General features: G+C 39.2%; 1 long non-coding RNA gene across 1 annotated transcript; it reads right to left on the bottom strand.

Moving 5' to 3' along the window:
• Nucleotides 1-40,885: 40,885 nt before the first annotated feature.
• On the bottom strand, nucleotides 40,886-68,870 carry LOC144301619 (uncharacterized). The gene is made up of 2 exons (XR_013368377.1): nucleotides 68,649-68,870; nucleotides 40,886-41,127 (listed from the first exon to the last, which is right to left on the bottom strand). It is a non-coding gene; the product is annotated as an uncharacterized LOC144301619 (long non-coding RNA).
• Between the last annotated feature and the right edge of the window lie 3,219 nt (nucleotides 68,871-72,089).

Genomic DNA, 72,089 nt, shown 5'->3' with positions numbered 1-72,089 from the left:
ACAACAGACCGCAAAGGGTTTCTTTCCCTTCTTTTCTGGAGTGAGGAGTGAGAAGTACGGTAAGGTAAGTAGAGAGCTCTTAGAGATGTCACAAATGACTCTTGCAACTAAATCTTTTCGAATCTGAATAGCAAATTGATCCTTGAACTTTTCACGTTTGGCCTTTTCCTTCATCTCATCAATCAAGCACATAAAAAAATCGTTGGATCACTGTGTTGTAATGAATCATCTGAAAAGGATATAACATGTGTCAAGTATATTTCAAAAGAAAAAAAGAAAGGAAAAGGAAACCAAGGCACTTACTTCCTGCCAACAAACTTCTATAAGCAAAACAGGTCAATGTGAAACTTTTAATGGATTTTTCTTGAACTTTCCAATGAAGAATATCCCAGGAGGGGTTTGTCTATTGTTGTGGAGACCACAAAGCCACTATTGGGTTTGCCATTGATTTGGGAGACAGCAGGGATGGATGACACTGACCCCAAACCCACAGCTCCCCATGTTCCTCACATTCCCAGGATGCACACGTGCACACACACACAACAAAACTAGGCCAGAGAAGCACACCACAAATCCATGAGCTAGAAATGTGACCCTACAAATAAACCTTCTTGGCTTTAATAATTGTTATAAAGAAATATTTGGGGATCCCTGGGTGGCTCAGCAGTTTATCGTCTGCCTTTGGCCCAGGGCATGATCCTGGAGTCCCGGGATGGAGTCCTGCATCGGGCTCCCTGCATGGAGCCTGCTTCTCCCTCTGCCTGTGTCTCTGCCTTTCTCTCTTTCTCTCTCTGTCCCTCATGAATGAATAAATAAATAAAAATCTTTTTAAAAAAGAAATATTTGCATTTCTTCTGGGCCTTCAGTTTGAAATAGTCACCATATCGAAGCATTATGAAAATCACTAAATCCAGAGGCTAGAATTTGGAATCACCTTGAAACAAATGTCTAGGCTGAGCATATTATCTCCAAGATATATATTTAGTTTATTGTTACAAAGAAATGGTATTCACTGAAAAGGAGATGAACCTCTTATTAACTAGATAGTATGCATGCGTATGAGGTGGAGATTTGGGTTACTAACACAAGCGCCTGATAAGAATATTCTGAGAGTTCTTAATACAGAAGCAGCAAGTCACTATTTTGAAGCCTGAGCTTCAAATATTGACATTTGGCATTGCAGAGCCCAGTACTATTAAGAAAGAAGAATCCAGCTTAAAAAAAAAAAAAAAAAAAGCACAGGACTGGGGAATGAATCTATTCCTTAGGGCTACCTGTTATGAGTGGATCCCTTTCCGGAATTTAGTTTTATCTTTTCTGGAGTGGAGAAGTAGAGATCTAATGAGATGAGAAAGAAAAGTATAGCAATGGCAGCATCAGCTAGGACATATTATTTTAAATTTGCAACAACACAGTATTCATGATTTTGATAATGCTGCAATGATTATATGTAAGATGTTAACATTAGGGGAGGCTGGGTGAAGGGTATATATGGAGTGCTCTGTACCATTTTTGAGACTTTTTTGTAAGACTAAAATTATTTCAAAGCAAAAGATTAAGACAGTACTATATGGTACAAGGTTATTAAAACAAGTTAGCAGAGATGTATAAAAGTCCAGAGTCTATGTGACTTTGTCTCTTTTTTGGATCATTATCAAGTCAATTCTTGTGAGCACTGCCATTATTTATAAGAAGTTAAATACTTTCATGGGGACACAATAGCTCTTGACAATATGCACCAATTTGGATCAATTTTGAAATGACACAAAACATAAACCAAGGTAGAACTAGTTCATCAAGAACCAGGAAATTCACCAGATAACCCAGAGGCTGTGAAAGACAAATATTTTATTAGCAGTCTTATAAGGGGAAATAAATTTGGCCCCAGATGGAAGCAATGGATACTTTTGGGTCCCTGTACTTTTCATATCGTCTTTGTAATTTGCTTCTGACCAGTTTGCTTACTTCTAACCACCCTCTGTTTCCTCAATACACTGATTTTGGACTTTCTTTAGTGTTCACCATCTCTATGGAATGGCAATAACGGTAAACAATTTGCATGGAGTACTTTAACGTTTACTTTTAAATTTTCTATACTATTACTCTTTTATCATCTATACTATTATATCCTTTACCATTTGATTTTTATTTTTGGAGTTATTTTTAAGATTTTATTTATATGTGAGAGATAACACATGAGAGAGACAGCACAAGCAGTGGGGAGGGGTAGAGGGAGAAGCAGGCTCTCCAATTGAGCAGGGAGCCCAACATGGGGCTTGATCCCAGGACCCGGGGATCATGACCTTAACCGAAAGCAGACACTTAACTGACTGAGCCACCCAGGCTCCCCTATAATTAGATTTTTAAAATAAAAAAATCAAGAATTGTATTTGTTAATAAAATGAATACATTTTATTTTAAAATATTCTTATACAGACATATCATGTTCCTTGGCAGTCTCAATCTTCTAATTATTAAAAGCATATATTGGGGCATCTGGGTGGGGTAGTCAGTTAAGCATCTGACTCTTGGTTTTGGCTCAGGTCATGATCTCAGGGTCATAAGGTCAAGCCCCACGTTGGGCTCCACACTGAGCACAGAGTCTACTTAAAACTCTCCCTTTCTCCCTTTCCTTCTATCCCTACTCCCGCTCTTGCTTGTGCTCTCTCTCTCTCTAAAACAAATAAATAAATCTTAAAAAAAAAAAAAAAAACCAGTACATGTTCTGTTGCCTGAAATTGTGGCACCAAATAGGAAAAGAGGTGAGTGAAGTTAAAGGAAAAACAAAACTGTGCTTAAACCCTTGAACAGCAAAGGGATCATTACATGCCTGTTGAAATATATGTAGGCAATTAACAAGTTAAGTGGATAAATGAATGAAATTTCAAAAGGTTTGCCACCAGGAGGCACTCAGAAGGCAATGGGAAGAGGATGGGCTCACTAAACCACTTGGTGTTGTCCAGACTTGCAAACAATTGACAAATAAGCATGTAATTACTAGATAGATAAAGCAAAAACCACAGATCTTCTGGGACAACATGAGCCAATGGACGAAATTAAAAGTGGAGAAACCACCTGTCAGCCAAATGTTTGCAAAATTAGCATTTTCTGCCTCATGAATACTCTGCTTAATTAACCTGAATCAGATTTGAGTTACTAGTTTAAAAAAATCAACATTTAATGAGTAATATTTGATCTTTGTTTAGCTAATTAATAAAACACTGAGATCTTGCAATGCTTTTTTATGACTCATTTCTTCATGTAACAAGTATTTATTGAGTACTTAAAAAGTTCCACGTACTGGGAAGAGAGAAGTCAACAAAATGGACAAAACTCCTGCCCTCGTGGACTTTACATTCAGTGTCAGTACGGCAAATGTCAGAGAGGTGGCTCTTAATTTCTTTTAGTTCATGGACCACTGAGAATGTGTTGGAACTGTGGGTCTTCTCCCTGTAATTCATTAACTAGTAGAAAAATTTATGAATATATATATAACTTGGTATAACTCAATATCAACTGTGACAATTGTTGCCACATGACTTCAGAGTTTCTGCTCTAGCTTTTGAGCCCTGAAACTATAATTCATAGATCTATTTGAACAAAAAACAGATAAAACTTGGTCTATATTAGCTAATTACAGATTATTTTATTTTAAAAATGTTTTAAAGATTTATCTACTTATTTTAGAGAGACAGTGTGTGTGCACATACACACACACAGACACGCACACGAAAGTATGCCAAAGGGGCAGGGGCAGAGAGAGAATCTTAAGCAGATGCCCAGCTGAGTGCAGAACCTGATGGCAGGCTCAATTCCAGGACCCTGAGATCATGACCTGAGCTGAAACCAAGAGTTGGATGCCTTACCAACTGAGCCACTCAGGTGCCCCATAATTCCATATTATTTTAAAGAACCACTAAGCTGCCTTCTGGAATGATAATATTTATATATGACGTATGACAGAAATACCCTGGCCTTTTTCCCTTTGAGTTGTAGAGTTGGAACATTGGGTATATCCTGTTACTGTTCATGCCTTGGGTTAAATTGTTAGATTATTAAATTAGGTTAAATTCAATTCTGATAGACAAAGTCATACTTTTAAACAAAAAGAGATTATGAATTGCACCAAGAGAATACTGGCTTCTGCCAAAAGAATAAAATGCATCTTTAAGTTATTTAGTTTTAGAGGAGCCATGGTTAGAAGGCATATCTTTAGGTTACTAAATATATCCTTTTTTTGCATAAAAAATTAGGATAGGCAACATTCAGATAAAAGGATAATTAAGAAACACCCTTGGTTGCTGAGTTGTTTTGTCATGAAATTAGTCATTCAGATTATCACAACCCAGGAAAGAGAAATTTATTTACCACTAAATCAAATTTATTCACTACTAAAATTTATTTGCATTTTAAAGTGATATAAAAACAAAAAAATAAAAAATAAAACCTGGTGATTTTTCCATAGACTATGTAACTTAATCCTCAACCAGGCTCCACCCTGACAAGAATATAAGTCAGTCCTAGAGGCCAAGGGAAGGTGGCGAGAGGAATGGAGGGGGTAAAAGATCTAACTTAAGGAATTTTAAACTAATCTCCAAATCACCTCTTACCTCAGCAATTGCAAGCAAGTATTTTGTTGTGCTCAACACAAAATGGCGCTGCAAAATAGTTAACCACCTCAGCCTCCATTTCTCTGTGGGATCACAAACAGACAAGCTCCTGTTATGTGGATCAGGTTTTGAACAGGGTAGATCAGGCAATGTTGACTCCTCTTGGTACGTCTCTGACACCACGGACTGTCTGAACTGTGGTGTCACGAAAAGAATGTAAAGAAGAAAACTCAGAAGAAAGGAAGGAAAGAAGGAGGAAAGGAAGGCTATAGAAGGCTTCCTGATCTGTATATACTGTAGATTATAACTCCTTCCCTCCTGAATAAGGAAAGCAAGTGACTGGCCCAACTAAGTTGGGAATTCCATTACTTTTATGAAAATTGTCACTTTAATTTATGATCCCTATAACCCAAACCAAGTTCATTCGTTCCTTCCTTCCTTCCTTCCTTTCTTCTTTCTTCTTTCTTTCTTTCTTCCTTTCTTTCTTTCTTTCTTTCTTTCTTTCTTTCTTTCTTTCTTCTTTCTTTCTTTCTTTCTTTCTTTCTTTCTTTCTCTTTCTTTCTTTCTTCTTTCTTTTTCTTTCTTCTTTCTTTCTTCTTTCTTTTTCAGATTTTATTTATTTATTCATGAGAGACACAGAAAGGCAGAGACATAGGCAGAGGGAGAAGGAGGCTCCCCGTAGCAAACCCAGTGTGGGACTCAATCCCAGGACCCCAGGATCACGCCCTCAGCCAAAGGCAGATGCTCAACCACTGAGCCACCCAAGTGCCCCAAAACCAAGTCCTTTCATATCCTCTTTTAGAACCTTCCCGACAGTTGCTCTATTACATGCCTCATCTTGGCGTTTTGGTAACCCAGTTTTTTTGACTTGGATCGATCATTCGACTTGGAGGAGATTCCTCACAAATGCAATGCCAAACTCTTTTGTTTGATCAAACTGTGAGGAGTTAATGACTTCACTAAAATCTATTCTTGACCCAAGCTTCCCGGAGCACACAGACTTTTTAAATGAATAATATTTGCATACTTGGAGAAAAATACATGTTTTTAAAACATTCATTTTCCTTCCTCGTTGTCCTAGCTCTCTTAATCCTTCACAACGATTTTAAAAGGGATACGCAAGTATAAATCACCCACTTGGCTGAATTTAACCTTCACACACTTAGGTGGACTCTAGGTGATGGGCTTTTCTGATTTATATTGTACATATTGGCTAGTGAATGATGAGCCAGTTCAGGAGGGGCCGAAAGCCCACGCACAAGCCCTTCTGAGTGACCTCGATTAAGCCAAAGCCTCTGAAGTAGGGAAAGTAAACTCCCAGAACTTTCCAGAGAAAGAGGCAGAGAGGTGAATGCACAGAAGCACAGAATGTCCTCTGAGGCCATTTAGATCAAAAGGGGTGGCCTGCTCCCAAGCTAGAGTCAGGCCCAATGCTTAGACTCCAGAACACTTTTTTTTTTTCCAGCATCAGACATGATAAGTGAAAGGCTGTCAAGAAAATAAAGTTCTATAGTCAAGGTAAATGTAAATTCTAATGATGACTTATTGTTCATGGGAAATGTAAATTATGAACTCAGTGAGTATAGTATTGTTTTTCAAAACAGAGTTATCCATCTTGATTTAAAATAGGAAAAAAAAAGAGCTGTTATGGCTGCATTGGTTAAAAACAGGGTTTCGGGTGTCTGGGTGGCATAGTCGGTCAAGTATCCATTCTTGGTTTGGACTCAGGTCATGATCTCAGAGTCGTGAGACTGAGCCCAGTGTTGGGTTCTGCACTCAGCCTGGGGTCTGCTTGGAAATCTTTCTCCCTCTGCTCCTCCCCCAACTCATGTTCATTCTCTCTCTCTCTCTTTCTCTCTCTCTCTCTCAAATAAATAAATAAACCTTTAGGAAAAACTAAAAACAGAATTTCTCAAACAGCACTACTGATATTTGGGGCCAGATAAGTCTTTGTTGGAGGCACTGTTCTGTGTAGCATGTTTAGCAGCATCCTTGGTCTCTACCCACCAGGTGCTAATAACACCTCCTCCCCAGTCATAACAATAAAAAAATGTCTCCATACCTTGGAATATGTCTCCTGGTTGAAACCACTGATTTTGATTTTGACTTAAAGATGAAGATTAGGGTTTTGTTGTTGTTGTTGTTTAAAGATTTTATTTATTTATTCATGAGACACACACACACACACACACACGCACACACACAGGCAGAGACAGGCAGAGGGAGAAGCAGGCTCCACTCAGGGAGCCCAACGTAGGACTCGATTCCAGTTCTCCAGGATCATGCCCTGGGCCAAAGGTGGCGCTAAACTGCTGAGCCCCCCGGGCTGCCCAGATGAAGATAAGGTGTATGATATTTTAAAAGCACCTTTAGTTTTTGTGTGAAACTCTCTGGTCCAAATTTTTGAAACTTGGGGTGAGTTCATGAAGGGTATCTAAAGCTTCTCATTCGGGAGCTATCACTTTAAGAGAGCCTTCCAAACATCTGAGAGTGTGGTAATGACCTGAGGCTGGAATGTTTGCTGAAGCAAGGCTGTTCCTTGGGGGCAGAGAGTATATATTTCCTACTTATGCTACATACCAGCTTCTGGTTTAGTGCTAGCCCTTTGTATGCACTCAGTATACAAAGAGGATACAGGATGGATGGATGGATGGATGGATGGATGGATGGATGGATGGATGGAAAAGTAAAATAAGAAAGAAATTGAGCTAGGGAGACAAGGATTTATTTTCTTTGGTTGTTTCTGGGTGTATATCAGATCTCCTTAAACTACACTAGGGTACTGCAAAGAACATCTTAGTCATGAAGAGTAGACAGTAAATGTGTCTGATTCTCAAAGAAATCCCACTGAGCTTTCAATCCCACTGTAACACTTTGGGTCTCTTATCCATTCTGCAATAAATAATGCTGGTAGGTTGAGAATTAAATGAGTCATGGCCCTGACCTGGGGAAGCAATGCACACCAGTAGGCACGTAAATACACCAATGCCCGAGACCCTCCTCCAAACCTGCGTTACTCTGTTCCTTCCTTCTACCCTTTTGGGGACAAAGAGCGTAAAGTGGGTCAGCAGTTGGTCGAATAAAGACGCAAGCTTCTCAGGGAGAGCTCTCAGTTCAAGCTACTCTTGAGGTTCCAGGGCTGCCTGAGGTCTATGAATGCAAATTCCTTTTCCACAGCAGTAATTCAATACGCCATTCTTTGTTGTGGCTGGCCAAGTTTGCCTAAATTATCCCTTCTGTGATGCTGAAACTTGACCTTGTACATTTGTTTTTGGAAAATTCTTTTTGTAGTCTAAAATCAGTTGGTTTCCAGCTTGAAGATACTGCCTTTGTATTATATAAATATACAAACTTTTAACAAAATAACCCCAGTCTCAGTGGGCTCTGACTTTTCTAAAAGAACAAAGTTGGGGCCTGTGGGAGGCTGGAGGTGGACAGTACCGAATGTTTCAATTTTGTGGAAGGAGTTTTTACTGCTACAGAAGGAAGCAGAATATCCCCGCTGGTCCCAATTACCATGGCCCCTTCATTAATGGATCCTGCCAGTATCCCGTCTCTTTAGTGGAGAAAATGACTTGTTCACAAAGACATTCACAGCAAGACTATTTGGCTCCCATGGATAGATGTACCACAGGGATCTTCTGCTTCTTGGAAATCACTCTTTCTAACTCAGGACAGAGATTGCTCTTGACTGTTTTAAATGGCACCCTGTGCTCAGCAGGCCAAACCAGGAGTTAATCACCCCTTTTAAGGATCAAAATTGAGCACTAAGACGGAGATGTTAAAAAAAAAAAGAAGAAGAAGAAGAAGAAAGCAATGAGAATGTAAAGAAAAAGAATTTGAACATCTAGTAGTGTTTTGTTAACTTTTTAATTATTTTTTATTTTTTAAAGATTTTATTTATTCATGAGAGAGAGAGAGAGAGAGAGAGAGAGGCAGAGACACAGGCAGAGGGAGAAGCAGGCTCCACGCAGGGAGCCTGACGTGGGACTCAATCCCAGGACTCCAAGATCAGGCCCTGGGCTGAAGGCAGACATTCAACCACTGAGCCACCCAGGTGTTCTTAAACATCTAACAGTGGTGCCTATCACCTCTGTGCAGAAAGCCCAGGGCTTTATGACCTGCTATGTGTCCAATTGTCTCTATGCATAGTGCCCCAAAACTCTGGATTATGTAAGTGGAAAGGCTGTGCTGTGCTGAGCCAGACTGACACCTCTGGCAAAAGGAAAAACTGTACACCTCTTATTTTATATTATGTATTCTTTAAATACCAAATTCTTCCAGAACATTAAAGTAGTTGAAAATCTATTGAAAACTCAAAAGTTAGATGTATTAAAATTCATAATGTGAATTTTAATTTAAATATTTAATTATACCAAAAGGTAATTTCTATAATTTTACATTAGCTTCGGCTAATTCAAAATTATTCAAGATCATCCCTTGGAGGGACGTCTGGGCGACTCAGTTGTTCAGTGTCTGCCTTTGGCTCAGGGCATGATCCCAGATCCCAGAATCGATTCCTACATCAGGCTCTCTGTGGGGATCCTGCTTCCCCTTTGCCTGTGTCTCTGACTCTCTCTCGCTCTGTGTCTCTCATGAATAAATAAATAAATAAATCTTAAAAAAAAAAAGATCATCCCTTGGACAGGAGAAATGGCCAAATATGGTAATTATTACAACTGAAAATGAAATAAGCAAAGAAGTAATCTTTGAAAACACTATTGAAGAGTTCATCTCTATTGAAGCCAGTGGAGCACATTTTTCTTTTTGCCTCAGGGTATAATGTACCTCACCATAGCACTGGTCTATAGAATTTTGAATTTTCTTCATCATGTTTTTTTGTATTTAATTTTTATTTTCCAAAACATTGCATTGAGGTCTAATTTATCTGGATCCCTGCGTATTTTGGTGATCCCTTGAATTTTGTACCTAAGGCAAATGCCTCATTGACCTCACCTTAGTCCCTGTCCTGTGAAAAGGTACAATAAGAATCCTAAGAAAACACAGCCAAAGTAAAGAGTGTTGCTGGCTTACTGGAGCAGACAGCCAGAGGGAAGCACCTAGAAAACATAGAAGGAGCAGTCCCTTCTTTCTTTCTCTAGCACTGCAATCTCTATCACCCCCTATAGGTAAAGTCTAACAAGGAGCCTGGCATCAAAGTAAAATACAGGTTGTTGAATCTTGACCCCCAGCATCACAAAGCCAACTATTCAAGGGTAAGTTTGGGGGGCACTTGGGTGGCTCAGTCAATTAAGTGTCTGACTCTTCATTTTGACTCAGATCATGATTTTAGGGTCATGGGATTGAGCCCTGCATCAGACTCCACGCTTAGTGGGAAGTCCACTGGAGAATCTCTCCCTCTCCCTCTGACCTTCCCTCTCCCTCTAAAATAATAAACAAATAAAATCTTATTTTAAAAAAAGAGGAATAAGTTTGGAGCTAAAAGGTAATAGATTAATAACTGGCAAATAGGTGATTCCTCCTGAGTTAGATATTGAAGGATACATGAGATAATCATTTTTCAAACACCGCACTAAGCTCTTTACAATGCTATACAGTCAATAGATGTCCTGAATCCAAACACAGTTCAGTCTCACCGCAAAGCCCATGCTCTCAACTACTATACCATAACTGAAGAAGGAAAAGACATTCCAGGCAAAGGAAAACAGAATAGAGCAAGACAAAGAGTTGAAAACTGACATGGCATATGATGGAAACAAGTAGTCTGATGTCACTATAACTAATGTTATAGAGTATCTATTATGTGCTAAACACTTTACTAAGTGTTTTATAACTATTGTTTTATTTTTTATTTTAGGTGCTTTTTTAAATTTCCACTTTAGAGATGGGGAAAGTTATAGGCTATTAATTAAATGTGCCAGGATTATTTAGCTCATAGATGAAACAAACAGAATACAAATACAGACACTAAGATTCCAGAGCCCTTGCTCTAGTCACTAGCCATACTGCCTCTCACAGAACAGAACATAAACATGAGTCCAGAGATATGTAAGAGCCAGCTCATGGAAGCCATCCTAAGATTCATGGAGTTTATTCTCTGAAGGAAGAGAGATTGCTAAAAGATTTTAAATAGCATCAGTATATGTGGGGTTTTTTGTTTGTTTCAGTAGGCTTCACACCCAGTGTGGAGCCTAATGCAGGACTTGAACTCATGATCCCAAGATCAAGACTTGAGCAATTTCAGCTGGAAGAGATCTTAAAGAGTCAGACACTCAAGTGACTGAGCCACCCAGGCACCCCAAATAGCATCAGTTTTATATTTGGGATGGATCACACTGGTCTGAGCCCAGTTTGGAGGATGCATTTAAAATACAGACACAGAAATTGGATAAACCAATTAGGAAGCTATTGCAATGATTCTTTGAGCAACTCAGAGTTTTGATTGTAAAAGTTGAGAATAGGGAACATAGGTAAGAGGCTGCAGATATTTATGACATTAATAATTCAGTATGAATGATGAAGAACAGGGGAAAATAATGAATTAGGAGGCTTTTCTTTGGATGCCCAATACATGAGCATGCCATCCACTGATAGAAATACTAAAAAAGGACCGTCTAGTGGAGTAGATTAGTTACTTTCAACATTTGAGTTTTCTGGAGCTTTGAGCCTATGTTAAAGTAGAAGGTAAGCCAAGTCCATATTTTCTTGGCTACTAAATGCCAACTAAGGAATTTTAACTCAATTTTATTGGAAATGAAGAGTTCAATTTTTTTTTTCTTAATAAAATGCTATAACCATAACTGCACTGAAGGAACTCCAGATTTGCTCCTCCCTTGGTAGAAGCTCATGTGGTTAACTCCGGTCTCTAAAACACTTCCCTTAAAAGAAATATATCCATTTCCAAATGTGTTTCAACACATATATACTGAGCTAGTGAGTATCAAGCTACTAAGAATCTGATTAGTACTGTAAAATATCTGATATTTTACCTGACTTTCCAGCCAACACATTATCCTACCACAAATTCATAAATGCAGGCAGAAGCCACGAGACTCCGAGTCAGAGACTAAGTATTCTATTACTTATAGCAACAGCAATAGCCAGAAAGTCAACATTCATACAGTTTCCTGAGCCCAAATTCCTATAGGACAAGGTGAAGAGAGACAGAAAATGCCTACTTAAGCAATGGAACGTGTTAAAGGAGAACCCCAAACAAACAAACAAACAAACAAAAAAACCCTTATACTTTGCAATGAGCATTAAGCAACCTTACTCTTTTGCTCCAGAGGGAGATATTAGTTTTATCTTCCCAGGCTAAGCAGACATTCCCTTTGTTCTGGAGGGAGACACTATCTCTAGCTTCCAAGATAAATATTCTTAAAAAGATAGCCTGGAGAAAAGGTGGCTCTGATCATAAGACATGTATAAATGTGAGATCTATGAAGATTAATCTTTCAACAGTTAAATGTTTATACAGTTTTCAGGTAACTATATAGAACTCTTGACATTGGCTTGGCAAGTGTATGCCACAAAAATTTCAAAAGCATAAAACATAAAGAGAAAAGGTTAAGGTGCCTCAACAAGTAGAATGTGTAGTAATAGCTAACATAAACTAGCTAGCTAGATCAAACTTACTGGGAAATGGAGGGGCAGCCACAAATACAGATTCCAGTAAATCAGCTTTGTAGTGCTTTGGGAAGTGAGGCACAGGGAGCCAAGAACAGGCTACAAAACAGATGCCACTCATCTCTAGAAGAAAGAACAAAAGAATTTGGGGGGTAGTTCGGTTCACTTGCTTGCTGGGGCTGACATTTGCAGTTCTGTCTGCAGCAGAAGAATATACCAGAAATTGGAGACCAATGATTCATCTCCTGGCTTTACTACAGTAAAGAGTCAGGGATTAGAATGGGTTTTAATGAGAGGTAATAATCTCATCTTGTGTTCATACTTGACTGTCTGAAAGAGTTTTTACGGATGTCATTTTATATGCTTTCAATCAGCCAGAGATTGACATAATAAGAGAATACAAGAGGCTTACAGGAAGCTGAGAGTGAAAAGAAGTCCCTCCCCCACCCTGCTTAGAGAGCTGCAAACTTGTACTGGGAATGACGTTGCTAGGCAACCTCAAATTCTATAGGCTTTGGGACTAGATGTTCTTGCTCTCTAGTAGAAAAAAATATCAGATTGAAGGCACAGGACATAGAAGAATGATTTACTTGTTGGTCGTGGTGAACTTGCCTATACCATGAGGGTCATTGATCATTGGGTTAACTCCAAGGAAAGTCATGGATCCAAGGCAGGCCTCACACAAATCAAATTTTGGAGATTTTTCTTAAAGCTTATCTAGACAGCTGTAAAATTTATTTTGCCTTTCAGAAATTATCAACCAGTCAAATATAATTACACACAGCCTCTGGAGAAACTCGTGTGGCAGTGTCAAAGTAGTATAAGACAAAAGAGTTCAGCTCCCTTTTATGCTGCCTAAGTTTTTTTTTTGTTTTTTTTTGTTTTTTTTTTTATTACCAGAGAGAAGAACGGGAGAGAGAAAAAACAAAAGGTCAAGTCTCTCCATGCATTATTTAAGAAAATAAGAAGAGTGAATATTAAAACAACTCAAAACTCCATCCACAAATTAGCCCAGCTACATGATTTTTTTCCAGTAATATTCACCAACATATATACGGTCAAGGAAAAAGGGGATGGTTTTCTAGGAGTGTTGATTTACTAAATTAGCTGTACTGGATAGAGAGAGGGATAAGTCATTTGGGTGTAGATTCAAAAGAAGGGTTATAATAATGAATTCAAACATCTAAATTGGGTAAGGAGGAAAGTGAAACCAGAAAGTATTAAAGAGAGAGAAAAGAGGCAGTGAATTGAAGCTCCTTCTAGTAATATAGCAAAATTGGTCTCAATACTTTGCATCTCCTTCTATAAAGAGGTGGAATTTATTTTCTCACTCCTTAGATCTGAGCTAGTGTTATGACTTGCTTTGATCTATAGAGTACAGCAGAAGTGATGTGCAAATGAGTCCCAAGTCTAGACCTCAAGAGCCTTAAATGTTTCTGCTTTTGCTGCTTTTGGAATTTTTCAAATTGCACATGAAGAAGCCCGCTCTGGCCTGTTTCTGGAGGAAAGAACATATAGAGAGACTTTAATCATCCCACTAGTCCCAGCCATCCCAGTTGAGACCATCATCAACCAGGCAGGTCTAGCCACTCTAACTGCTGACCACAGATGCATGAGAAAGAATGGCCAAGAGATTAGCTGAGGCTGGCCAAAAATTGAAGAAGTTCTCAGCTGAGTGCAGCCCAAGTTGTCAATATAGAGACTCTTGAGCTGAACTAATGGGTTCTTGTTTTAATCTATGAAGTTTTGGGATAGTTGGTTATGTAGCAAAAGCTAACTTTTACATCCTGATGAGAGAAAAGAATTGTCTTTATGGGGTATTTTAAGCAAGTAAACTATAAAGATAAGGTATTGTCATTGGAGAATAAGATGCTCAAACTTGTAGTGTTCACAGGAATATTTCTTTTGAAGACAAAGATGAAAACTTCTTTGGAAGAGAGAGGGTAAAGAAACTTAGAAGTAAGAGTAATTGATGGCATGTTGACCACCTTACCAAGGATGATAATAGGAGTAGGATTAGAAAAGAAGTGATGGTGTCAAGTGCAAAAAATAATGAACAACTAAAGTGAGAGCAAAGGGAGGTTAGGTGGTGAGAAAGCCAGATGCCACAGCTGTATAGGGGCTGGTGTTTTATAAATAGGCAAAAGAGTAACAGTCTGAGATGGGCACTGGAAAGCAAGAGGATGCTGACTTGGCACTTAGCTGGAGGCATGGGATGGGAATAATTAAATATCTTGTACTTAGGAGGGGTACAGATAAAGTAATATCTTCAGAAGCAAAGTCTACGTTGGGGAGAGGAAATGAAGAGTATGAGGTAGATGAGAATGAAGGAGATAAGAAGGGAAAGAAGATGGAGGTGGGAAGAGATTCTTATCCAGAGAAAGATTGAGGAGTGAACCATGAAACCTCTCCCCAGGATCTCAATCTACAAGAGACACTAACACATACCTGGGGAACTGGACACCCTACCAGCCATGAACTGAGTTTAAAGGAGTTATTAGTTCACATCTTAGAGGATGCTCCATGTGATGGCAAAGAACCCTTTGAGGAGATGCTGTTGATGTGCTGAGGGATAAAACAAGGTCCAGACACTGCCTCCCAAGGGTTGGGGGAGTGTTAACCTGACTGTGCTTAGCAATGTGGGTTTCACAAGTCTGAACCACTAGCAAAGAAACAGAGCAGAGGTCCCCATGTCCCTTTTCCTTTTCTTTCTCCAGCACAGCACTTGGCCTCTTCTCTTTACCAATATTGGAGGATTTTGAAAGAATTTTTGCTTGAAAAGGTGCCAGATTTATTATTCTGCCTTAGTACCCACATTTCCATCTGGCTCTGGCTTGTAATAGCTTGTTTTCTTAGCCAAATGGCATGTTTAAGTCCATTAAGGGCTACTTCAAATGCTGAGCTCCAAACTCTCTAGAGTTTATCTCTTTCTAGGCCCTTTATGGTCTGAAACAGAGATCATGTATGCACTGCATTTAGAAAATGTAAAATGACTCTAGGAGGAAACATGTATAACATCACAGAGGCATAGGCCACAGATAACTTTTTACATTATGTCTATCTTGCCCAAGAACAGATTCTGACAGTGTTCCCCCAAGCTGAAGAGCAAGGAAATAATCCCTGATCTACTTAAATAGATTAGCTGGTGGATCTAAATCAGTATTGTCATGACTAATCTCATCAGAGGGATCCTCAGCTAACCTGAAGAAAGGAGATACAAGCACAGTGCTGAGGGGTGCCTGGGTGGCTCAGTTGGTTGTGTCCAACTCTTGATTTCAGCTCAGGTCATGATCTCAGGATTGTGAGATGGAGCCTCATGTTGGGCTCCGAGCTTAGCAGAAGTCTGCTTGAGATTCTCTCTCCCTTTCTGTGCTTCACTGCCCCCTCTCTCTCTTCCTCTCTAAAAAAAAAATTAAAAAACAGGTGCAGCACTGAAAAATTCTCTTGAAGAACTGAGAGTGGTTAACCAATTAGTTTAGAGCAGGTCTCATTGCCTGTCATCCTCTATATTGAAATAAAGATGCTTACATTCCAGAACAAGAATTTTGAGATGATAATATTAGGAGCATATTTCTTAATAGTATATGATGATGAGGTTATATAAATAGATAAGTGCAAACAAAAGCCCATTAAATAATACAGATTTGACCACCACCAGCCCCAGCCACAGGAAGCTAGGAGTTTCAGCTGCCCACCTACAGCATCTATACACCAAAGCAAATGTTGAGAAATAAAACACATGGGAAGATTCAGTTATAATTTTTCCCCTAGGAGGCGCATTTGTGTATATACACATAGATCTATAAATCTTCTTTTTTATTTATTTATTTATGATAGTCACAGAGAGAGAGAGAGGCAGAGACACAGGCAGAGGGAGAAGCAGGCCCCATGCACCGGGAGCCCGACGTGGGACTCGATCCCGGGTCTCCAGGATCGCGCCCTGGGCCAAAGGCAGGCGCTAAACCGCTGCGCCACCCAGGGATCCCTGATCTATAAATCTTCTATTGGTGATTTTGTCACTCAGTGCTATGTGCACTAGATTCTGGGGATGAATAAAATGAAAAAAATAAAAGATGACCTCACCCAAGGAAGACAGAGAACAATGAAGGAGAGAGTTATATAAAAAATCATTGCAGTATCAAAGGTTAATTGCTATGATAGAGGTACTAGGTCCAGGCAAGACCTGAAGGAAGTAGGGCAGTTTCCCAGAGAAGAAAACACTCGATGATGGCTTACATCAATGGACTGAACCTGGGAAACCTCCAAGCAAGTCTTCTGTGAAGACATGAAGTGGGTACCTCAAATTACAATTCTTGATAAATGTGCCATAGGCATATAGATTTCAGAAAAAAATAGTCATCCGGGCACTCAGACGATAGAGAAGGAGTGTTTCCTTGAGCCAAACCAGACCTTGAGATCAGGTAAAGCCATCAAGATTAAAACCTGATCATCAGCTCAGAGATTTGCTTCTGTTTGGCCCACCAGCCAATGAATAGATCTACTTATGGTCCATTTCCTCTGTCAGAATGCAGGTTCTATGAGGGCAGAGACCATTGTGGTGTCCTCCAAAATTAAACCAGCGCCTGGCATTTAAGAGGAACTCAATAAATACTTGTTGACAGAGTATACATACAAATGGATACAACATTAAGTGAATTTTTGAGTCTCTATCTGTAAGATATCTCACAAACAAGTTTAATGAAGACACTGAGGGGACTCACATAAAACCAGTTCTGTCTATCTAGCACTGTGACTACTACCTAGAAATCACTCAACATTAGTTGTCATTTTCCTGGGGACTATCCTCATCAATACTTTCATTTCCAACAAGGCAGTGACTAAGTTAGATGCTTTATAGACATTATACCTTATTCTATCCCAAATCCTTTCAACAACCCTAGAAAAAATAAGTAGGTAATATTCTTTTCATTTTGCAGATCAGAAATTGAAATTTAGGGCAGCCCCAGTGGCTCAGCAGTTTAGTGCCACCTTCAGCCCAGGGCATGATCCTGGAGACCCAGGATCAAGTCCCACATCGGGCTTCCTGCACGAAACCTGCTTCTCCCTCTGCCTGTGTGTCTGCCTCTGTGTGTGTGTGTGTGTGTGTGTCTCATGAATAAATAAATAAAATCTAAAAAAAAAAAAAGAAGAAGAAGAAATTGAGATTTAGAGAGATTCATTCATTTGCCCAAGGTCACAGAGAGAATTGAAGAACCAGGATTGTGACCTTATCTCCAGTGCCCACTGTCTCACTCGCCATATTGTGCTGCTCCCCCACTCTCTACTTTTACTACTATTAAAGCAACTGTTGTGTTATGTGATAGTTGGTTGTGTGTTAAGCACATAACAAGTTCCCTACTCAATTGTGAGTTCCCAAACAGAAGGGGCTGCATCTGTACATCTTTGTAGTGACTTGCAGTGTGGGTTTCCAACTAAATCCTGCAAGCCCAAGAGGCTATCTAGATATCCCTGAGAGACATGGAATACTCTGACCTTTTTTTTTTTTTTTTAAGATTTTATTTATTTATTTGAGATATATAGAGAGAGCATGAGCGCATGAGCTGGGGGTGGGGGAGAGGCAGAGGGAAAAGCATGCTCCCCACTGAGCAGGGAATCCCAATGCAGGGCTCAATCCCAGGACCCTAGGATCATGAACTGAGTCAAAGGCAGACTTTTAACCAACTGAGCCATCCAGGTACCCCTGCTCTGAGCCTTTTTTCCCCACCTCAATTATCTGCTTTCCCGAATAGTTTTACCATCTCCATTGAAGAGAGGACTCCGAGTGGGGAGTGAAGGGGAAGCCAAGCTCTACAATCCATCAATGCCCAAGCAGTTAATGCTGCTAAATAAAGCCTAGTTAGAAGCAGAGGACAACCTCTAGGAGTATGGGAGGAACTAGTATCTTCCCATATTAGTCATTTCTGAGTTACTTACATGAATAAATCTAAAATTTGAGTGCTATCTTCCCACGTAAGAAGCAGCAGAATCTATGTAATATGGCCGCAGGAGAGAAATCCGGTTTTCTACCTCAACTGCTTATGGTATGAAGCCACCTGTTACACTGGACAGCAACAAGGGAACATGAAAACTGAGTAGAAGAAAAAAAGAAGACCAAAAGAAAAAAAAGCATAACTAAAGCTTGCTTATATAACTGAGACACAACAGATCTGAGAGGGGGTATAAATTTAGTGTCACCCCCAGAGTTGAGCCTAGGAACATGCCCAAATAGAATAGAGCAAGGAGAAGACACACTTTCTCCATAGCAACGACCTGGAAATGCAGCGCCACCCTCGTTACCAGAGAACATTTGACAGAGAAATCTTGAGAGGCAGATTTCCCCCAGAGATTTATCAGGTGGCAGAAGGGGAATGTGGAGGAGAAACTGAAGAAGAATGAGTGCCAGGAGACGGAGTTACCAAGGTGTAGGAGGTGCTAAATGGGGGAGAAGCAGAGTGGAATCCACAAAAATTATTTCAAAAATTCAAAAACATTGATGCCACGTAGAATGGTTGATTAGCCAAGCGCTGAATCACTCACCCACAAACCCTAATCTCTCTGTACCGAAGCAGGGAAGCTGAAAAGCAAGCTACTCACTCTGGACAAGGAGGCAATGCCTGTCCCTCAAAAAGAGGCAGTGATGTCAGATGAGCCTGTCCCCTGGATAGGCCAAACGCTGACTCTACAGACGGTCCCTTGCCCCAGAGGATCCAACTCACAGAGCTACTTACAGCACTGGGCTAAGACACATTCACCTTCCAGAAGCACCTCCAGCACGTGAAGGGACACGGCAATGCCCAGATGGCTAACTTTTTATGCCACTCTGAGCGACTCAGTCAAAGCTGGGGTTGAAATTCACTCATTCAATTCATTTAAGAAGCAGTTATTATTTTTTTTTAAAGATTTGTTTATTTGAGGGGGAAGGGGAGGGGCAGAGGGAGAGAAAGAAGAAAATCTCAAGCAGACTTCCCACTGAACGCAGAGCCTGACTCAGGGCTTGATCTCACATCCCTGAGATCATGACCTGAGCCAAAACCAAGAGTCAGCCGCTTAACCAACTGAGCCACCCAGGGCCCCTTAAGAAGCATTTATTGAGCAGTTAGGCGCTGAGATAGATATTACAGACACAAAGATGAATTAACATGGCCTAGGTGCTCAAGGACCCTAAGGGAAGGCATTTGGTTCATATCTTGGTGGACAGTTGAGCAAAGTACAGTCACTGCGTCCCTGTAGTCAGAAAGACCTGGGTTCGAGTTCTAGGTTAGCAACCTCCCAGGTGTACACACAGTGCTTTAATCTCCCTTGCCTCCTTGTGGAAAGCAATCATTCATCTCCTTTGCAGGGCTGTTTTCAGAACTTTCTTTTTTTTTTTTAAGATTTTATTTATTTATTTGAGAAAGAGACAAAAAGAGCATGAGCAGGGCGGGGGGTGGGCAGAAGAAAGGAGAAGCAGACTCCATGCCAAGCAGGGTGCCTGATGTGGAGCTGGATCCCAGGACTCTGAGATCATGACCTGAGCCAGAGGCAGAGGCTTAACTGACTGAGCCACCCAGGTGCCCCATGTTTTCAGGACTTTTGTGCCAGTGTATGGAAGGTTCTTAGCACTGACCTGAAAGCATTATCATTGCTTAACAAAGGGGAGAGGGAGAGGATTTTCTTCCTTACTATTTACTATCATGTACAGCACATTGAGAACACAGAAAATGGTCATATAACTTCATTCTCTCTCTCTCCCCTTAGAGATTCTGTTCTTAATCTATAGTTAGCAACTGCCACAATACACATACTGAAAAGGGATGAAATTACCTTCATGGATTGGACCGGCAAATACACAGTGGCCATCACTAGAGATAGCCTCACGGCAGAAAACAACACACCACCCAGGGTAGCGCCAGAATAATTGGCCAACCCTCACCGTGTGCATCCTTTCTAACAAGTCTCTGACCTATGTTAACGTGTCTTTTACCACATTGCCCAATTGTACCCTCACTCTGGGGCTTACAGAACCTCCAGCTGAACACTGCTCAAATTAATGCTGTTCACTTCCTTTGCCACATCAAAGTGTGAAGGAAACTTCCCAGAGGGAAAGTTTCAAAAATACCCTCATTGCAAATCACTCCAGTGGAAGGCAAGAGAGGGTCTCAATAAACAACTGTAATGAACAGCGGCCTCTGGACATACTGTCAAAAATGTCATCTTCTGATGACATCTTCCCTTGCTCACTCTCAGTTCATTATTTCTCAGTCTCCAAGGGTGACAGATTTGAATTTCAAGGGATTTCTGAATGAGTAATATGGGTAGGGAATTAGTAATGAGATCCCAAGGCACTGGCTCTCTCAGGAGGCGCCAACCCTTCTCAGGAGAGGGTGAAGAAACCCCTGGCCTGAGTCAGAGCAACAGGCTCTGTCTGAGGTCACCACGCTCTGCTGAGTGCCTTGAGCAAGTCCCCACTGTGCTTTCTGCCTTAGATGTGCTCCCCTCCCACTGCCCTCTCTCCTCCTCACAAGGGGATACGGTGTCTGCTGGCTGCTTGGTTCCAGCAAACTAACTTGAACTAACACAGGCAAGTTGTTGGTAACATTCACACATATCAAAGGTGGGCTTCACAGAAGAATAAAACAGAACTGGAAAGAGAGGAGCTCATGGCTTTTCTCCATGTCTAGGTGTTGCTTACCTCTGCCTCTGTGTTTACGCTATTCGGTGCTCCCACTGAAGACCTGCTTTCTTTGCCTCAGCACGCACAAGCCAAGGTAGACGTATCGTCAAGTTAATGAAGCTTAAGCTTCAGGATCTCTCACTTGCAGAGCCTCTTGCAAATACATATTCTATTTCATACTCTATTTTGCTGTGTGCACGTGTGTGTGTCTGTGTACATGTGTGCATGCATGTGTGTGTATGTGTGTGTGTTCCTCAAGAGGACTGCTATGTTGTGTATGCCTCCAAAATGTGAATCTGCTCCTGCCCATGAAGCATGTGCTACCCTAGCTTACACATTTCATGCTCACATACCTATCGTTTATGCCAAATAGTCCCAAATTTAAATGGCCTCCATACCTGGAGTCTTGAAGAAGTTGGCTAGTGGGTTTTTTTTTTTTTAATGAATGGATTTTATATTTTTAGAGCAGATTTGGATTTACAGAGATATTGAATGGTAAGTACAGAGAGTTCCCATATACCCCTTTTCCTGCCACACCCGGTTTCTCGTCTTATTGACACCTTGCATTGCTGTGGTGCATTTATTACAACTGATGAACCAGTATTAGTATGTTCTTATTAACTCAAGTTCAAGTTTACATGAAGGCTCACTCTGTGTTGGATAGACAGAGCTTTTGAGTCTCAAATCCAAGTTCCTAGATGAGAAAGTCTAATGGGTTTCGTTGAATAGGTGTTTACCACAGCCAAGGGGGTGAGACGGCAGGGTCTGCTATGAGGTGCGAGTGTGGCCATGGCTGTGTCAGGGATAAGCAGGGTGTGTGCTGGGCAGGCATTTCTACAGAGGAAAAGAAGTATTACATATATAAAAAAAACATTACATAAATAAAAGGTGTTACTCCTTCAGTGCACTCTTCTTCCATTATCCATTTCTGTCTGAATGGGTCAAAACTATTTCTAAGACTTAATCAGATTTCTGCTTGATGCCCTTCTTAAAAATCTTGAGGTTTACTATTTCAAATAAAATATTGGCCAGCTAAAGGTAAACAATACTACAACTCCATGCTCCAGTTTGGGTGGTGGGATAGTGGAGATAATAAAGCAAAATCTGGGCATAGTTTGAAGGTTTGAGATTTGAGACTTGAACTGTCTCTCACTCCACCCAGTGCCAGAATGTCTCAGTAAAGTGTATTTACCAGGCAGAACAGTTTCAGACAAAGCCTTCTACCTTTTTGAGCAGAAGAGGACATGTAACTGACCTTTGACATCTATTTGCCCCCCTGTGGTAAACTGAAGAATGGTCCCCCCAGGACCTAGACAACAATATCCTTGTCTTAATCCCCAGGCCCCATGGATATGTCAAGTAAATGGCAAGGGGAATTAAATTGCCAGTCAGTTGGATTAAAATAAAATTATCCTGGATTTCCTGGGTGGGCCCAATGTAATCACAAGAATCATTAGAAGAAAGAGGCAGAAGTCAGTGTCAGAAGAATGAGACATGAGAGACGTGACCTGCCATTGCAGGCTTTGCAGATGGAAGGGGACATGAGCAGGAATGCAGGCAGAAGCTGGAAAAGGCAAGAAAGCAGATTCTCCTCTAGAACCTCCGGAAAGAATCATCCTTGCCAACCCTGGTGTAAACCCGGTGAGACCCACCTCAGACTTCTCACCTCCAGAATTGCAACATGATACATTTGTGTTATTTGTGTTATTTTCATTCACTAAATTTGCGGTAAAAGAAACTAACACACTCAACATTCTGCTGTTCCTGCAATTGGTTTATTCTTGGGAATTGAGGTCAGGGATGCTTTGAGCCTAGACTCTCTATCAGGTCCACAGTTTCCAATGTATTGCCCTGCATACACCAAGTCTTTAAGATAAGATATAGGGACTGGGTCCTAACTTCTATTTAAATGCAGATCCACATGAAACAAGAAAGCACTATCTAATTCTGTTACTTACCAGTTTTATCTGCTTCTCAAAACATTTTAATTGGAATTTCTAACCACTGATATAAGGGGGGAAAGATTGATGTTGAAAATTCTCCTTTCAAGGGACTGCTTACCCATTCTGCTAATGTATTCGAATTTAGCAGACTGAATTATTTGTGACAGCTGGTACAATGAAAATTATTAGGCCTAGCCAGCTCCAAAACATGCAGGTCCCCAGTGACAGAAAGTCAGTGCAGGAAAGAGCTCTATCTGTTATGACATCCTTGAGCCCAAGGAAAATAATAGCACAGATGCACAATAACACAAGAACTTTAAAAATTCTAAAACAAAATGAAGCCAAAGGAAACTGGATGTAATGCCTAACTCAGAGAAAAATCATTCTAATTGTAAGGTGAGAAATATTTGATTTATTTTGAAAGACCTTAATACTCAGAGTACTATTCATCATGTAAGTCACTCAAATACAAAAGGCCAAGGTCTGCCAAATTCCCTAAAAGAAACTATACAAATTTTGATAAGTTCTAGGAACTCTGGGAGATCATCAGGAGAATGCCTTTCTAGCCTCAAGCCACATCAAAGGGCACTCTGAGAGTTGAATATTCTGATTAAGGAGATGCTACTCTCCCAAGGTATAGTGTATTGAAAATGACTACAATTTTGACTAATTTTAAGTGGTTTGTGGCATTCTAAGAGTGGTTTCCACTGAGCTTTCCAGTTTGTGTCACACTTGCCCACTTTGAAAAGAGGCCTTGATGCTAGACCAGGGAGCAGGGGGTGGTGGTTAATCTGTTTTCCACTACCCAAAGTTTCATGGTATAAACAAATCTGTGGAATTTTTAATTTTCCCAGAGAGATTCCAGCTGTGATCAAAGCTTGAGTACACAAAAGTCGTAACTTGTTCCTCAACCAAGCAAGTTCATTCCTTGCATGCTAAGTATTGACTCTTCTGTTAAGGCTTATCTAAATACCTATTTCCCAATAGCCTTCTATTGTTGAATTGACCCCCCTGAAAAGATATGTTGAAGTTCTTAAAAAAATAATAAAAAGATATGTTGAAGTCCTAACCTTTGGTACAAGTGGATGAAAATCTATTTGGAAAATGGGGTTTTGCAGATGTGATCAAGTTAAGATGAGGGCATACTGGATTTCGGGTGACTTATAAGACTTCCGGTGACTTATAAGAAGCCCATGTGAGGACAGAGGGACACAGAGATCCACAGAGAGAACAGCCTGAGGTGATGGAGGCAGACAGAGGAAGGATCCAGTTGCAAGCCAAAGAGTCACAAGGATCACTGACAACCACTGGAAGCCACAGTGGATTCTCCCTCCGAGCCTCCTGAGGAGCCAACCTGTTGACACCTTGATTTTGAACTTGTGGCCTTCACTACTGTAGAGAATACATTTCTGTTGTTTTAAGCCACCCAGTTTGTCATAGTGTTAAAGCAGCCCTAGGAAACAAATATGTCTACTAGGGATCATTTCAAACTTAGGTGTGTTTTTGGCTTCAACTTGGTTTTCACTCCCACCAAGGTCCTCAGGAGGAATTATTATTGTTATTAGTTTCAGGAAAAGTCGAGCCCTCTTATGTAATTTCTGACAAACGAGTAAGATCGTGGATCATACTCTCTGTTCTCCTGCCAACACACACAGGGTAAGGTTGGTTGCTAGAACCCAAAGGAAAAAGTGGGGGCCGACCACTCCAGCTGATTTTCACCACATTTACAAGCCCTCCTGCCTAAAATCACCAGTGCACAATATATACTACAGAAACATTTCTCACCACCACAGATTTGTGAAATTATTATACTCTCAATGGTATACTATGTATCATGCATATCATTGATATTCACAAAAAATGATTAAGATGGTTACCAAGGCTCAAATTGGGTAAGAGTATTCAGCATTCAAAAACAAACCAGGGCACCTGGGTGGCTCAGTGGATGAGCATATGCCTTCGGCTCAGGTCATGATCCCAGGGTCCTGGGTTCTAGTCCCACATCAGGCTCCCTATGCTTCAGGGAGCCTGCCTCCCTCTCTCTCTTTCTCTCTCTTATGAATAAATTAAAACTTTAAAACAATAACAACAACAAACAAAAACCAACCAAAGTCCACTCCTTTAAATTTATTAATCTCCACTCTATTAATTGTTCAAACTCAGTTTGCATATTTATTTTGGGGGACCCTAGGTCTTATAGCAATCTATCTATGCCAGAATCTGTGAATATGTGGCCTGAAGCTTGTAGGAAAGACATAAAAAGAGATATCTATGAGTCTTTGCAAGTTCTTTAGATACCAGACCTGCAACACTGGAGACGGGGACGAGCTCCACTCAGCAACAGGGGTCCTCCACCTAGGAGAACAGCAGGAGGGGCTGAAGGCTCTTCGAACAAATGTCTCAAAAAAACACTTCCTCAAAAGACTTTCCTATTATCACTGGTGCCAAAGACTCAGCAAAGACACCTCAGTTGGACCCCAATTTCTTCAATAAATGATCCTGGAAATTGTCCCAGTGTAGAGAGCAGAGTCTTCTCGAATAGACCCTGACCTCTACCCTCAGAGACAGTTGTTCATTTCCAGCGCTGTGTGGCATGTCCAAATATTTCTCATCTTAAAAAAAAAAAAAAGGCTCAATCTCTTTTTTTTTACTTAGGAAATCTCACTCCTTCTTTCAAAAAATTCTTAAAAGAGAAACCTATACTTCCCCATTTCTTGTCTACTCCTCAACCCATGGCAAGCTGGCTTTCCAAAAACTCATATCCAATCATTTCACAAAAGAACCTCACCAGCATTGACGAAAACTCTTTTGGTTTTGGGATCTCTTCTGACCTCACTGAAGATTAAATGCTTTTCCGGGACAATATGTCCTCCTTTGGCTTCTGAGGAACCAGTGCCCTCTGTTCTGATGGTTACTTGCAATTTTCTTGCAAAGCCTGTCTTATATCTCTCTTTGATATTTGTGTCTGATACAATTTCATCCTGACTTTCTTCTCCTGTCAAGTCTTCCTGGATGTTCTTATCTAAACCCATGGCTTTAATCAAGTCTAATTCAACAAACAACACCTCTCCCTTTAGTTCCAGACTCACATGTGCCCAGCTGTCACTGGCTATGCCCACAGGAATATCCAACAGGCAACTCAGAAATCATCATACTCAAAACTGGTATCATCTCCCTCTACTTCCCACCTGAGCCTCTTCCTATGATTCCAACCTTAGGAGCTGTTCCAGGTAATGGGGATAAGACAATGAATGGAGGAGCCAAGGCGTCTACTCTTGTAAAGTTTTATTCTAGTTGGAAGAGATGAATAATAAACTACTGAACATATAAAACATCAGGGGAGAAAATACTGGAGCAGGGCAAGCAAATAGAGAGGTGTGCTTCACGTGGGTGCTGAGGGAAGTCCTCAGTGATGAGATGATGTCTGAGCAGAGAGCTGAAGCAAGTGAGGGATAGAACCAGGGGACTACTTAGGAGAAGGCAATTCCAGATGGAGAAAGAAGCCAGCGCGGGGTTCCTGAGGACAGAGCACATCAGGTTGACCAAGAAGTTCTTTCCACTAAGAACTAAGGAGTTGTGGGTGGCTGGGACAGAGTGAACCAGAGGAGGTAGCTGGAAAGGCCAGAGAGTAGCACAGAGCATATGATGCAGGACCTTGTGGGCTAGAGCAGGAACTTGGATTGTATTTTTATTGACACCAGAAGCCACTGTAGATACGACCTGACATATTTTAAAAACTATTATTTTGCCTGCCACAGTGGAGAAGAGACAGCAGGAAGGTTATACATTAAGATCCAGTCAGGAGACAGAAATTACCCCGGGTATTTCAGGATGATCCTGGTTGGAGCCAAAAAGGAAAAAGGGAGTCTTTTCTGCTTTCTCCTACTTTCCATTATCTCTCTACTGCCCCCCAACCCCATTGTGAGGACCAGCAGGAAGCCAGAAGGCAAAGGAGAAGCAAAGCAGAATCCAAAAAGCAGTTTATATCACTAGGGATGAAAGAAAATGCAAATCAAATAGAAATTCACCGACAGTGGCTCAAATAAATAAGGATATTTTTTAATAGAAAGAAATGTGAGCATACGTGGTGGTGAGTACAGTTTCAGCTATTTAAGGTGTCAGAGCACTCCTCTTGGAAATTCTCTGGTATCACATTCAGAGCATCTAGAATGAAGAAGCGTGGCATCAGCTCCCAGAGACCCTTGATCATAATTCTTCCCATCTTTCGTTGACCAGAACAGTGTCACATGACCATCCCTAGCTGCAAAGAAGACTTGAAGTGAATGCTCATTTTCTCACTTCTCTAGGGGACATGTGCAAGGGAGAAGGGCATGGGCTCCCATGTTGATATGGACAGTAGTGACCACCATATGATCCAAGGGATCTAGCTTTTGAATCTATTTGAGCAAGAGTAGAGAATGCTATGAATGACTCAATGGACAGGGTTATTAAAAGATGCTCCGGAAGTAAAAGAAGCTTTTATCTAGCTCTGTCGAAGCAGTAGACTCTTAACAGCCACACACAGCTGTGAGTAACTGAAATGTCTGAATTCAGGTATGCTGTGTGAAGTCCATGCCAGATCCCAAATTTGTACCAAAAAAAAAAAGTATTTAAAATATCTCATCAGGAGCACCTGGGTGGCTCAGTCGGTCAAGCATCTGCCTTCGGCTCAGGTCATGATCCTGGGGTCCTGGAATCGAACCTCGCATCAGGCTCCCTGCTCAGCGGAGAGTCTGCTTTTCCTTCTCCCCAAGCTCCTCCCTCCCCTCGTGCTCTCTCTCTCTCTCTCTCTCTCTCAAATAAATAAATAAAATCTTTACAATAAAATAAATAAAATACCCCATCAGTGATATGTTATGTTGATTACATATTGCAGTGATATTTGAGATATATTCTAAAAATTGATTTTCCGTGCTTCTTTTTACTTTGCTTAATGTGGCTGTCAGGTCATTTTTAATTACATATGTGTTTGTATTATATTTCTATTTGATAGCATTGCTATCAAAATAGCTAGGTTATTGAATGACCCTTTCCTCCTCTAGGGCAAGTCTCTAATTTCCAGTCTCTAAGGTAAACATTTCCCTCTCCTGAGGCTGCCAGTTGTCAAATTTGGGAAGATGTGAGCAGAAGTGCATCTTCCATGGTCTTTGTTGGTCTGATAGTTCAAAAAGGTATTTTCTAGTGATGGCTTAACAACCACCAACAACAAATCTTTTTCGTAAGAAACAAACAGTGACCATTGTATATATTTCAACCTGAAGTAGATAAGATACATTATAAAAATGATTAATTCAAGGGAAGAATCAAATAATTCAACATCAGTAACACCCTGAGGCTATCAAATGAGCTGATTTGAATAACCACTGGGAGCAGGATTGCAATTTAATTTAGTCATTTACTTAATCCTTAACTTTTTTTTTTCATTAAATGCAAGGAATCATAAAATTCTAATTTGCTACAAGCTTCTCCACTACTTCCCATTAAGAAATGTCTTCAGTCACTCTGGTGAAAAATGGATGAGTTGGAACATGAAATCTATAGCCAACCTGCAGTAAACAGAATAATGTCCCCCGAAGATGTTCATGAAATTGACATCTTTCCCCACTGGAATCAGAGGGAGTTGTAACTACAGAGAAAGGGACCAAATGATGCAATATTGACAGCTGTGGAGATGGGGGAAGAAGGATTGAGACAAAATGTGTATGTGAAATCTTTAATTTGGAAAAATGCAAGGGAAGAGATTCTCCCTGAGAGCCTCCAGAATGGAGGCTTGCACCTTGATTTTAGCCCAATGTGACCCATGTCACACTTCTAACCTTCAGAACTGTAGAATAATAAATCTGTGTCATTTTAAGACACTATTTATCTTAGTAATTTGTTCTGGCAGCAATAAGAAACTAGTGGGCAATCCAGAAAAATAATCATAAACAAAAATGAGAATATTGATTTTTTAAAATACTGCTATCCAGAAAACTTTTTACCCTTGTAAAATTCTCACCAGCCTCCATGCCAGCTATCAGAAGAAAGAAGTACTAGAATAACCAGTTTATGAGAAGTTATTTTACTGTGAATTTTGTACAGCTCCTTGGAGCTCTTTTCTATCTGCTAGATTGGATGTTACCCCATTTGAATCGATTTTTGCTCAAAAAAAAAAAAAAAAAAACCAAACCTCTTAAAATTTTTAATATGCCTCAGAGTATTTTTTTATCAGTTCAAAAGAGAGTAATTTGCAACAGGCAGAATCAAACAGCACTGCTTTTAAAGTTGATCCACCATTCCGTGCCCCAGGGAGTCTCTTGCTCACTCTCTCCTCTAACCATCTCCATGATGTTACTTCAGCCCATTTCCCTCTGTCTTCTCCAAGTTCTAGGGATCTGAAATCAACTCTTTCTGGAGCCTGGTCAAAGGGAACCCACATAGCAGTTGCCATGTTAGGTCATTCTTTCCATCTCCAGGGAAGATGGCCATTTTTGTGGGCCATGAAGAGCAGTTGAGTGTCCTTTGATATTTCCTTTCTAATCCAGACTGGTTTTATGACCAAAGGGCTCACTAAATAGTTTTTCTAAACAAAAGCATAATATTTTCCATGAATTCTGCTATCCCTACAGAATAAAAATGTGGCTAGTCAATTGAGGGTTTTTAAAATAATAATATTTTCCTTCTCACTGCAATATAGGATATATTTCTTCATCTGGTTTTGTCATGTAAGCCCACAAAGAGTTGCATTAACATGCAATGTTGGTTTTAACAAAATGCTATCACAGCACATTGGAAAGTGGCCCTGCTTCTCCAGTGAGAGGTATGAAAGTGCTTTGAAAAGGGGAAAAGCATTGGGTTAGATACTAATTGCATATTATGCCCCAAAATAATGCCAAAAAGGACAACTCAGAAAGAAATTTTCCTCTACTCTAGCATCATTTAAATGGAAATGACAATTTCTGGGTGTATCCAGAATTTCTCCTAATTCCCCTTTATAGTTTAGGTCTGTTTTCTCAACATGTATATAGTCGAGACCACTGGATTAGAATAACCTGTTAAAAGTATGGATTCCTTCCAGGATCTCCCTATGCAAATGAATCAGAGTCTACAAGGGTTGGCACCCAGGAAACTACATTTTTAAAACTACAGTGTGACTTTTATGGTTGGCCAGGCTTACAAACCATATCTAGAGTGAAATAGCTTCAATACATAGGCTAAACCATTGAGCATTCCAGTAAACATATGGTATCCCTTGCATTCATAGCTCCCCAGAATAAAAAAGGCAGGTCAAAATAAAGCATAACTTTACAGTAGAGAAACCCGACAAATACTTCCTCAGTCAGGTGATCAAGGTTGACATCAACAGTGACAAATTGTGTTGATAATATGAACCTGGATATGATGTGAAATGGCACTTTACTTCTGTGGTCCTTCTTTTTTTTTTTTTTTTTTTTTTAAACTTCTGTGGTTTTTACCATGTTTTGTCTAATCATGACAAAAACAGCAGACAAATCTCAATTGAGGAACATTCTACAAAATCCTGATTACTTCTCAAAACCGTCAAGGTCATCAAAAGTCAGGAAAATTTGAGAAGAGAAATTTTGGGAAGCATGATGACTAAATGTGATTTCTTGGATGGGATCTTGGAACAGAAAAGACTAGGGAAAAGCTAAAGAAATCTAAAGAAAATATGGACTTTAGTTAATAACAATATATTAATATTGGTTCACCAATTGTGACAAGTGAACAGTAGAAGGTAGGTATAAGATATATGGAAACTCTCTGTACTACCTTCACAACTTCTTTATAAATCTAAACCTGCTCTAAAATTAAAAATCCATTTAAAATATTTTTTTAGTGGGAGTCAAGACAAAGAAAATTGAGGTATGCTGGTGTTCTTCACATTCCCTCTAAAAACCAACTACCTAGTCCATTGATCAAAACTTCACTCCAGGGACACCTGGGTGGCTCAGTCAGCAGAGCATTTGACTCTTGATTTTGGTTCAGACCATGATCTCAGGGTCATGAGATGGAGTGCCACAATCAGGCTCCACACTCAGCAGGGAGTCTGCTTGAGATTCCCTCTCTCCCTTTACCACTCCCCTCTGTGTGTCTCTCTCAAATAAATAAATAAATAAATAAATAAATAAATAAAATCTTTTCAAAAAACAAAAACCTTCATCCTATACATATTAATATCATCAAGATGAGAAAATTGATCAAATGAATGACATTAAGGTGTATATAATGAATAGGTTTAATTCTTCTACATTGTTTGCCCACAGGGGTCCCGTGTTATACACTTCCAGGGAATTTTATTCCCACTAAGTATGAGTGAGGGAAAATCATTGCTATAGATTGGTAGAAAGGAAAGGCTTTCCCTCTACACTCCTAGATCCAATAGTTGGGTCTATGAAATTAACTGAAAATAGGTTAACAGGAGATCAGTTTTACAAATTTATTAACTGTCAGTATTATGTGTATGAAGGCATTACGGGGGGTGACTATTCCAAAGAAAAGTGATATTTGAGAACTTATATGTATAGTGCCTTACTGGGAGGAGGATAGGCCACATAAAGGAGAGAAAATGATTTTTAGGAAAGATGAAATGGCTTTTAGAAGACTAGATGGGAGGGAGATAGGATAGTTTGTGACAAAGTTTACCTGGGAGGTGGTGCCTAACTTCTATTAATTTCCTGTGATAAAAGCCAATCTTCCCTGGTTAATGAAACTCCCAGAAAGACAATTCATGACAATTGAGTTCCTTTTGGAAGATCTGTCAGTTAAGGAGATAAAGGGTGTTCCGGAGAAAGCCTCTCCTTGCATTTGCTGTTTTTCAAATGCTTTCAGCTCAAAGTAATCAGTTATACCAAAGTGGCATATTTTGAGGTGGCATGTCCTGTACTTCAGAACACAATGTATCTCTAGAATTATTCTAACTGCTAGTTCCTTACACACTTCAAGCAGAAATTATCAATCCTGATGAAGCTTCTAGATGGTAAAATGTAGGGGGGGAAGGAGGATAGATACATTTAAGGAGAGGGCCACTGGTGTACCATATTTATTTCTCAAGTGACTCTACCAAGAATAAAATAAAAGCTATCTCTGTATCTGCTCCTACACCACTAATCTTTACTTATGAATGCTCTACTTATGTTTTCAACTGACAGGATGATGCTCCTTTCCATCAGTAGCTACTTGCTGTTCTCTTTCCTTCTCACAGCTTTTTAGATAACTCAGTCTCCTCCAACCAAGATCCACTCACCATTCAGATCAAAATGAGAAGAGAGTAACAGGAAACAAATCCTTGAAGTTCTGTTTCTCCCTGCTCCATCTGTGGTTCACTAGGGCAAGCTGTTTAGTGACTTGCTTACAAGAAACTGTTGTTAAATTTACAGGAATTTTATAAATTGGTTGTTAAACTATTAGTAGTTTTAAGTCATCACAGTTGAAGTATTAATACCAATTGGGACTTCTTTTCCCTAGCGGTCTCCACTACATCTAATTTCATAAATGTAGCTACAGACCTCAGAGCCCTGCAATCCTCCTCAGTTCCTGTAAAGGCTTGTGGAGTTTTCCTTTGAAAAGCAGAAGATAGATTTTTCTGGTCCTCAAAGACCTAGCTCCATTGTCTTGGTCAGAGTGTTTTATTCTCAAGAAACTGAGTTCTCATTATGATAGCTAAAAAAAAAAAAAAAAGGAAGGAAGGAAGGAAGGAAGGAAGGAAGGAAGAAAGAGAAAGAAAGAAAGAAAGAAAGAAAGAAAGAAAGAAAGAAAGAAAGAAAGAAAGAAAGAAAGAAAAGAGTTGGGATAGGAACTGAAAAGACACAAAAGAATGTCAGATAAACAAGGCAGAAAGTGCACAGTCTCATGTTAAGACACTGGAAACCCAACAAATTTCCACCAGTAGGAATCACCTGACTGGCTGTCTATATGGTACAATCAATGACGGGCTGGAGAATCTCTTGATTGGTTTGGCTGAGCCTCCCCATGTGGCACCAAGGTTCACACAGGCTAACGCAGTGAAACATGGCCAGTGTATCTTCCTATAAGATTTATTGCTTGTTGTCTTTCCTTATAAGACCTGGATTGAAATAGATGCCCTATTTTTATTTAACTGTTTGCAATGAAATCCACAACATGCGTCAAAAAAATTGGAGTTCTTACCTGAGTGACAGGAGAGGTAGGGGAGAAACTGTCAAACTATGTACAATTCTCCTTGAAACAGACGAAGAATGGTTAGAAATTGGAGGGATTTCATTTCAACAGTTATATAGCCCCTAGAATGAAGACAATGTGGTTGTAACGGAATGACGTTAGGGTTCAAAGCCAACAGCCAAGAAAGAATTCCTGAGATGTCTTTGGTGCAAAAAAGAGGTTTTATTAAAGCAAGGGGACAGGACTTGTGGGCAGGAAGAGCTGCACTGGGGTCATGAGGAGTGGCCCATTATATACTTTCAAGTTGGGAGGGGGTTAAAGATAGCATAAGCCTCCCAAGTATTCTGGAAACAAGGTTTCCAGGATCCTGAGGGGGCTAGCTATTGTTGGGAAAGATCATTTATTATTGTTTAGTAAACCCTCAGTCATGAGACCCTTCAGATGAAGTCAGTGGGTCCTATGCTTGGAGGATGATTGCCAACATGCATCTTAGGGGGTAGAGATAAAGGAAGCTTCCAAAGGAATTTTTCTATGTTAAAATAGACTTACAGGATCCTGATGTTGGGCTAATATTGCCTTTTGCCCTTAGCAAAGTCTTAACATGGAGGCAGCTTGAGTCGCTAAAGGAAGGTCACTCTGTCTGTTTCAAGGATTTGTCAGTGGGCTGTAGGTAGTAAGAGAATTTAATACTAATTTTTCCTCTGCCTTTGTTTTCAGTTAGACTGTCATGATAAAGGCCTTAGCAAGGGTCAATCTTCTAGGAACTCATTGCATAATAAGAAGCTCATGATCTAACTGGAAATAAGGAAAATAACAATAGAGTTTGTGGCATGCCACAGATTAGCCCTGGAAGCACCAAAAAAGCCAGGTAAGGGCAGCCTGGGTGGCTCAGCGGTTTAGGGACGCCTTCAGCCCAAGGCATGGTTCCAGAAACCCAAGATCGAGTCCCACGAGGGGGCTCCCTGCATGGAGCCTGCTTCTCCCTCTGCCTGTGTCTCTGCCTGTCTGTCTCTCTCTCTCTCTCTCTCTCTCTCTCTCTCTGTGTGCCTCTCATTAGTAAATAAATAAAATCTTTAAAAAAAAATCCACTTAAGTTCAGAGGTTACCCTGCAGATAGTTTTTGCCTTCAAGGCTCTTGTTTCCCCCTTGCCTCCTCATTCTCAAGAGGGGCCACTTCCTGCTAAGATGGAGGCTGGAAGCATCATTATTTTCAAAGACAGCAAGGGGAGGGTGGAGAGAAGTGTGGTCCCTAATTTCACTTTTAAGAAAGATGCATTTCTGGCTCCCTAAGTGGAGAGCATAAAAATATCCGATATAAAGATCATTACACATGGTGGCTGGATTATCAAGTACTACTCAAATTGCATTATCTTTCATCGATAATGAGATTAATAGGATTCCTGAGGCTAGTTGTAGAACCTAATGCCTAATCTCCCTACTCTGGAAAAATACACTTCAAGTTACACCACCAGATCACATGTGCTGGGCTTGATCAGGGCATAAGCTCAACTCTACCAGCCTCTCCTCCCTTACCTTTCAAGTATGCTTGGAATTTAGGAGAACCAGAAAGGGAACACTGGGAATGGAATCATAAGTTATTTTTGCGAATTAATTGAATTCTTGACTGGAGACTTCCCAAATGGAGAGAGCTTCCTATACACATATAGATATATTTCTGGTTTTATTTTTATTCTTTGGTTGCAAGAGTAAAAGAAATGTTGAAGAGCATGACTGGGAAAATTATGGATTCACAGTCAATCTTTTCAATGTCTAACACTCCAAAAATAATGTTCTAAGCACTTTTCATAGATGAAAACAGCTAATGTGGAAATACGCTTCCATCGTCTAAGCTTTGGTTGTTACAAGACTTTGCTGTCTTCCTCTAGGACGTGCTGAGCTCTTTTTGTGTTTGGGTTATGAACACAAGCAGCCAGCTGCTCCTAATTCCTAAATTACAGAGTCTAGGGAAAACAAGAAATAAGCAAGGCAAAAAGGCAAGATGAGAGCCTTGTCAGTCACTCCATGTATTTATTCAATTGCTATTAAGTCACTCTCAAACATTTATTGAGCACCACTATTTGCCAGGCACTGTAATTTGGCACTGGAGATATACTGGTACACAAAAAAAGGATAGGTTCCCTGCTAAAAGCCCTAAAGAAGAAGGCATAGCTAGCATTTATATAGTGTTTGCCAGTGTCAGACTTGTTCTAAGCATTTTCTTATATTCACTAATTCAATTAATTCTATCGAGTAAGTACTATTATCTCCATTTTAAAGATAATAAAAATGAAACAGAGCGAGTTTAAAATGGCAATCACATAATCTCACTAGTGAATATGTAATTTCAAACCAATCTAAGGTCTCTGAAGGAGAGTGATACCAGTGATTCACTTCAAGCCGTGAACTCTGGGATCGTGGATGATTCTCTGAATAGCTCTGCGGTGAAGGACAGATCCAAAAGATGTGGTATTATGCGTGTGGCTTTAGTCCTTGAAAAACTAAAAGTCCCTTTAGTCCTTTAGCAATAGGGGAATTGTCTCCCAGACTTAGAATGTCAAAACTCCATTCTGTATCTCTTTCTCTTTCTCTTTTTTAAAGGTTTTATTTACTTATTTAACACACAGAGAGAGCACAAGTAGGCAGAGCGGAAGGCAGAGGGAGAGGGAGAAGAAGCTCTCCATTGAGAAGAGAGCCTGACTTGGGACTTGATCCCAGGACCCTGGGATCACGACCACAGCCAAAGGCAGATGCCCAATGGACTGAGCCACCCAGGTGCCCCTCTGTATCTCTTTCTATATCACCCTGTAATAAAATGCCTTAAGTCTTGGTCTTTCTGTTTTGGGGGAAAACATCTCTTACAAGATTGATGTCTGAATGAAGTTTGAGCCATTTTCAGATATGACTGTAAAAAACGTTCTCTGTAGGATAACGAATTTCATATTGGCAGAGAGGCCAACCAACACATTTGAGTTTTCTGCTATAGCAAGGATGGGTACACCTCCACCTGGTGACCAAATGACATCCATTGGTACTATGTGAAGTGAATCATGAGTTCTAATCTTGCCACGGGGGAGACAGTTTTCTCCTTCTTAGAGCTGGCACCTTTGTATCTTCAGCTCTGTGTGCTCACCACCCAGGCTTACTGGTTCTACTCAAGTGCTGTCAGTCATAATGGCAGAGTCTACCTCTCCAAGGAAATGTGCAGTGTTAGATTACAATTAACATCACTTTGCTGGGTTTCTGTGCTTTCAAAGAATGGAAGCAAGGGAAGTGTTCAAAGTAGGGAAATGGCTGATTAGGGCACAATCATTAGAAATTTATGCATCCATTAAAAAGGATACTAGGAGACTACATAGAAACATTAACGTGAAAATGATAATATAAGGACTACATAGAAACATAATTTGTGATTTGAATTAATTAGGAAAAATAGAATTTAAAACTGTGTGAACTATGGGATGCCTTAGTGATTGAGCATCTACCTTTGGTTCAGGTCGTGATCCCTGGGTCATGGGATTGAGTCCCATCTCGCATTGGGCTCCCTGAGGGGAGCCTGCTTCTCCCTCTTCCTGTGTCTCTGCCTCTTTCTCTCTCTCTCTCTCTGTGTCTCTCATGAATAAATAAATAAAATCTTTTAAAAAATGGAGCAAAACTGCATAAGCCTATATTTATAGCTAAATGATGTATGGGAGTACCAAACACTAGAAAGTCACAAAAAATAAAAAGAAGTCAAGATTGCATCAGAGCGAAGAAATTATAACACTTCCTGTATCTTTGTAGTTTTCTGTAATGGGTTTTGTCTTTTTAAATTGAAAGGAAAAATGTAATATTTATTTGATATTTTAAAATATCAAAGCCCGAAGTATCTGAGTGGCTCCGTCACTTAAAGCATCTGCCTTCAGCTCAGGTCATGATCTCAGGGTCCTGGAATCAAGCCTGGGTCAGATTCCCTGCTCGGCAGGAAGTCTGTTTCACCCTCTTTCTCTGGCCCCTACTTGTGCTCATTCTCTCTCAAATAAATAAAGTCTAAATAAATAAATAAATAAATAAATAAATAAATAAATAAATAGTCAAAGGCCTTGGTTTACTGCTAACTGTTCTTGTCAAAGTTCAGAAATGCAAGCCATATCTCCACTAGAGGTATAAATCCTCAGCATGTTCTCCATCACCAAAATAGAAATCCTCAAAAAAAAAAAAAAAAAAAAAAAGAATCATCTGCACAGCTTCAGAGCACAGAAAATCACATGGTAATTTTGCCTAATAAGACAAACATGGCCATTTTTTAAAAAGATTTTTTTAATTTATTTATTCATAGAGACACACACACAGAGAGAGAAAGAGAGGAGGCAGACAGGCAGAGGAAGAAGCAGGCTCCATGCAGGGAGCCTGACACGGGACTCAATCCTGGGTCTCTGGGATCATGCCCTGGACTGAAGGTGGTGCTAAACCACTGAGCCACCAGGGCTGCCCAAACATGGCCATTTTTTAAGCAGGTTCTAGAATACTGCATATTTGTCTCCAGATCTTAAATTCACGTGATGCTCTCTTTTTAAAGAAATTAAGACTTTGTTGGGGTGTCTCTGTTCTCCCAGGCAGCTTCCACTGGTCAAGCCCTGTAGTACAGGGTTATCTGCTACTCCACTTGTTCATCCAGTGAATATCTCATCTGCCTCAGAAGGGTCTGAAGTAATTGACAATTTTGAGACTTTGTCACACCCATATTTATTCACTTGATACAGATAGATAATGCTATTCCAGTGATTCCCAAATTGTGGTCCTCTGAGCAGCAGCAGCACCTGGAATCTCCTTAGAAATGCACCTTTATCAGATCCTGCCCCAGATCTACTGAATCAGAACCTCTGGGTGAAGCCCCCGTTGTCTGTGTTTAAACAAGACCTCTGGGTGGTTCTGAGGCACACTATTGAGAACCACTGTGCTGTTCTATAAAATGAATCATGATACATTTCAACTTAGATTCAAACACAACAGCAAAAATGCATCATTTTAATTTCTAATTTGCCATTATAATCACAGACTTTCCTAACATTTTTTTGAAATAATTATAGCATTGTAGAATTGCAAAAAAAAAAAAAAAATGGTAGAGACTTTCTATATGTCCTCCACCTTTCTTCTTCTATTGCTAACAGCTCACATAATGATGATGTAAGGTAGAAACTAGACTGGAGCCGTGGAAGAAATGCCCTGAGGCAGAGTCCCAAGTCCTTGAAGGGGAATGATAGAGGCCAGAGCTGGAGGCAAGGATGATGATAAATAGGTTACACATTAGAAGCCTGGAGGCACAACATTCTGACCTTGTGCTTTCCAAGACCTTAGGCCTAACAGATCAAGAGCCCCAGGTGCAGAGCAGGTGCTCTCCTATTCCATCTCTGCCCCAGGGTAACCTCTAGACTCACTAAATGCATTTGCATTATGGTTATAGCTTCTCCACCACTGTGGAGAAAGGCTGCCTTGAGGTTTTCCTGTTCAGACTTCATACGGTCAAAAACTCTTGCTCTCAGCCTGTGAGAGGAGTTTCCCAAAACACTGGAAGGAGCCTCCATTAGAGACCACCCCGTGTAAGTCGTAAGTCACAGGTCCTCTCAGCCCAGAGGGATGCAACAAATATCCAATCCCAAAACAAAGCTGTAAACTTTGCAAAGATGCAACAAAGCTCCACTTCAAGGAATCTGCCCGGTGTCCCATCTTGAGAGTGTACTTTGACTTTAATGAACCACTTGGTGCTCGCTACCTTCCTTCAGGCTGTCTTTATTTGAGCAGGGATCCTCACCTAAATCTTTTCCTGGGGAATCCAAGGACCCAGACCTCCATTCACACAATGTGCTCTCCCATCAGTAGCGGTGGGACATGAATCAACACCAGGAAATTAACTTTGGCCCAAGACTGTTAGTTAAACTACCGGTCCCTTTTGGATCTCATCAGTTTTCCCACCAATGTTCCTTTACCGATCTGGGATCCATTTCAGGGTTCTGCTTTGCACTTAATCGCCATGTCTCCATGGTGTCCTTCAAACTGTGACAATTCCGTGGTCCTCCCTTGCTTTCATGACCTTGACATTTTTGAAGAGTACTCGTCAGTTACCTGTAGACTCTCCCTCCATTTGAGTTGGTCTGATATTTTCTCACGATGAGATTGAGGTCATACATTTTGGAGAAGTACCACAGTTGGTGACACACCATCCTCATTGCATCGCATTAGATGGTATAGCAATCCATATATGTTATTGCTGGTGATGTTACCTTGAGCACTTAGTTACGATGGTATTTGCCAGGTGTCTCTACTATAAAGTTACTATTTTTCTCATTATAATTAATGAATACTTGGAGGAAGACACTTTAGGACTATGCACATATCCAGTTTCTCTTGAAACTTTCATCCACTAACTTTAGGATTCGTTGGAAAATCACATATTTTTTTAAAAAGATTTTATTTATTCACTCATGAGAGAGAGAGAGAGGCAGAGGGAGAAGCAGGCTCCATGCAGGGAGCCCGATGTGGGACTCGATCCCAGGAATCCAGGATCACGTCCTGGGCCAAAGGCAGGCGCTAAACCGCTGAGCCACCCGGGAATCCCAGAAAATCACATATTTTAAAAATACTTCCCTAAATCCACATCACCAGAGTCTAGGTGGTTCTGGCTGTGACAGGCTGAATGGTATGCACAAGCCTCGTCTGTGACAGTGTGACAATGACATTTGGGGCAGAGTTGCTTAGATAAGAAGAAGACCAAAGGAGACAGGAGAACAGAATCATGGTTCTTAGTGCCAGTTCCAGGAATACACTGGATCCCCTGTAGAATGCTCCTAAGGGGAATGATTTCCCACAGAGATTTTAAGAGGTGTGTGCTGTAAGCCATACTGCAATGGAGTTCAGATGATAAAATGGAGCCCTGAACTGGGCGGAGAGGCATATTCATTTCTGCATGGACACAGAGAAAGAGTGGTAACTGAAAAGCAAACACAAGGAAATTTCTAGGAAGAAAGCATGTCTTTGTCAGGGCATGAGTGAGGTAAATGCTATCTGGGGACTGGGCATCCACCTTCAGTGAGGATGTCAGAGCTGAAAAAAGAGTGGCCCTGTTTCCAAGTGGGGGGTAATTGTGTGAGCAGGAGTGAGAAGGGTGGAGGCAGGAGTGTGAGGCGGTGAGTTGCCAGGTGAATGAATAAGCCAGAAAACGGGGGTGATGATATAATGTCACTCTCTTGGTACCCAAAGATGATGGTGAAGGCAGAGAGGAAGTATCTGGGCATATGACAATGCAATCATACATTCAAGTCATCAATTCATCACATGACCCAAGAGACTCTATTTTGAAAAAGCTGGTTATTTTATCATGGGTCTGGCTTGTCATCTCAGCTACAGCAGATTCCTAAAACCTAATATGCAGGTTTGTGTGAATTCCATCTGATCACTGGCCTTCAGATGTAGCCTGAGTTCTATGCCCATCCCCATCACAGCACAGTGGAATTCTCAAACTGGATTTTCTTGATTTTTATCCCTTCTTATCATAGGCCACCATTATGCTGATACCCACTGTCTAGTTCTTCACCTTAGACCAGTTCTGTAGCACCATCCTCTAAAGTTTGTTGCTTCTGAATGTTTTTTAATGCCAGTCATTGCAAATACACTAGAATATTCTTAGGTGTTGAGACTGCATGAGCCCACAAGGCCATGAGGGAATATCAGTCATCCAATTAGGTGTCATTTTATTTATTTATTTATTTTAAAATTTTTTTAATTTTTTTTTTTTAGGTGTCATTTTAGTATCTACTAAGAGTTGTGAACTTACAAGATAAGGAAATAATGCAGAGGATGCAGAATGCTCTCAAATTCAAAATGTTTAGGCCTATCTGTGAAAATATTTGAATATATTAAACACACACACACACACACACACACACAGTAAAATCTAATCAAGTGAAGTAGCATCCTGGGTATTAGGTTGCAATTTTTTATTAGATGAAAGAAAGAGGTCATGCTATCAGGCAAACTCAGATTTGATGGTTAACGTTATGTGTCAACTTGACTGAAGCAGGGGTGGCCAGATATTTGGTTAAACATGATTTCTGGGTGTTAACTGTGAGGTTTTTCCAGATGAGATTAGCGTTTGAATCTGTGGACTCAGTGAAGCAGATGGCACTCCCCAGTGTGGGTGGGCATCATCTAATCCATCGAGGACCTGAAAGGACAAAATGCAGAGGAAGGAGAATTCACCTTTTTCTGTCTTACTGTTTGAACTGAGACATGGATCTTCTCCACCCTTGGGCTGGGACTTACGCCATCAGTTCCCCTAGTATCTAGGCCTTCAGACTTGAACTTAACTATAGCACTGAATTTCCTGGATATCCAGCTTGCAGGTGGCAGATTGGGGAGACTTCTCAGCCTCCATAATCATGTGATTGATATATATATATAAATATATATTTAGAGAGAGAGAGAGAACTGTGACTAATACACAAGGAAAATGACAACCACCTTCTCTAAATATGGAAACCATGATACAGTAACTGAAAATCTTGGCTTAGTAATTGGGATTGAAAAAAAACCCAATGTAGTCAGCATCCTAGCCAATATTTCTGTTTGTTAGGCCACCCCAACCAGTTGTTTTCTTGAAAATTTTAGAATTAAGTCCAGAAATGTTTAAGAGAATCAGTCTCACAGTTTAAATATTTTCTTGGTACTGTGCTGAAGAATAATACCTATCGTGTATGGTACTTACAAACTTGGCACACTTAAAAGAATGGGGTCTATTGCAGAAACAGTTCAGTCTTGTGATTCCAACTTAAAACATGTACATCTTAATTGATCTGAACTCATTGTTTTAGTGGAAAGGAATGAGAAAAATTCTTACTGAGTTTATGACATTGAAGTTTTAAGAGGATTTAGGACATACTACATTAAAACATTTTACTTATCAGAGATAAAAGGATTTAGGTTCCTTGGAAAGATTATTTGTCAGATCATTGAAGTTTTAAAAAGGTAATTAATTATTTAAACTGCAGTTTAAATTGCTTAAGGGAGTTTATGTGTAAAAATGAAACTAAGGATCAAACCTCTCCATACTAAGTGTCTAAGCTGCTGTAACAAATCACCACAAACTAGGTGGCTTAAAACAACTGAAATATATTCTCTCCCAGTTCTGGAGGCTAAGAGCCTGAAATAAAGGTGTCAGCAGGGCCACGTTCCCTCTGAAGTTTCTAGGACAGAATCCTTCCTTGTGTGGCTCCTCTCTGGCTCTTGGTTCTTCTTGACTTGTGTCAGCATATGTGTAATCTTCACCTCCACCTTCACCTGGCCTTCTTCTCTGCTTCTTTTTGGTCTCTATATAGACACTGTCACTTAATACAGTGCAATGTCATCTTTATCCTTACCTAAATCTCATCTGCAAAGATCCTATTTCCAAGTTAGGTCACATTCTGAGGTTCTGGGTGGACGTGAATGTGAGAACACTGTGCTACCCACTTAGGAGTGATCATCATAATTTGCTAGACTCATAAGTAGAAAAATATTTTTAATTTTAAGATTACTGAGACCAAGGCCTTTGGAAGTGTTTCTTTAACAAACTGATCATTAATTTGGCAACCAAGGTAACCTCTGAGTAATCTAATTCTGTACTCAATTACTTTCAAGGTCACCAAACAATGCATATTAAAACAGAAAATTCTTTTATGACAAAAAGGCTCTGGCAAGATAGCTTTTCTTATTCTTACTCTACTTTTGTCTTTGAAGAGGCCAGAGTTTCTGCCTGAGATTCACCTAAACTAAGAAGTCTTGGGCATAATGAACACCTGTCAGGACAGGTAGCTGTAGCTTAAGAATAGGATCCCTTAGGGTACCTGGGTGGCTCAGTCAGTTAAGCATTTTCCTCAGGCTCAGATCATGATCCAGGGTCCTGGGATCCAGCCCCGTGTCCAGCTTCACACTCAGCTGGGAATCTGCTTCTCCCTCTGTGTTCCAACCCCTGTGCTCTCTTTTGCAAATTAAAAAAAAAAAAAAAAACCTTTAAAGAATAAAATTCCCTATCAAAGGCCCAAAGAACAGTGAAAACACCAAGAAGAAGCAGCACTAAAGAATACAGCTGCAAAGATCTAGTCTCATGTCAAGCCAAAAATATCTTTTAGCCAATTAAAGGAAAGTAGAGCACAACAAAAACATAATTCGTTAGCTTTTGCTATTTTTAGAGCTTTCAGAAAGCAGAATTCTAGGACAGAAGTGATTTTTTATATAAAACCATCTTGGTTAGCTCCAGTCTATTTTCCCGAAGTCAAATGATCCTGAGTAGAGATGAACTCATTCCAGACTTCTTAGATGATGGCTTTTACTACACTGACAGCTGCTGGGGGCTCAAGTCAGGGCGCTGCAGGTCTGAGTCCTGCCCACGAGAACATTCTGGATCTTCATTACATCCTAGAGACAACCCATGGCAAGATCCTAGAGGAAATGGTGCACCACATGGTCGTCTCCAGGCTCTGGCCTGCAACAAGGAATGATAAATAATAAGGAAGCTTCTATTTGAAAGAGAGATTAGAGGCTTCTCAAGATGCTCTCCACTTAACCTAGCTGTACAAACAGCAAGCGAAGCAAAGGTACCAAGAGCAATGATTCCTGGAGGTTGATTTCCTGAAAGAAGCCTACATAAAACTCTATTCAGTTGTAAGAAATAGGCCTCTTTTAACATTCACTATATGTGGCTTTACAAATGTACCTCCTTTTCAAACAGTCGTGATATTTCTTGAGTAGTATCCCCTCTCTTTAAGGAGATTGGATGTCAAATCCTTTGATTTACAAGTATAGTTCAACTTATCCTTTAAGAAACATTATTGTTACTTATTCAACAGCCCCCAAGCTGAATAAGGAACACTCTTGAGACAGGTACTCTCCCCCAAAGAACTCAAAACACTTTATATTAGTTGTCAAAATATTTCAGATTGGGGGTGATGGGGAGAAAAAATACAGAAAATAGAAACATTAACTGATATAATAATGGGAAAGAATTTTCTAGGTGTAAAAGAAAAAACATATAAGATGCTAGAAATAAATTAAAGACAAATAATAGGCTAAGAAGATGTTTTCAAATAATAAAATAAAGTATAATGGAAACATTTAATAGGCTTTGTTCATAAAGAGCTCTAATATCAATGAGAAAATATTAATGGACCATTTCAATGCAGCAAGGGACTTGAACAAGCACTTTACAAAAGAAAAAAATGACTCCAAACCTGAATATTCAACATTATTAATCAACAAAGACATTCACAACAGAAGCCATTTTCACCTATTGACTGGCTCAGATTTAATGTGTATGTAGAACTTGCTGAGCACTATTATATAGCACTATTCTGTGTGTTTTACAGCTGCCAGTCACTTAATTCTTGCAAGTCCCTCAACATTAGTAGGGACTATTATTACTCCCATTTTATAGACAAGGAGATTGAACACAGAAATGTAAGTAATTTAACCGAGTCCATGTGACTTTAAACTCAATAGTCTGGCTCCCTACTCGTGCTCTTTAAAAAAAATTAAAAAAGATTTACTTCTTTATTTTAGATAGATCGTGTTTGTGCACAGGAGTAGGGGGAACAGAGGGAGAGAGAGAATCCTCAAGCAAACTCCCCGCTGAGTGCAGAGCCCATCATGGGGCTAGAGGTGGGGTTCAATCCCAGGACCCTGAGATTATGACCTGAGCCAAAATCAAGAGTTGGCCTCCTAACTGACTGAGCCACCCAGGTGCCCCACCCCCAGGCTTTTAACTGCTGTGTGTGACTTCCTCTCTGAGTGCTTGCAACGGACTGAATGTTTGTGTCCACCCAAAATTCATATGTCGAAATCTTTGCCCCCAATATGATGGTATTAGAAATGAGATTTTTGAGAGATAAATAGACCCTGACGGTGGAGTTCTCACAAAGAGGATTAGTACCCATATAAAAGGGACCCAGAGAGAAAGCTCTCATTAGATGAGAAGTCAGCAGTCTGAAACCCAGGAGAGGGCTCTCACCATAGCCGGGCTACGCTGCTTTTGAACTTCCTGCCTCTAGAACTGTAAGACATTAATTTCTGATCTTGAACTTCCAGCCTCTAGAAGTGGAGAAATAAATTTCTGTTGTTTATAAACCACCATGTCTACGGTATTTTATGATAGTAGCCTGAAAAAATATACAGTAGTGTTGGGTGCAGTGAAACTCCCTTTCACATATTGTTGAAGGGACAGGCAAATTGGTACAGTTGTTATAATGAGTATAAATGGTAAGTGGAAGAGTAACTTGTGTAAAAGTTCTGAAATATCTGTATGGAATAAGATACATTTTTTAAAAGGGATGAAAACCTTGATGACAATGAATAGTCTATATGTGGAATGGCCCCCACTGACAACTATGGCACCAGGAATGAACACTGAAAAAGGGGTCTCTCCTCAGGGCTAAGTTGCTGGCAAAGCTGCAACCACAAAAATACAAAGAAGTAAAGGGTTAAACACGTGTGACTGTGGAGGTCACATTTGGTGCCTCATCTTTCTAACAAAGTCACTGGCAGAAAGAGGAGTCATAGGAAGGAGGAGAGAGACAATACCAGGCATAATCACCCTATGGATCATGGTGAGGAATCAGAAGGGATAAATTAAAATGTTTTCTGAGATGCAGAAAGATGGCCTTTACACCAGGCAATGGGGATTTTCAACAGATTGGGACTTGGGGGTGAGCCATGTTAGTCTAGACTCAGAAGGAGTCTAAAGGATTCTTAAAAAAAAAAAAAAGAATTAAGACAGAGTCAGGGATCCAAGGATCGGGGCTGATGGAATGTCAAGAAAAAAAAAGCAAAGAAGAAGAAAAAAACAAGATACAAGGATCATGTTGGACCATTACGTGATGCAAGGTAAATGTCAGGAAACAGTACCCAGGAATACCACGCACAGACCCTGCAGTTCTTGCATTTGTGAATCGAGTCAGTGGGAGTTCTTCAAATCATCCAACTGAAAATGTCAGGGAACAAATCGATACTCTTCCAGAAAACCAAGCATTTAGAAAAAGAAAATGGAAGAAAATGTCTGTCTCTCATGGCCTTCCTTTATCAGAATCTGGGAAAACTGGCTTTCACTTACTTGATAAAGACTATCACTTGCTTCCTTCCGTACTAGCTGTGGATATGGCCACTGACACAATGAAGATACAGAATATGGCCATCACCCTACATAGTTTCCTTGTGTTCTTCTGCAGACAATTTCCTGTGCCCCCTCTCCTGACCAAATCTGCTTCCACCATTAGAGTAGTTTTGCCTGGTCTAGAAATTCATGTAAATGGAATATAGTAAGTACTCTTTTGTTCTGGCTTCTTTTACTCAATGTAATGTTTTAAAAAGTCATCCTTTGTTGTGCATCAATAGTTTGCTCCTTTATATTGCTAAAAAGTATTCCATTGGGTGACTATCTCAATTTGTCGATCCATTTCCTTGATGGATGACCTGGACCTTTTCCAGTTTGGGGCTTAATTAAAAGCAGCTGTGAACATTCATGTACAAGTCATATTGAGGATATGTTTTCATTTCTCTTGGGCAAAACTGTAGCAGTGGAATTGGGGTCTTATGCAAAGCATGTGTTTTACTTTATAGGAAAGTGTCAAATTGTTTTCTAAAGTGGTTATACCATTTTTCCATTTTTTTCTTTACTTTTAATTGTGGCAAAATACAGCTCAGTAATGTTAGTACATTCATATTGTTGTGCAACTAATCTCCGGAACTCTTTTCACTGTGCAAAACTGAAACTTTTTATCCATTAAACAACTCCCCATGCCTCTCTCCCCTTCCACAAGTCCCTGGCAAGTCATTTTACTCTCTGTCTCTGAATTTGACTACTCTGGGTACTCATATAAATTGAATCATGCAGTATTTGTTTTTTTGTGACTGACTTATTTCACTTAGCTTCATCCATGTGCTCTTCATTTTCAAGGCTGAATCATATTCTGTTGTATGCATATGCCACATTTTGTTTTTATCTATTCATCTGTTGATGAACACTTGGGTTGCTTCTAATTTTTTGGCTATTATAAATATTACTGCTAAGAACATGAATATACGAATATCTCTTTGAGATCTTTATTTGAGTTCTTTTGGCTATGTACTCAGAAATGGAATTGCCTGATCATATGGTAAAAATATTTTTTATTTTTTTGAGGAAGCTCCATAGTGTTTTCCACAGTGGCTGCACCATTTTACAATCCCACCAGGAGTGCACAAAAGTTTCAATTTCTCCATATCTTCATCAATACTTGTTATTTTCTGTGGTTTTTTTTAAAGATTTTATTGATTTATTCATGAGAGACAAAGAAAAGCAGAGACATAGGCAGAGGGAGAAGCAGGCTCCCTTCAGGGAGCCCAATGTGGGACTTGATCCCAGGACCCTGGGATCATGACTGGAGCCAAAGGCAGATGCTCAACCACTGAGCCACCCAGGCATCCCATTTTCTGTTTTTTGTTTTGTTTTGTTTAATGATTTTCCTGCTGGGTAAAGACTTGATTGTAGTTTGATGTGCACTTTTCCTAATGATTAGTGATGTTGAGCCTCTTTGTATGTGCTTTTTTGGCCATTTGTGTATCTTCTTGGGGCCTATGTCTATTCAAGTCCTTGGCCTATTTTTAAATTAGGCTATCTTTTAGCCAAACTGTGGAAGGAACCTCGGTGTCCAATGAAAGATGAATGGATAAAGAAGATGTGGTTTATGTATACAATGGAATATTACTCAGCCATTAGAAATGACAAATACCCACCATTTGCTTCAACGTGGATGGACCTGGAGGGTATTATGCTGAGTGAAGTAAGCCAGTCGGAGAAGGACAAACATTATATGTTCTCATTCATTTGGGGAATATAAATAATAGTGAAAGGGAATATAAGGGAAGGGGGAAGAAATGTGTGGGAAATATCAGAAAGGGAGACAGAACGTAAAGACTGCTAACTCTGGGAAACGAACTAGGGGTGTTGGAAGGGGAGGAGGGCGGGGGGTGGCAGTGAATGGGTGACGGGCACTGGGGGTTATTCTGTATGTTAGTAAATTGAACACCAATAAAAAAATAAATAAATAAATTAGGCTATCTTTGCTGTTGCTAGGTCGAAGGAGTTCTTTTTTTTTTTAATTTTTATTTATTTATGATAGTCACAGAGAGAGAGAGAGAGGCAGAGTGTGAGAAGCAGGCTCCATGCACCGGGACCCCGACGTGGGACTCGATTCCGGGTCTCCGGGATCGTGCCCTGGGCCAAAGGCAGGCGCCAAACCGCTGCGCCACCCAGGGATCCCAGGAGTTCTTTATATATTCTGGATATTAACTTCTTATCAGATATATGATTTGCAGATATTTTCTTCCAACCTGGAGGTTGCTTTGCCACTCATTTTAATAAGACCTCCCAATGATTTACACATAAATTTCACTTTGAGAAGAGCTAGCCTGGATCTTGTTTCTCCATTGATTGGAACTCGTGGTCATTCTTCTTTTATCATTGCAAGAAAATCCATACACCCCATCTTTATATTTGTGAATGTATTAGAATGCCTCTGTAAAAGACAAGGATTCTTAAAAAAAATATTCACTACTATTTTATTCACACTATTTTTATCGACAATAACTGCATAATATTATGAAATATATAACAGTCATGCTGATGGTTGAAGTTGCCAGTTATTGTGACAGGAATTGATGCAAATACAAAGGTGGACAGCCAGGAGATGATGCCCAAGGCACGAGGGGGAGTGACAGATGTCACAAGATGATAAAGAGGGAGGAAGTTTTCAAGTCAGGCAGTCTCAACCTCAAAGGTGTGGGTGGAATCCCAACACCCCTCACCCCCACCTCCAAGAAAGGCAGAGATTTGTTTTGGAAATGACAATGGGAAGCAAAGAGGAAAACTTTGAGTCAGGTACAAGGTGTATAAAAGCAAAAATAGCCACTACTTGAGCAATTTGAAGTAAGAAGAGTAGTCACGGGGAGAACCAGGTTTCAGGTGAATTCGGGAGGTGTAAGAAACATTCATCAAAGAGAATAAATGTATGAGGGTCATCTGATCGCAGACCTGGGAGGCACAGTGAAAAATATGGATATGGGTGAGGATGAGGAGGGGGTAGAGAATCAAGTTAGATTTATGAGGGAGATGTTCTGGACAGTGTGGGTCATGATTAGGTGACAATACATCCCCAGTTTTCCCAAGATGGTCCTAGTTTTTATCTGTCATCCTGACATGCAATTTAGTATATGCCCAGGTTCAGACAATAAATTATGTGGTCTCCCTAGACATAAAGCTTGATTGAAAAAGTTTGTTCTCCAGGCAGTGGCTTAGTGAATAAGGAGGTGCAGGATGGTGGGATCGGTCCTGAGAGCCAACCTGTTCTGGTTCCATGTAACTTTGGAGTGACTACCCCACTGCATGTGGGCAGCCAGTGTCTAGGATGGTCTTTTCTCCATCAGTAAGTCCACTGGAGGTGAAGAATTTTAGACTTTTAACCCAGAAATTCTGCAGCATAGTGTCTCTCGGAAGGAAGGTAATCAATACTGCAAAGATTATTTAGGGGAAAAAAAGCTGTTTCAGTGTTACTCATAACAAGCTGGATTCCCTAAGATAAATTAGAAAATAATTAACCATCTTTGAATGAACTAGCTCTACCTCTCTCCCGGGGAGCAAGCTACACAGAAGTATCCAGGCATGACATGTCTGAGTCTCAAATAACTACCTTCAACCACAGCATCTGCCATTGTGACCTTTGATTTCGAGACTCATATTTGATACCATTTAAATATATATTTGTGAAGTTTTGATAATATCAGTGAATTTAAAATGCATATTAATTGTTGAATTTTTCTATTTTTTGAGTTACTTTAATGCGTATTTTCTAGATAATTATAAATGTTGCAGTTTTCCAAGAGTTAATGATATAAAATTGCTCAGAATGCCCACTTATGATTTCTGAATTCCTTATATTTTTATTTGTAATAAAATAAAAATAAAAATTTTTATCTGTAATATTTTTATTTGTAATTTAATCCAGATCTAGTTTTTTGACTTCATTATTTCTTGTTTTATATCTCATTCATTTCTATTCCTACCTTTGTTTCTGTCCCTATACTTACCTTATTTGTTTATCTAGCTCTTGAGATAACTTCTTAATTCATTTCTTTTTAATACTTCTTGCTTTTAAAAGAAAAAAGAAGGCATTTAAGGTTATAAATTTACTTCTAAATATGGATATTTGGATTCCACAAGTTTTGATACACCGTACTTTAGTATTGAGTTTTAAGTCAATTTTATAATCCTCTTCCATGAATTCTTTTAGAGTAAGTTTTCAGGACTGAAGCCATATGGTATTTTCAAAAGTGATTTTATTCCTGACTTCCCATTTAATTGGATTATGGTGAAAGCACATGGTCTGTATAATATTGAATCTTTGACAATTGCTGAAATTTCTTAGTAATCTAGAGTGTGGTTAATTTTTGAATGTCCTATATACTTTTTTGTGAATGTACTTTAACACCATATAATATCTATTTGTTGGAGGCAGAGTTCTAAATATCTATTAGATAAAGCTAGATTATTTTGTAAATAATTTTTTAAGATTTTATTTATTTTTATGACAGAATGAGCATATAAGCAGAGGGAGTGGCAGAGGGAGAGGGAGAAGCAGGCTCCCCACTGAGCAGGGAGCCTGATGCAGGGGCTCCATCTCACGACCCCAGGATCTTGACCTGAGCCAAAGGCAGATGCTTAACCAACTGAGCCACCCAAGTGCCCTGTTTTGTAAATCTTCTGATCCTTTACTAATTTTTGCTCTAATTCATTGGATTCTGATTGAGATATATTAAAGTCTACTACTATGGTTGTGGTTTTGTCCATCTCTTTTCCTCCTCCTCCTCCTCTTCTTCCTCCTCCTCCTCCTCCTCCTCTTCTCCTTTCTTCTTCTCCTTCTTCTTCTTCTTCTTCTTCTTCTTCTTCTTCTTCTTCTTCTTCTTCTTCTTCTTCTTCTTCTTCTTCTTCTTCTTCTTTTCCTGTAATCTCTATGCCCAACATGGGGCTCAAACTCATAACCCTGAGATTGAGAATCATGTGCTCTACTGACTGAACCAGCCAGGCACTCTTCACTCCTTTCTTTTGGTTCCTTGAATGGTATATCTTTTCCCGAGCCCTCTTTTTAAATACACTTCTTTATTTTGTAATAATGACATACTCAAGAAATTTGCAAAAACACAAAAAAATGCACAAGGAGTTTTGTGCACACTTCAGCTCCCTTCAATGTTCACATCTTGAAGAACTATGCATCCCTTTATTTTAAATGTCTAAAGTATGCTTCTTGCAAGGAAGAACAACTAGATTTTGTTTCTTCGTCCAATTTGATACTTTCAGTCATTTTACTTTTTAAAATTTTAATTCCAGTATCATTAATATACCATGTTAAATTAAATTCAGGTGTACAATATAGTGATTCAAGACTTCTATATATTACTCAGTGCCCATCATGATAATTGTACTCTGAATCCTCTTTGTCTATTTCACCCGTCCCCCTACCCATCTCCCCCCCGATAATCATCAGTTTGTTCTCTATGGTTAAGAGTCTGTTTTTTCTTTATCTCATTTTTCTTTATGTTATTTGTTTTTTTTGTTTCTTAAACTCAACATGAGTGAAATCGTATGGTATTTGTCTTTCTCTGACTTCTTTTGCTTAGCATTATACTCTCTAGTTCCATCCATGTCATTGCAAATGGCAAGATTTTATTCTTTTTATGCTTGAATAATATTCCCATATATATGTATATACTGATATACATATCATATCTTCTTTTTCCATTCATCTATTGATGGACACGGGCTGATTCCATAATTTGGCTCTTGCAAATACTGCAATAAACGTAGGGGTCCATGTATCCTTTTGAATTAAGGTTTTCATATTATTTTTTAAAGATTTTATTTATTTATTCATGAGGACACAAAGAGAGAGAGAGAGAGAGAGAGGCAGAGACACAGGCAGAGGCAGAAGCAGGCTCCATGCAGGAAGCCTGATGTGGGACTTGATCCTGGGACTCCAGGATCATGCCCTGAGCTGAAGCAGGTGCATAACCACTGAGCCACCAAGGTGTCACAAGGTTTTCATATTCTTTGGGTAAATACTCAGGAGGACAATTACTGGATCATATGGTAATTCTATTTTTAATCTTTTGAGGAACCTCCATATTATTTTCCAAGTGGCTGCACCAATTTGCATTCCCACCGACAGTGCACAAGGGTTCCTTTTCCTCCACATCCTCACCAACATATTTCTTGGTTTTTTAACTTTATCCATTCCGACAGGTATATGGTGATATCTCATTGTGGTTTTGATTTGCATTTTCCTAATGATTACTAATGTTGAGCATCTTTTCATGAGTCTGTAGCCATCTGTATGTCTTCTTTAGAGAAATGTCTTTCTGCCATTCTTAATTGGATTATTTGGCGAAGGTGTTGGTATTGACTTGTATCTGTTCTTTATGTATTTTGGATACTAACTTTTTATTGGATATGTCATTTGCAAATATATTATGCCATTCTACAGGTTGTCTTTTAGTTTTATTGATTGTTTCCTTCACTGTGCAGAAGCTTTTTATCTTCATGTAATCTCAATAGTTTATTTTTGCTTTTGTTTCCCTTGCCTCAGGAGACATATCTAGCAAGAAGTAGTTGCAGCTGATGTCAAAGGGGTTACTGCCTGTGCTGTCTTCTAGGAATTTTATCATTTCAGGTCTCACATTTAGGTCCTTAATCCATTTTGAGTTTATTTTTGTGTTTGGTATAAGAAAGTGGTCTAGTTTTATTTTTTTGCATATACCTGTCCAGTTTTCCCAACACGATCTGTTGAAGAAACTTTTTCCCATTGGATATTCATGCCTCCTACGTCTAAGATGAATTGACCATATAATTGTAGGTCCATTTTGGGGCTTTCTATTCTGTTCCATTGATCAAGGTGTCTATCTTTGTGCCATTACCATACGTACCATACGTACTAGCTTTATAGCATATTCTGAAATCTGGAAGTATGTTGCCTCCAGTTTTTTTTTTTCCTTTTTCAAGATTTCTTTGGCTGTGTGGGGTCTTTGTGGTTTCAAATAAATTTTAGGACTGTTTATTCTAGTTCTGTGAAAAATGCTGTTGATGTTTTGATAAGGATTACATTAAATCTGCAGATTGTTTTGGGTGGTATGAATATTTTAACAATATTTGTTCTCTTCTATTTGTTCGTGTTATCTTTAATTTCTTTCACCAGTGTTTTATAGTTTTCAGAGTACAGATCTTTCACCTCCTTGGTTAAGTTTATTCCTAGGCATTTTATTATTTCTGGTGCAATGATAATTTTAATCATTTTAAAAGGTGCGTTTAATCTGTTTACCTTGAGAGCTGTTACTGATACAGCTGGAATTGTTTCTACTTTCTTATTTTCTTTCTTTGCTTTTTCATTTTCTGCTCATCCTCCTTGTTATTGGTTTTCTGATTTCTTTTTTTTTCTGATCTTTGATTTTCTTGTTGTTTAAAGGTGTAAGTTTATTTTTTATAGTCAGTACTACTCTCACTAGAATATTATATCTATTTCCATATTTCAGTTATTTCTTGTATCCCAGTTCCTTTTCTCTGAGTTCAGCTTTCTCCTTGCTGATATGCATTCTTTAATAATTTTTATTATTTTTTTAATTGAGAAAATGTGTGTGGTAAATTCTAGTCTTAGTATATCCATCTTTCTCTGAGTTTAAAAGTCTAGGTGGATAATTGTTTGCCTTTAGGACATTTGAGATACATCTCTATGCATCTATCTTTGCTGATGATACTTCCATAGTCATCATTCATGTGGAAATCTTTCTGCCTGATAACTTTTAAATTTTCCCAGGGAGTTTTGCGGTAATACATCTTGTTTGTATTTATTTTTATTTTCTTCCTTAGCGCTTTGACTAACTATCCTTTTCACTTAAAGACTTATGTTTGGATTCAATTATGGAAAAGCCTTTACTAATCTCTTTAAGAATAATTTGTCCACTATCCCCTCATTTTCTTTCTCTGTGCCTTCCAACAGGAATACAGGGAGGCTTTTCAATGTAATCACTATTTCTGGGTGAATATTTCCATTAACTAACTTTTCCCTTCCATTAGGTGCAATAGTTTATTCCATTTCTCTTAAGAATAATTTTCATTTCTAATATTTATAGTTCATTATATTTCATGTCCATCCATTCTTGGTTCATCTATGCCTATTTTGTTTCAGAATACTTTCTCTCCCATTTACTTTTTTTTGAGGAAGATATTTCCTTTTATATTCTCTTTAAGTAACTTAAAATATTTGTTTTAAAGTCTTTTCAGATATTCCCATTATTTTTAATTCTTTTGAATTGTGTTTACTTCGTGATTTTGCCAGTTGTCTTTCTCGGCATTATAATTCTATATGCATTATGAGTATTTGATTTGTAGTCTCTTTGGGGGTTGTTTCTGTTTTTGTTTTCAATCTCCCCGGTTGGGCGGTTGCTGACACCCACTCCCTGGGACCCGGTGCAGAGCCATCCATCCCTTGCAGGGAGGTACCACGGGAGGTGCTGCAGTTCAGTCACTGAGCCGCTAGGCGGCCTGCTTCGCGCAGCTCTTGCGAGTTCATGCCCTTCCTCTTGAGGGCGGCAGAGTCACAGAAACCCCCCTGGCAAGCAATGAGCACAGCAGAAATTCCGAATTTTGTTTCAGAGGCAGAAGATCCACACCTGTCTTTGCTTTCACAGCCAGCTAACTCTGGCTCAGTCTTTGCTGGAGTAATTTACCCTCCAGGGCCAACCTCCCAGTTCTCTCTGCCCCGTTCCAGAAGCTTGGTTCTGGTCTTCGACTTGCTCACTCACTTCTCGTTGGTTCCTAGTCTATATTGATCTTTTTTTTTGTTTTTGAATATAACTAGGTGCTTTTATTTTTCCGTATTATACTTTGCCCACCGCTGTTGTGCTCGGAACAGCAGGAATGTCCCATTAGAATGGAGATTCTGTATTAATTCCAGCTCAAAGGGTTTAAAAAGAAAAATATGATTTTAAGGCTTAGAATATTTTACTGTGGCTTCTCAAAAATGTTGCAAGGCATAGTAACTATGTGCACTGATAAGAGCTTGTAACAGCCCTGTCTTCAGTGGCTAATAGGTAGTATTTTTAAAGACTATAAAGCAACAGCCCACTAAGCATTTGTTGTGTCTTGTGATTTCTTTTCTTTTTGAAAACTGGGACTTTTCCCAAATTTATATTCAGACTCATAGTCCTTTCTCTTTCTTGAAAATTGCAACAATTAATGAGGAAAATTAAAACCTCGAAGGGCAAAAAATACTGCCAAACTAGTAATGGCAGGCACAGAAAACAGAAGAAAAATAGAATATCAGAATGCAAAGAGTGACTTTACCTTCCTGGTTCTGTTCCTTGATGGAAAGATGATCTTATTCCTCTGGGGTTGCTAAGAGAGTGGAAGAGAAGCTAATTTCCAAATAGCAGTTGGTTATGGGGAGGAAAAAAAAATCTATGCCACAGGGAATAATTTTTTTCCAAAAATATATTTTTAGTTTTAGTTTCATGCTGTTTTTAATTCTCCCTGGGTATGATGCCCCTGACATTTTCTTCAACAAAACTCATGCCAGAATGGAAGCTCCTCTTGAAGTATGCATTTCTTACCGTAAATTTAATGGAATGTTAAGAGTCTAAATTTTAAAGCATGAATACAATAGAAATGACTTGTGCATCCTCAAAGCCTTATATTTGAGGAATTTTTAGGCGGAGTTCATCATATTGAGTGCTAGCTTATTAGCATATCAGCGATGGTGATGGTGTGTAACTCTATTGAACAAGTTACTATACAAATAACAAGAGATGGAAGTGGAGAATACTGCATGGCTATTGATCCCAATTATCAAAAGGTATTTTCTCTTTTAATTTCCCATAATGAGTTTAAGAGGTTTTTTTCTTTTTTCTTTTTTTTTTTTGTTTTTTTCTTTTCTAAGGAATAAACTCTATGTTTCTATGTGTTGCCTATTAGGAAGAAATATTGGTGCTTTTTTCTTTTCTTTTTTTTTGGTGCTTTTTTCAAAGGGAGTTTTGTGGATGTTGTGTGCATGCATGTGAGTTTGAATATACACATAAACATTTACATACACAACACATATACTGGCCAAGAGAGCTCGGTAAAGGAACATCCTAAACTCCATTCTTAGGGCAGCCTTTATAGATTTCTTTTAACATCTCTGTTTTTAGTTCGAGAATTGCTAATTGTGCAAAGAATGCTATAAAGTTGCTCACCATTAAGAGAAATGGTGAAACTCATAAGCCTCTCGTACTGAAAGCCAAACTAAAGCAGCGCTTTGGGAAGTATGTTGGAAAGTAAGCACTGACTATGGAGCCAGGTGGATCTGGACTGGACTCTCCTTGGCCACTGATTCATTGTGTAACCTTGGGGACTTGTGAGTTTTCCGCCCATCTCCCTACCTATAAAGAGAAGATGATCTCTGGCCTGAACACTTGCATGATGTCAATGCTCTTTGACTAGTGATGTATCCAGAAACTAGGACAGGGAAGCTATTAGAATAAGAAAATATGAGGATTATGACTGTGAAAATATGTTTCAAAGCAAGTGGCATGCAGAGTAAACGGTCTAAAGATTACATGGGTTGTTAGGTCCTGTCTCAGAAAAGAAGTCCTATCTGAGGGAACTTAGCTTTAGATGGTGGATACTGGTCATGAAATTATGTGTCCTGAACTCTTTAATGGTTTCTCACTTCTCAAGCCCCCCTAGCTGTAACCTACTGGAACTCCTATAGGTTATTAGTTCTCTGTTCAAATGTTTTCTGACTTGGCATCACGAGCGGGACACTTATCATCATTATCAACATTTGTTAGCAGATTAAGAAACATAGCAGGTTAACAAACTTTAGGGTGTTAGGAGCTCTTTTGTAACTATAGCAAGGTGTCCTTGTGAGAAGCTTTAAAAATGAACTTCACACTGAAAGTGGCACCTGGAGAGGAACTCCTACTGCAATCCCTGCTAAACTGTGTGGAACATCTGTGCAAACACTGACAATGATAAAAAAACTCATAGCACACTGCAACCAGGACTGACATACACCCAGCTCCCTGGATTTCAAAGATACACCCCAAATTGTAAGTCAAAGATGAAGATGAAATAGGAAGAATTAGTCATGGTCTGCCCTCTGCCCTAACCCAGGGGACACTTGTGGTGCCTTCCAGATTACCTGCCAAACTATTTTGCTCTCAACCCTTACCAGTGTCCCAAGACAAAATATAGAGGTATTAACACAGTTCCCCACAATGAGACTTGCATTTGTCCCTCACATTTATGCCCAACACATTCCTCACTCAAAATCACCACAATAGCCCATCATGAATCAGATACTGTTGGTATCAATGTTATAGATGAGAACCAAGCCCTTGCCATCTGCCTCCAAATTAGATATCAAAATAAAATGCCCTTTTTAGCTTGTAAAAAACTCTGTTAATTGGGATGTTCCTGTTCCTAGAAGCCCAAACGAGGAGATACAACAATATAATACCTCATCTTTTCTAAAGCTGATTTTATGTGATTCATGATCCTTTTTCCCTTTCTTTCAAAACTACTTAAAAAAAAAAAAAAAAGCCAGCTCTTGTTAACCTAAGCAGTTTTTGCAAGTCTCCGGTCATGCTGAACTTTCACTTTTTAAATGCTATTTCCAGAGATAACCTTTCTGTCTTTCCTCTTTGTCCTTGCTTTTGTATCCCTTTTTACACATGATCTTTTAAAAGCTATAAGTTTATTTATATCCTGCCCCATTAGGAAATAGATGGCATGTTACTGCTTAGAGATCTTAAATAATTTCATAATCAAGGAACCCAAAATATGCCTTGCCTGAGCCCTGGCGAAGTCTGACCTGAGCTATCCCAAATATACAGGTTTTAGTGTTATTCTCACAGTTTTGTTTTTTTTTTAAGGCAGGCTCTATGACTTGCTTAGTAATGTGGTCACCTTCTCAAACCAGGTAATTTTTTAAAAATACATTTTATTTTTATAATCATTTTGGATTTATAGAAAAACTGAAAAAACAATATAGAGAATTCAGAGAAGTATACATACTCTATACTGAATTTTTCCTTATTAGCATCTTACATTAGTGTGGTATAATTTTTCACAGCTTTTGAACCGAAGTGATACAGTATTACTTACTAAAGCCCAGCTTGTCATTCATTTCATTCAAATGGCTTCATCCATTTTCCCTATTGATTTCCTGTATTCAATTTCAACGATTACTGCTCTAAATTTTTATTTTATTTTTTCCTGCTTGGTTTCATCTTAAATTGCCCTTCTTTCTCTAGTTTCCTAAAGTGGGAGCTTAGATTATTGACATTAAGAAGTGCATTGACATATACACTTAATGCTATAAATTTTCCTTGAAACTCTGCTTTTCACTACATCCCAAGAACTTGGCTAAGTTGTATTACCTTTTTCATTTAGTGCAAAACATTTTTGCTACCTCTTGAGAATTCTTTAATCCATGAGTTATTTGGGAATGTGTTTTTAAATAATTTTTAAGATTTTATTTATTTATTTGACAGAGACAGAGAGAACACAAACAGGGGGAGTGGCAGAAGGAGACTTCCCGCTGAGCAAGGGAGCCAGTGGGACTTGATCCCAGGACCCCAGGATCATGACCTGAGCCAAAGGCAGATGCTCAACTGACTGAGTTGCCCAGGAGCGCCAGTTTGATCCTAAACCCTAGGGATTTTCTAGATGTCTTTCTGTTGTCTGGTTCTAGGTTAATTCCGTTATGATCTGAGAACATTCTTTGCCTGATTTCTGGGTGTGTGTTTTTTTAAAAGATTTATTTATTTATTTTGGAAAGAGAAAAAGAGAGAGAGAGGAAGAGGGAGAGAGAGAATCCTCCACTGAGGATGGAGCCCTACACAGGGCTTGACCCCAGGACCCTGAGATTACAACCTGAGCTGAAATCAAGAGTTGGATGCTTAACCAACTGAATCATTCAGGTGCCCCTGATTTCTATTTTTTTTTTAAATTTATTCAGGTTTGTTCCATGGTCTGTATTGGTATATGCTTCACGGTAGCCTGAGAAGAATGTGTATTTTGCTGTTTTGGATGAAGAATTCTGTAGCTGTCAATTAGATCCGGTTGATTGATGATGCTGTTCAAATAAACTCCATCCTTACTGATTTTCTGCCTGCTTGAACTATCAATTACTCAAAGAGAGGAGTGTTGAAGTCTCCACTACAATAGTGGATTTATCTATTTCTCCTTAAAGTTCTATTCATTTTTGTATTTTGACACTGTGGCGTGGTGCATACATGTTAAAGATTATTTTGTCTTCTTGAAGAGGACCATTATTTTTATGCAGTGCCCTTCTTTATCCCTGAAATTTTTCCTTACCCTGCAGTATCTATTTTGTCTGGAATTTTATATAGTTTTTCCATCTTTTTAAAAATTAATGGTACCGGGACGCCTGGGTGGCTCAGTGGTTGAGTGTCTGCCTTTGGCTCAGGGCGTGGTCCTGGGGTCCTGAGGTCAAGTTCTGCATCAGACTCCCTGTGGGGAGCCCACTTCTCCCTCTGCCTATGTCTCTGCTTCTCTCTGTGTATCTCTCATGAATAAGTAAATAAAATCTTAAAAAAATAAAATTAAAAAATAAACATTAATGGTAGCATGATATGCCTTTCTCTATCCTTTTGCTTTTGAACTGAGGCTTTATATTTAAAGTAGGTTTCTTATAATTGACTTTTGATTTTTAATCCATTTTGACAATCTTTGTCTTTTAATTCATATATTTAGACCATTCTCATTTAAAGTAACTATTGATAAATTTGGATAAATGTTTACTATGTTTTTAACCTATTTTCTATTCCTTGCCTTTATTCTTTCTCCCTCCCTTTTTCTGACTCCTTTGCCTTAATTGGGTATTCATATGATTCTGTTTTAGCTCCTTTCTTTTTTTTTTTTTTTAGATTTTATTTATTTATTCATGATAGAGAGAAAGAGAGAGAGGGAGAGAGAGGCAGAGACACAGGCAGAGGGAGAAGCAGGCTCCATGCAGGGAACCGGACACGGGACTCCAGGATCACACCCTGGTCCAAAGGCAGGCGCTAAACTGCTGAGCCACTCAGGGATCCCCTCTTAGCACATCAGCTATTCTTCTAATTTTTAGTTCCTCTAGAGTTTGTAATATATATATTTTAACTCATCAAAGTCAACCTTCAGATAGCCTTATACCACATATAGTGCAGATACTTTATAACAGAGTATCCCAATTCCTCCTTTTTATAAAAGATTATATTCAATTTTCACTTATTTCTTCTCCAACAGTCTTCCTTTCTTTCATGTAGATCTAAGTTTCTACATCTATATCAGCTTCCTTCTCTTTGAAGAACTTCTTGAAAATTTCTTATAGGACGTGTCTGCTGACAATGGAGTCTCCCACTTTTTGTCTGTCTGTTTCTCTTTCATTTTTAAAGAATACTTTTATGGAATTTAGAATTCTAGATTGGTGGGTATTTTTCTCTCCATGTTTTTTTTAAAATATTTTACTTATTTATTAGAGAGAAAGAGAGAGAGAGAGAGAGAGCACAAGCCAAGGTGGAGAGGCAGAGGGTGAGGGAAAAGCAAACTCACCACTGAGCAAGGAGCCAGGATCCTGGGATCATGTCCTGAGCCGAAGGCAGATACTTAACCGACTGAGCCACCCAAGTGCCCTTCCTCTCTATGCTTTAAATATTTCACTTTATTCTTTTCTTGCTTCATGTTTTCTGATGAGATATCTACTGTAATTCTTATCCTTGATCTTCTATATGTCTATATTGTTGTTTTCTTCTTTTTTTAATTTTTTTTATTTATTTATGATAGTTACACAGAGAGAGAGAGAGAGAGAGAGAGAGAGAGAGAGGAGGCAGAGACACAGGCAGAGGGAGAAGCAGGCTCCATGCAGGGAGCCTGATGTGGGACTTGATCCCGAGTCTCCAGGATCAGGCCCCAGGCCGAAGGCAGCGCCAAACCGCTGAGCCACCTGGGCTGCCCTGTATAGACTTTTTGGTTGTTATCTAGTTGGTGTTCTCTGACCTTCCTAGATCTGTGGTTTTATGTCTCATTAATTTTGGAAAATCCCCACCTATAATTACTTCAAATATTTTTCCTCCTTCATTCTCTTTATCTCTTTCTGGTATTCTAGTTACGTGCAAGTTATGCTTTTTGAAATTATTCCACACAAGTTGGATGTTCTGTTCCATTTTATTCATTCTTTCTTCTTTTTATATTTTAGTTTGGAAAGTTTCTATTGACAAATCAAACTCACTGATTCTTTTCTGTGTTAAATCCAGTCTGCTAATAAACTCACCCAAAGCATTCCACATTTCTGTTATAGGGCTTTAAATTCTAGCAACTAATTTTAATTCTTTCATCAGGTTCCCATCTTTCTGCTTACATTTCCGATCTGCTGTTGCATGTTGTCTATCTTTCCCATTATAGCTCTTGCCATAGCAATCTTAGAATGATCCTGTGTCTGATGGTTCCAAACCTTGTGCCTCATCTGAGTCTTGTTCTGATGCTTGTGTTGTCTTTTGGTATCTTTTGGGACTTTGGGGCTTTGCTTCTTCATCTTTCTTTCTTTCTTTCTTTCTTTCTTTCTTTCTTTCTTTCTTTTTTCTTTTGCCTTTCAGCATGTCTGGAATTTTTTCTGTTGAAGGCCAGACATGATGGGTCAGGTAATAAGACCTAAGTTTTAAGGCTTTACAGTGTGTTTCTATGTTATTTTGATTAGAAGTTGGGCTGTGTTTAAAGTTTACTGTAACCATGGGTGCCAATGCCTTAAGAATCCTCTAGTGTCCTTATTTTTGTTTTTGTTCTAATGATTTTTTTATTTATTTGAGAGAGAGTGTGTGAGTGAGTGGGGAGGGGTGGGTAGCAGAGGGAGAGGGAAAGAATCTCAAGCAGACTGCTCAGGAATGGGTCTGGCTCTCAGGTCTCTGAAGTCATGACCTGAGCCAGAATCAGGAGTTGAAGCTTATCTGACTAATCTACCCAGGTACCACTTGTGTACTTGTTTTTCTCTTCCCTGATGATTCTGGGACTCCTTAAGAACTACTCCATAGTCTGCATCTGCAGTTTTTTATTTTCTAAGAAAGGAATCAAAAGGAAATGCTAGGAATCAAAGACATTGTGACAACTGTCCACTCTGATGATACGGAAGCACTGTCAGTGTGGTGATAAGGTGTGGGGCAGGAGAAGCATTCTTTAACCCTTTGATTAAATCCCAGCATTTCTGTAGATCTCTGGGCTTTGACCTTCACAAACATTTGTTATCTTGCCATCCCTAAATGAGAAGTCTGGAGGTGGTCAGAGCACCAGAGATGCCCTTCCCCAGTTGAGAAAATATTCTGGGAAAGTCTATTCCATTGGGGAGTTCTCCTTTGTTAAGGATGCTCTGAGCTTGTTTTACAAGGACTATTATTTCTCTCCACCAGAGTCAGAGGGGATCTTTCCTGGCTCTTCATCTTGAGAACCTGATGGGACTCTGGAGGTAAAAACATAGGAAAATGTGGGAGTCCCCTTTAGACTGGGTCCCAGGAGTTTTTAACAATCAAGCTAGTTCACATGTAGCCTCCAGAAGTTTATCAAAATTGTTGGTTAAGTCTTCCTGCCGGGGTATACAGCTCCACCAAGTGCTGTTAGACTCGAGCAGGTATTGGCTGTGACTCTGAACTCACTTGTCTCCACATTTAGTGTGGCAGGTTTGCCCTGTGACTTCAACTCTCTGATGGCTCCAAAAAAAGTCATAGATTTTTAGTTTGTTCAGCTGCTTCTTATTGCACACTCTTTACATGTTGGAACTGAAGCCAGAAGGTCTTTGGATATTTAATTTTAATTTTTATATGCTAAACCCAAGAAGAAGATGCTGTGAATGTGACATACATAATATTCCCATAGTAATGATTTATTCCCAAGTGTAGGTTAAAATTTCAATTTGCTCTAGTACCGTATCCAAAAATAAGCATAAACACATCATATCAGAATGCATGATTTTAGGCCAAGGATTTCATGCTGCTAGTGATTTGTTAATGTGACTTTCCCATTTAGACTGCTATCACCACCCGAAAGGCTATAGTTTTTTTCTTTCCTCTCTCTTCTTTCTGCTATGTCCAGTGTTGAGTATCCTTTACTGAGGAAGTTTTGATGTATATGCTGACAGCTCTTGGAGTCATGAAATACTTTTACATGTTTTGTTAAACTTTCTCCTACCCTGATGTAAAACTTTATTATTACATCTCTTGTTTCATTTTCTGTGAACTCGGAAACTTAAAACTCTCTGTCTCATTGTAAAACAGACCTTGGAATTTCAAGACTTGAAAGAATCTGAGCTGATACTATGATACAAATTTTACAGAAGCACCAAAAGCACCCAGTAATTGAAGTAAACAATATTTTGATGCAATATTTTTTAATAGATGCAAAAAAAATCCACGATGAACAAAATCTAAAAAGCTTTAAATAACATCAGGATCAGTATATTGTCTTGTCTAAAGATTGCAAATCCTTCACATGTAGGGCAAGCCTAGAACCAACTCTTTGTTTGCTCATAACACAATTGAGACAAGTTATAGTCTTTAATAAGACTTTATTCAAGGTTCAGAGGTTACAGAAAGTCATTTTCAATGCAATAGAGAAGCAATTTTATTTTAGCTATCAAAGGAAAGTCACCCTTATTAGGTGTTGGCCCAACGTGTATGAAGATAGAGTATCTTACCCTCCACTAGAGCACCCTAGAGCTTGTCTCCTGACATTAGTGTCCCATCTTACCAGCAGAAGACCCACATGACAGAACCAGACTCCATCCACTTCTTCCCTAAGTCTTCCTCTAGATTAGTTCAGATTTCAAGTCAATCAGACACTGAATGATCAGTTTTAATTTCTTCCTCTAGAATGCACTTCTTCCTGGGTAATTAATGTTGAGAATATTCCTTGCATACAGGGCGTTAGATTTGTCATACGGCCTCTGTAGGGAATTACATCAGAACACATGAGTACAACATCAGAACATTTCTCCAGATATGATGATTCTGTTTTAACAGCTCCACAAGCAGTGGTTCAACAGCATCGTCTGGGCTGGATTCCATCTGGGGTATCTACTTCCCTCTTTGTGTGAGATGAAGATGGGGCTTCCCAGGGTTTCCACCAACATCAGATCTCAGCTCCTGATCACTTGTGAACAATTTCTCAAATGATAGAAGCAATAAGACACATACATGTCCACAAAACTGAGTAGCAAATCATAGGCATGTGTAACTAAATTCAAACAGACAAATAGGATACACTGTCTACAGATGCCACCCTGCCTTAATTCTCTCCCTCTCTCTCTTTTGATTATATTACACAGATCTTTCTACATCTTTAGGTATTCCTTTCCAGTTTAAAATATCTGCTTAATATACACATAGCCAGGGCAGCCCAGGTGGCTCAGCGGTTTAGTGCTGCCTTCAGCCCAGGGCCTGATCCTGGGGTCCTGGGATTGAGTCCCACATCAGGCTCCCTACATGGAGCCTGCTTCTCCCTCTGCCTGTGTCTCTACCTCTCTCTCTCTCTCTGTTTCTCATGAATAAATAAATAAAATTTTAAAAATCTTAAAATATATATATTTTAATAATATATATTATTATAAAATAATAATCCCTTCTGATGATTTCCCCCAAAATAGAGGCCTCAGGATATATTCAGATTTTCACTTCCTGCAAAGTTTCCACCAATGTGATTAAGGTTTTGAAAATACCAAATTTTAGCGAGAGCACCATGTTACAATCACTTTGTTCTTTCTTTTGGTATATCAGCACCAGTCACTAAAAAAGATGTCAAAATTTCACTGGTCCTAAAAGTAAGGAAAAATTTATAAGATGTTTATAAAGTTGAATGTACTTAAACGATACTTCTTTATTCCTTGATTATTATTTAATAATTATTGTTTCATTAATTAGGAACTTATTTAACAATTATTTTTCTTGACTTTTAAAAAAAAATTTTTTTTTAGAGAGGGAGTGGTGAGGAGGAGCAGAGAGAGGAGGAGAGAACCAGACTCCCCACTGAGCATGGAGCCTGACTTGGGGCTCAATCTCATGATTTTGAGATCATAACCTGAGCTGAAATCAAGAGTCAGATGCTTAATTGACTGAGCCATCCAGGCACCTTGATTTATTCTTTATTCTATTTTACTGTTAATAAATTATGATAATAGTGAAGGGGAGCAGAATATGCCACCCCAAGAGATGTCACTTTGGCATATTGATTATTTCAAATTAAAGCTACTTGAGAAATAGCCAGTTTAGGAAGGACACTCTGACCCTCCTTTGTCCCCCTGAGAGCAACAAATAAATTTCCCATGTGAAAGGTCCACTCCCTGTACTAGAAGGGTAGAAAGCCTTATCTTTATGACCAAGAAGTCTGTGTAAGCAAATTTTGTTATTTTTTCACTAATTTACTACTCCAAACCCAAACCCCTTTGTGCTGACAATTTTCCATAAATTTATTGTGGGTTTGTTTTTTGTTGTTATTGTTTTTTGTTTTGTTTTGTTTTGTCTACAAGAACATCAGCTTCCTGCTTTGATCACTTCTTTAGACTCACATTTTTATGGGGCTCTCACATGTATGAAAATTACTTTTTTTCCCCTGTTAAGCTATCTTATGTCAATTTAATGATTATGTCATTCAAAAACCTAGAAATGAAGAGGGAAATGTTTCCTTCCCTACAATATCATATGTTGGTGTTTTGAACTCCTGATTTGGCAAAATAAAAAGTCTGAAACCATGTGTCATCCACATAGGATTATTGGTTTGTGGGATTGCTTTCATTGTTTTCTGTGGGCTGAATTGTGCCCTCCTCTTCAAATTCATATGTTGAAGTCCTAGCCCCTAGTACCTCAAAATAACCATATTTGGAAATGAGGCCTTTAAGTAGGCAATTGAGTTCAAGTGAGGTCATTAACGTGAACCCTAACTCAAATATGACTGGTGTCCTTTTGAAGAGAAGATTAGGGCAGACATACATACACATAAAAGAAAGATCATGTGAAGACACAGATAAGACAGCCATTTGTAAGCCGAGGAGAGAGAGTCTGCTTTTTTTTTTTTTAATTTTCTATAAGGGAGAGAGAGTCCTTAGAAGAAACCAACCCTAGTGATACCCTGATCTTGGACTTCTAGCCACCAAAACTATAAGAAAATAAATTTCTGTTTACATTGCCCAATCTATGGTACTTTATTAAGGCAGTTCCAGCAAAATAAGATATTATTGTTGGTATTGTGTTTGTAATTTTACCCTTCCTTGAAATCTCAAAATCTTAAGAATCTTGTTTTAATTGATTATGGTGCAGTTTGTCTTGCAAGAAGATCACAAATGCTTCTTTTATACCTCCTAGCACAACATAGACATTTAATCGGTATTTGTTGAAATCTAGAGATATAGAAAAAATTCCCAGAAAGATCACTGGGAAATTCTAGATTAAGAAAATGCTTCAATACAGTCCCAACAGACAAAGTGGCAACTGTCTGACTGTTAATACTAAATCCAAACTTGAAAAACAAGATTCATTTTGACAGGATTTGCTTTACAAGGACCATTTTTCTTTATAGATTTTATTCTATGAACAGAAATCATCATTTCCTCTTTGTCTTTTTCCCATTCTCCATTTAGCCCTCGTGATTTATTATTGATCCTCATTAGGGGATTTTTCTCTCCACCTCCTCATTACAGTGAAATTACTTCAGAAATACACTCTAAGAACCAATTATGCTTTCCTAAGAATCCCATTCGAGGTCCACTTGTTAGAGGCAGTTAGTTAGGTTCTAACGGGTTTACCCAGAGGCCAGCAAAGGGGAAGTCACAGGCCTGTCCTGGCAGCACTCCCCAAGGAGCCGATCAAACCAGATGAGGCCAAGATGGCAGATGCCATGACAGGAAACCCCTTGCCAAATAAGGAAGGAAAGGCAGGAAACTCTGCTTACAAGAAATCCCCACCCCAAGTAATGAATATTTCTTTCACCTCCCAGTTAACAACTGTTAATAGAAGACAGAAACCCAAACCCCAGGGCATATAGCTCGCTTGATCTCTCAAGCTTGCCCACTTTCACATCTAAAGAGGGTACTTTCACTTTATTAAACTTTCCCACTGTGTCACTTGTTTACTGTGCTCTGTCAGTCCTTGAATTCTTATGACAAGACCAAGAACCTTCGGCGACATCTTTGGAAAGAGTTGAGTCAAGGGCTGGGATCTCCTCAGTTCACCTGGAAAAACACTTCAATCAAGTCCCAATGATGATGACAAAGAAGGGCCACACAATCCTTATTTTCTCTAGCAGAGTTCCAAATACATGTTATTGTCCATGCTCATCATTATTAATGATTCATAGGTTTTTTTAAAGATTTTATTTATTCATGAGAGATATATAGAGAGAGGCAGAGACACAAGCAGAGGGAGAAGCAGGCTCCATGCAGGAAGCCCGAGGTGGGACTCAATCCCGGGTCTCCAGGATCCCGCCCTGGACTGAAGGCAATGCTAAACCACTGAGCCACCGGGGCTGCCCTGATTCATAGATTTAAAACAGGAAAAGCAATTCTTACTTGATGTGTTTAGTTCTGGCTTTAGCACCAATGAATCTCAACGAATCTCTTATGAATTTCCTTCAACTGTGCAAAAGTCTTTGTCCTCACTGGAGTGCAACCAGTATCTTGATATGGAAAATTGAATCTTTCTTTTAAAAGATTTTATTTATTTATTCATGAGAGATACAGAAAGGCAGAAACACAAGCGACCTGATGTAGGACTTGATCCCAGGACTCTGGGATCAGGACCTGAACTGAAGGCAGATGCTTAACCAGTGAGCCACCCAGGCATCCCTGGAAAACTGAATCTTAAACAGATTAGGTTTCCCACTTCAGGTGGAAAGAAAACCAAACAACAACCAAAAAAAATTGAAAAAGCACCACACACAAGAACAGCTATTCTTTAAAACAAGGTAAAATACAACTTATTCTCGTCTTAATTGGGAAAATCACCTTGCACATTCAGTGTGACAACAGGAAATGGTCTAAAATGAGAATCTCCTTGAAAATCATGGTCTTGTCAAGGCAGGCTTCGTAACAGAAAACATTTGTGTAACCTCAGCTCGAGCACTTTCCACTTGTGACTATCACAATATGCTCTGTGGGGGTGTTAATGAATACATCTGTTGGCCTCCCTGCACAGCTGAATAATATCTGAAAACAGATCTGTTTTTCACATTTCAGGAAAAGGCCCAGGGAATGCTCGCTGATGAACAGTGTGGAGTTACGTAAGTTCCCTTACTTGCCTCTTAAACTAACACTAAAAGATGCAGGAGTCACTGAACACCTGCTGGAACGCAGGGACATATTATTCACTTTGAAGCCATAAAGTGCCCAGGCAGACATTTTTATCCATTACCTCTCCTTTTGATAAACAAGGCTGTCCTCGCTTTGGGCTTCCAGGGTTATCTATCTTGACTTCCTACAGGGGAGGGAGACACTACACCAGCCTCTTGCCAGAAATGTAGCCTTAAGGGGTCCATTTCCTTCTTTCTAAAGAGCATAGAAGCAGCAGTAAAGGCTGTAATCTGCTGCCACCAGGCCTCACAGTGGTTCCAAGCCGGGGAAGATTTACCTGCTATGTCATCGCAAAGAGAAGCAGTTTCAGCAGTTTCCAGACTCATTACAGATTTGTTTTTTGCTTGCTGACTCCGATGAGATCAAATGCGTTCACTCAGCCGCTCTGATTCCAAGAACTGAATTCTGATGTTTGGCCCGGTTCCCCATCCTCATTTTAGCAACACCCCCCAAAATAGATGCTTCCTCTTGATTCAGCTGCATTATTAGATTTGTTTTCTCCCCTTTCTACTGCTTTTATGCCAGATGTTTGAGATACCTTTGCCACAGTGACATCAACTGGAAAGAGTTGGAACTGGAAACTCGCAGAAACCCCCAAATTCATGTTTTTCCAATTACTTAGAGCTACTACTCAAATAATCCCCATGTAAGTACCACAAAAAATAATCCCAGCTGGATTTGTAAAAAGGACCTTTCAATTTCTAAAACAAATAATAAAAATATTTTTATTATTATAAAAATGACCATGAAAAAAAAATGACCATGAGAACTATCTAGTTCTTTTTTTTGGGGGGGGGGGTTCATACTTTGAAAAACATACTAGCAACAATGAGATGAGAGATTCTCAAAATGATCCTCACATTTTTAAAAAGTAGAATTCTAAATAAACGAATCCCATAAATTAGCAGGCAATTAATACTTTGGGGTAACTTTATTGAAATAGTCATTTATTCGGCAAATATATATTTTGTTTTTTGTTTTTTTTAAGATTTTATTTATTTATTTATTCATGGTAGACAGAGAGAGAGAGAGAGAGGCAGAGACACAGGCAGAGGGAGAAGCAAGCTCCATGCAGGGAGCCCGACGTGGGACTCGATACTGGGTCTCCAGGATCAGGCCCTGTGCTGAAGGCGGCACTAAACCGCTGAGCCACCTGGGCTGCCCCAAATATATATTTTGATATCGTTTTACATATAAGGTATTAATAATGCAAGAGAGCCACAAATATGCTTGAATTGTGGGTATTCTCTGTCTTCTGGGAATTTACAGCACAACTAGAGAAAGCCCATAAAATATAGGATGTGTTAAGTGCCCTAAGAGAATGCTAAAAGATTTTAAAAGAAGACAATCATTTTAGTTGGAATTTGAAGACTGATTTTTTAAAATAATGCAACTAAGCAGTGCTCAACTATGTTTAATTCTTGTAGGTAATCTTAAACTTCATTCTGGAATGAGGCTTGCTTTTGAAGTTTTGTTATCTGGGGCCAAGGCAGCCTTGAGCCGCCAGTGTTCTGAGAGCTCTACTCCATGCCTCATGGGTTATTCCACCTCTATGACTGGTGGAAGCACAATTCTTACTGGCCTTTGGTGAGCTCTGAAGATTGTTCTCTGAGTTCCTGTCTGGTGGCTCAGTCGTTAGCAGTGGGGAGTCTCACATACATGAGATCAGGAATTTCAAATGTGCAGGGGGTTGGCAGTCTTAAGTCCTGCATTTTTCAGGGGTCAACTGTATAGATACAGATGTACATAATACCTGAAAGAGAAATATTTGAGGTAGATCATAACCTGTTTCTTCCCCCTTAATAAAAGGTTCTTTATATGCGCTATCATTAAATATGTAGCATCATTTAAAAATTTTTTTAGGGGAACCTGGGTGACTCAGTCAGGTAAGTGTCCAACATTTGGTTTCAGCTCAGGTCACGATCTCAGGGTTGTGGGATTGAGCCCTTCATCAGGCTCCATGCTCAGCAGGGAGTCTACTTGAGATTTCTCTTTCTGCCCCTCCTCCATCAAATAAGTAAATCTTTTTAAAAAAGGTTTTAATGATATATAACATTATGTTATTTTCAGGTGTACAACATGATTCAATATTTGTATATATTGCAAAATGATCACCACAGTAAGTCTAGTTAGCATCTGTCACCACCACACTTACAAATTTTTTTCTTTCTTGTGATAAGAACTTTTAAGATCCACTTTGTTAACAACTTTCAGGTATGCAACACAGTATTAATTATAGTTGCCATGCTGTATATTATATTCCTATGACTTACTTGCTTTATAACTGGAAATTTGAATCTTTTGACCCTTCTTCCCCAGTTTGGCTACCCCTCACCCTCTGCCTCTGGCAACCACCAATCTGTATCTAGGAGTTTAGATTTTTAGCTTCTTTGCTTTTGTTATGTTTTATTTTAGTTTTTGATTTTTTTTCAGATTCCACATAAAAGTGAGATCATAGGTATTTGTCTTCATCATTTTTAGTACGCTGAAGTTTTATGGGTTTCCACAATAAATGTAAACAATACATTTCTGAGAAATGTGGGTTATTTATAACTCTTACAATTATAAAAAGCACCATAATAAATATTTGAAATTAAACTACATAGTTTAAAACTACTGAGGGCGCAAAGAGGAAATCATTAGAAAACTTAGAATATATTTGAGCTGAATTACAATGAAAATATAACATTCTAAAATGTGTGTGATGATGATAAAACTATGCTTAGGAGAAATGTATAGCTTTAAGCATTATGGTAAAAAATAATTAGTGTGTAAAATCAATAGGTGTAAGTTCCACTTGAAGAAGCCAAAAAAGTTTGATCATATCAAACCCAGACAAGAAGGGAAGCAGTAAAAAGCATATATCAATAAGGTAGAAAATAAATAGTAGAGAAAATTAATCAAGGCAAAAATTGATTCTTTGATAAGATTAATAAAACTACAAATCTCTAACAAGACCAATCAAGAAAAAAAGAGACAAACTCAGATTATCAATATCAAGAATGCAAGCAAGGTGTCATTATAGATTCTATACATGTTCAAAGAAAAATAGCAACTTTATGCCAACAAATTTGACAACTTAGATGAAATGGACAAATTTCTTGAAGAAAAAACAGCTTATCCTGACTCAAGATGAAATAAAAAAAAATCTTAATTTTCCTGTGAATATTTAAGAAAATTGAATTTGCTATCAAAAATGTCTTTTGGGGGCACCTGGGTGGCTCAGTCAGTTGAGCATCTGCCTTCCACTCAGGTCATGATCTTGGGGTCCCAGAATCCAGCCCTGAATTGGGCTTCCTGCTTAGCAGGATGTCTGCTTCTGTCTCTCCCTCTGCCACCGCCCCCTGCATGTTCTCTCTCCCTCTGTCAAATAAGCAAATAACATTTTAAAAAAAGTCTTTGCTTCAACCGTAAAAAAAGAATAAGTTCCATCTTGCCATTTGCAATGACATAGATGGAACTAGATAGTATTATGTTAAATGAAATTAAGTCAGAGAAAGACAAATACCATATGATTTCATTTATACATGAAATTTAAGAAACAAAACAAGAGAAAAGAGAGAGAGAGAGATAATCCAAGAAACCAACTCTTAACTGTAAAGAACAAAGTGATGGGTTATCTGAGGGGAGGAGAGTGGGTGAAATAGGTGATGGGGATCAAAGAGTACACTTATAATGAACAATGAGTAATGCATAATGTTGAATCACTATATCATAT

The sequence above is a fragment of the Canis aureus genome, chromosome 30 (assembly GCF_053574225.1).
Source record: "Canis aureus isolate CA01 chromosome 30, VMU_Caureus_v.1.0, whole genome shotgun sequence".
Taxonomy (NCBI): Eukaryota; Metazoa; Chordata; class Mammalia; order Carnivora; family Canidae; genus Canis; species Canis aureus.
This window is presented reverse-complemented; position numbering and strand designations above follow the sequence as displayed.